The following is a 70,877-nucleotide window of genomic DNA, read 5'->3' on the forward strand; positions in this document are numbered from 1 at the left end:
CAAGTGGAGCAGGATAGAGGAACACTGTGCTGAACAGAGGGCACAAGATGCAGAACAGCACTGCAACTGGATGGTTTAGTACCGTATGACGATAGGAAATGGGGAACCACCACTCATACACGAGGCTCCATCAGGGAACACTGAGTACGTAGCCTAGTATCAATACACCAACACTGAAAACAACTGACAATTTCACCCCAAAAGAAGAAGGGACCTTTGTTCTGAACTTACTCATTGACTCGTGTCACTCGTGGCATTTCAAGGTCTTCAATTTTTAGTAACTTGATGGTAAATACACTGTGGCTGAAAGGAGAAATTTAAAACCAGTAAGGAGAAATGAAGAAAGGACAGAAATACATATATTTAATAAAATCTACAACATCTAGTCAAAACGCTGCTGGATCTACTTGAGATTCAATTAACTTCATAATTCTACTGGATGCAGTAAGCCTTTTAAAGAGACATTTTTCTCAGCTTGTTTTGCTTTTCTTCCCTCCCCCAAACCACCAGTGCTTAGACGGAAGAATGCTTAGTTATTCTGCTGAGAGTTTTTGATAAAACAATTGGCTTTTGTACACGCTTATCTGCTTGAAGGACTAATCCATCTTGTTTCAAGCACTAGAATCACATGCAGTTACAGGATATCTAATGGAACACTCGATATCAAGCCTTTCTAAAGCCTCCTGCCCTACAAAAGCCACTGGCAGTATTTTCACTTATCCCTCTTCCCCACACCATCTTACACCCAACCTCAGTCAAAGTCTCCCACCTTCGGCTGGAGCAAGCATTCAGCTTTGTGCTTGCAAAACTCCGGTGTTTCTGTCCCAGTTTAAAAAGTCTAAAAGCTTCTTCACAATCAGAGACCTGAACCCACTGCAGACCTATCAGAAGAAGGAAAAGTGACTTTGTGAGCTTCATTAGCAAAAGGAAAAGTGAACAAGAAATGAGGTATACAAACAAAGAATAATACACTTAGTCAACACAAGAAAATATTGTATTAAGTCTGCTTCAGACACACGGTAAGCGGATGAGAGATAAGACTAAGATTCTTCCTCCCATGGAAAAAGACAAGACACAGTATGCCTCTGCATTCAAGCAGACATTTCCAGAGCTAAACTGAACACATTTAAGAGTTTTCTATCTCAGAAGAAACATTATTACAGAAATAACACTTTTCCATGACAAGCTTGGTGATTTGCAAAGCACTCCAGTTACCTTTCACGTAAGAATATCCCTTGATGTCTGGAGCAAGGCGAAGTGTCTTCTTTTTCTTGTCATCTGACATAGGAGCCAGTAAATCATAAAAACATTCATTGTAAATCTCAAAAAATGAAACCCAAACAGAGAACTTTGAGAAATTATCTAGAAATAATCTGCTAGATTGTTCTGATCCTTTTGAGAGATTTCCTACACCTGCAAAGTAGAAAATATTACAAGTCAATCTAGAGACAGCAAAACTAATTGCATTTAAAAGTTAGTAACGACTAAGATTACAGCAGCCTTGTTAATTAAAGAAAACTTTTCCCAGGCAAAAACCACAGACATCCCCCTCCTCCCATACACATACAGAGCATCTGGAAGTCATATGCTTGCCCTACACCTTTGCAAAGACACATCTGCTTGAGAGCTTGCTTTTCCACTTCCAAAACCTAATCTAACGTGTCTAGTTGGGTTAGAAATATTCTGAACTCTTCAAAGGCTTTACAATATAGAGACTTGAATTGGTAGAGACGCCTCGCTCTGACTTTTTAGGGAAACTTACTATTTAGGCAGTTCTTAAATGCCCTAAAAGCCTGTCCGAATATCCCTAGGAATCTTATCACAAGCCATACTCTTTCTCTTCGTTTTACTTACACCTCCTGCTTAACACCAGGTTATGCTAGACGTCCAAGTAGTCTCCTAACCACTTCATCCCTTCTGTTTTCTGCCCAGATGTCCTGCCCATTATTCCAATCCATCACAAATAAAAGCCAAATAATCCTTTTATTATTAACATTGGCAAGGAACCAGTGCTTGACCTTAGCAGTTAGAAAAGCTTCTGTATTGTTTAATACAAAACATACCCTTAGAATCAGCCGGTGCTTTGCCGTTAGGGCTATTGCGATGGTCTACCTGCAAAAGAAAACAGAGACTTCAGGATTTATTACTGAAGTACAGCACCAACACACCACCTGTTGCCTGTTTGGTTTTTTTCTTTTTTTTTAAATACAGCTATATGGCCCTCCCAGAAAGCAGTACAGCATAGTTTCAATATGCCAACACCAAAATCCTGGCTGTACACAACGATTGGTTCAGTGCACTCATACATTCCTGTGTTTTTACCTTACTACTCATTCCTGGCATTTCCTTTACTATAACATACTACAGCTCGCCGATACAGGGGGAAAAAAGAAAAAATGGAAGAGAATCCCAAACTGGAAGGAGTTACTTAACAGAATGATTTTCAACAGCCCAGTTGTAGTCTGCATATTACCCTCAATTTCATCAAACTAGGGTTCATGAAGTATTTTTCTTTTTGTCATTTTCATAATTCAGGACTTCCATATCTTATGGCTTATTAGGTCAACTCTTGGAAACTAAAGTTAAGGTAGAATACTTGATCATTTAGTGTAGGTAAGCAGCTCATTGCTTCTTAACACAGGCTGTCAAAGTCTTACACAACTGAAATTAACTCTAAACTTTGTAAATATACTATTTTCTTTGTCCAAACTGCTTAATAATACAAAATGGTTCCCAACATCCAGAACTTATGATGTTCACACACGCATAATCAGTTCCCAGGCTACAGATTCTGAGTGTTTTTTTTTTTTTTCCTATTAAAGCACAAAAGTAGAAAGAAATTCCCATCTACCAAAGTGAAGACGAGGAGTCTCACCTACCAGACACAGTATGCTTAAGAAGAAAAACTGAAAAACGTTCATCTACACAACACACAGATCTGGCTTTGGGTAGGCAGCAAAGCTTGCAGCTACTCAGTTTATCAGGTCAAGAGTTCTACCTACAAACACGGCTCTTGAAACCAGAGGAGGCACCTCTAGCACATGATCACATCTCATCCTACTCCATTAGAGAGTTAAGATCAGCATACAGCTGTTCACTGCATTTTCTTTCCACATCCTCACTAAACCTGGAACAGTTTTACACAGCTTTGGTTCATGCACATGTAGAAGACAGGTGTTGTTTCCCCCCGCCATACTTACAGATCATTGCAGCCAGACTTAACACGTGCCTGGGCTCTCAAAGTTATTCAGAAAGAATCTGACTGCCACCTGCCTTTGACGCACACTTAACTAACTCCTCAATAAGATCAATCTAACTCCACAACTGAAATACCTCACTATGGTGTGGCATGCCACTAAGAAGATGCTTCATTCTTTTTTGACAGGAACAGAAAGATGAATAAACAACTACGTGACAACACACAAGCCTCTTTCATCACACAAAGCACAGGATCACACTGAGCTCTCTCAAGACGCATGTACTCATCGTTTCTTTATGAAGTAGTCTCCTACCTCTTTTGTCAGACGAAGCAATGAATTTTTAAGAGCAGTTTCTTCTCTCACTTGGTCTTTAGTCAGTTTTATGTAATCTCGCCACCGAATAGGTTTCAGATCCATTTTTGTGTAGAGCCTTCCTCCAACAGTTTTAAACAACATATCCATCGTCCTTGGCAGAATACCAACATCATCTTCTGTCCCTGTAAGCAAAAGAAAGGCCCCAGTAATTATCATGAGCAACGTACAAACTAAACGAAGACGAAGATAACTGATTTGAATCTCAAGGCATGCACAAAAAATTAGAGGCCAGTTACAGTCTGAAGCAGCGTTTGCAGTGTTGCTAGTGAAACACAACCCATTCCTTAGACATTACAGGGCATCACTTGAAAACAGCCAAGATATACTGCATCAGCTTAGCCATAAGAGAAGGGGGAAAAGAAAACGCAGCAAAATCCCACATTTAACAAATATGCAAGTTTTCAACTGTTTTCCAGGCTTCCTCCCCTCTCTGAAATAATCCTGACATACAACCAGAGAGATGTCTCTGTAACACCACTGTATTCATCCCACCAACCTTACTAACCAATACCTGGGAGCCTTGTAACTATTGCTCAAGGAACTCAACTTCTTTCCCCACTGCCTTTTCTTAGAGCTGAAAAAAGACAAGCTTCTATGACGTTGTTATTACTAAACCCAGAAACTTGAAAAAAGATGGAAATAGCCTGCTCAAATGTTTCAAAATGTTTAATCTCTGCCTACGATAAATCCATCAAACTCAGACATACTTTCTTCAAATAAAAAACAGCACCTAAGATGCATAATGTTATTGTAGGAACCAAAACCAAAGTTACTGATTTGCACCCTTCTCACAGACTGATCGTTTGTTTTCACAGCTTTCTCTTTGCCCTGAGATTTGGAGTACTTGGACAAGGAAGTCATACACATCTCTCTGAAATTCCTGCCGGCTTACAAAGGACTACCACTGCACGTATACGCAAATTCGGGTAGTGACTACAGTTGTCACTTTAGTAATATATGTCATGGAAGAAGACTGTTCAAGGCTACTAATATTCAATAGAAGGCAACGTACAAAGCCTGCTGAGTCACTAGGTAAGAAGTCAAAACATCTCTCTCTTCTAGAAGTAAGTCCTGCTTTAAGAAACTAATTCAAGGAAAAAACTTTTCTACTCTTACCTTGGAATGCGTAGGTTTTCCCAGCATTTCTAACACCATACGTAAAAACAAGGTGATTACATCCTTCTAGGAAGTCTAGCACTGGCTGCTTCACTGTACCTTCAAAGAATTCTTCTTGAGTTGCTTCAGGTCCAAACACCTGAACGTTACCAAGAAGCTGGTTAATCTCTTTAGATTGTTTAAGCAATCCTTACATACTTGTAGGAGTCAGATACACGCTTATAATCATACAGAGAATTCTTAAGAGAAACTTGTTTGTTCTACATTAAGTAACAGAAGACAAGCAACATCTTCCACAAATAACTTAGAGGCATTTAAAGAAAATTCATTTACTCGTGAAAAGGTGAATTTCTGTATTGCCTGTCCTGCAGTTTTCTCAATCGGTCGACTCCAGGAGCTCTTAGGGGGTTTCAGTATAACGCTTGTTGAGTCCTCAAGTGAAACACACCCCTATTAAAAGGAAGCACAAGTAATGCAGGCATCAAACGTGTTTTAAAAGATCATCATAAGGGGAAAAGTAAACAAGTATACATTAAGGGGTGTTTGTTTCCTTTTGTTTGGTAGTTTGCTTTTTTTGTTTGTTTGTTTTTAGTGTTAAGATTAAGTAAATGTCCTACCTGTGATCCATTTGCTCTTTCCAGTGCTGTAAAGGGCTTTATACGCAGGCAAACTTGTATGTGTCCCCTAGGCTCCAAACTAGACCTCTAAAATTGAAAGAGCTGGAAGTTACAAATCTGACTAGATCCTCTCTTTGATGATTAGCACATTTACACAGCATTCTTTTCATCAGCCTGTTGTAACAGACTCATTTGATGACACGGGAAGCACGAATATTTCACTCTGTTTTCACAAGTGCTTTGGCCCCTGCTAAACTTCCTTGTGAGAGCCTGGAGTTTCAAAACAAATAATACTGCAGTACACTCATGTTTTAATATCTTCCATGCTTACCAGTCCTGGTCTTTCACATAGCTCCATGCTGGCAACATAGGATGGTCTGGAAAGTTTATCTTTGTCTGAATTTGTTTCCATTCTGCAAGATGATACAAAAAGAAATTATTCTTTGCTCTTTCAACGCATAATGCAGAGTTCCTAAGCTCAGTTAGGAAATACGAGACTAAGTGATATCTGCAGTTTGCTTTGTGTGTGCGGACTGACTCTTGCTTCGTCTTCCTTTTCTGTTCTACTCAACTTTCTTTATCTCAAACCCACAAGTGTAACCTTTTTCCTATTCTCCCCTCCATCTCCCTACAAGGAGCAAACCCTGTGGTGCCGAGCTGCCTGTCAGACTAAATCACACCACAACCGCCCATCGGGAAAAAGCCTTTTGCATGTAGCACAGCCTTCCTAGAGCCATGATGGCTGATGGAAATAGTCACAGGTACCATTTAGTAAAAGCAGGCCCGCTCCACATAACCTTTCCCGTCATCTCATTTTGCAGTTCGAGTCTCCTTTTGGAATAAAAGCTTATCACAATAGAACATTGCAATGGCTTATCCCTGTGGCACCTAATCAATCGTTGGTATGAAGAAGGATAACCCGATGCAGTTTTACACAAGGCAGGACTCAGAGGCACTGTGAAGTCTAACAGGTAGCTTTGGTATTAAGAGGATACTAAATATCAGAAAACCTCATGCCAGAGTACAACTGTTGGCTTTTAAATCCGCAATTTAACTCCTTCAGTGCATCTCAGTCTCAGCAGTGATCTGCTACAGAAAAGGAAAGTGTAATTGATTGAGCGTGACAGGACACCAAAATAACCCTTAAGACGCACATCTGTCATACAAATACCCGCGTATTTTGCCCACACTTCATTCTCCTGCTACTTCTTCCTCTGATACCACAGGTGCCATCTTTGCAGATTATATTTGCCCTCTGAAATAGCTTGTCAGGATATCACTCATCTATCACGGCAAAAAGCACCCTAACACTTGGTGCTGCCCGGCTTCCTACAGCTTGGACAGCGATTCAGCTGCCTTACAACCCTACACCCTCACGCCAAGCTCCAGCAGCGCACATACAGTGTCCGTAAGTGCTAATAGGGAATAGGAAACGTTCGATAAACTTCAGCGGTTAAAGCGGCCGATGGGACCAGCGCTGGGGCACGGCCCTTCGCTCGCTGACAGCGCTGCCTCTCACGCAGTCACGTTTTTGATCTCCTCGAGCAGCACAAAAAGCCGGGATGGAGCAACACACAGCTCAGCCCTCCTACCCGACCAGCAAAACGCAGCTACCGAGTCGGACAGGGCTAGGCAGGCATCGCCGAAAGTCACGCTGAAGGGAACGGGCCAGGCGTTCCCTTCCCTCTCCCTACAGCTTTCAAACAGGGGAAAGCCCGCCCTGAAATACCGCCCGAGCTTCAGCAAACGCCGTCTTAAGCAGGACGCGCCAAGCACGGTCGCTCCCGCAGGTCGCTAGGCAACCGCAAACCGCCGACGCCGCCAAAGGGGCCGCACGTCTCATAACCGCCGCTTCACGTTCAGCGATGGCTGCTCGCAAAGCGGCACTTAGCAGGATCCTGCTCTCGTGCTGTGATTTCTCGTTTGAGAAGCAGAAGCAATAGGTGCGCCGCATGCAGAGCTGGAACAGTAGCCCTACATGTGAGAGTTACGCTGGCATCGGTAACGCTGCGAAATGCCTAACGCCCAGCTGCCCCTGTCAGGCACGACTGCGCTGCGGACACCTCGGACGTCCCGAGGCGGAAATTGTAGATACCACCGCGGAAGAAGTGCTCTCCCGTCGGCCTGTCCGCGCCAGGAGGGGCTGCCAGTGGATGCAAGGGCAGCCGCAGGGGGCTGGAGGAGACCTCAGCCCCACCCTCTCCGGCGAGCCTTCACCCGCCATCAGGACCTTAGTGGCACGGGAGGAGACAGCAGTACCCCGCCGATCGGTCCGCCACCGCCCCTCCCTTCAGTCCCACGGCCCGCGGAGGCCCGTGCCCGCACCGCGCCGGCCATCCGCACCCTCAGATCCCGTGCCGAGCGCCCCCCTGCGCCGCCCACCTGCGCGCAGCGCCACCGCCGTCCAAAGAGCACGCCCGCTAACGTTCGCGCGTTGTTTTCAAATTCAGCCAATGGCATTGCGCGGAGCCGCGACGCATTCTGGGTTCGAGCTGGGATTGGCTGTCGGCGCTGGCGGTGCCGTGGCGAAGTGCCCGACGGGAGATGTAGTCGTAGGGCATGCGGTTGTTCGGTCGTGCTGATTCCGTAGGAGGGCTCCTCGTGAGAGCCGCCCGGCTCCAGGATGGCGCTGGGCTGCGCGGCTGTTCACGCAGAGTTTGGGTTGTTTTTTTTTTGTCATACCCGCGCAGAACGCCTAGGGGCAGCGGGACTCCCGCTGCACGGCATATCGCCTGGGTCCCTCGTCTCCCCTTCTCTCCCCGCGCGTCCCCAGGCCTGTGAGGATGTCTGTAAGTCCGCTTTCGTCGATCCTCGCGTGGTTGCGGTGCTGCTGCTCCCACGGGCCCGGAGGCTGCGCTGCGGTGCGCTGCGTGCAGGCGGTCTGATCGCTGCCTGCAGGGAGCACCGAGGCCAAGGCGCTCCGTTTGGCTAGCTGCTGGCCTCGTGTCACTTCGGCTCTTCCTCACTGCGGGTACAGCGCTGATACAGCTGCGGGTAATGCTGTCTGTGTTCGGAACCTTACTCTGTTGGAAGTTATTGTTCGGGCTACTTTATTTGACTTTGTGGTCAAAACATGAAGTGCCAGTTGTGCCAATCAGATTATCGTGTTCCAGAATTGCAGCGTGGCAACTTGTGCGTTTTGCTAACAAAAATTGCCACGAGCTTCCCTTTAGACTCAGACAGGAATCTTCTGATCTGCAATGAGAATTGTCTGTCTTATGCTGAAATAAAAGGAAAACTATCTTGGAAGTAGTTGGTAACTATCAAACAGAAAGGTTTGTTTTTCATCTGAAGAAAAGAATGCTGTATAGTGCAGGCAGTTCTGTATAAAATCCTTCTGTGCAGATCCTGCTGCTTCAGCTAAGCTGTTTGAAATCCCTTCTCTCTTTAAACAGAAGTTATGTCATATTGGTAATAAATGTTACTTGATTTTTATTTGGATGCTGGCCATGTTGCAAGAGTTGCTCTGTTTTAATGGTGTAAGATCATGCAACTTTGAATTGGAAATTGTTTGCCAAGCAAAACCAACAAGCTCCTGTAGGCTCTGTTAAAGGTTATTTTTAAACGTATCTTCTATGTAAACTAATTCCAAGTCGTATTTTTTTTTTTATCAGGAGAGGACTGAGAACAATTGAGAAAGAAAGGAAAAATTTGCTTCTAGGGCAAACTTGACAGTTTTTTTGTATAAGTAGCTGAGAAGGTAAATTGAAGATCTCAGACAATTTTGCAAGATACAGTCCTAGAAAGGTTGGAGACTATCTGTATTAAAAGCATCAACAACAACAAAAAACCACCCTGCTAAGGTGAGACATAATAAAGAACACATAACAAGCAACATTTTCGTTTTCTTTGAGTACTGGATTTCTAAAGCTGTTTTTATTGTACTGCATATGCAGCATAACTTAACCTAGCATCTCAGAGGTCTACCACCAACATATGAAAAGAGCAAACTAAAACACAATCTAACACGTGCTCTTAGCCTCATACAAACAGTGATAAAGAAAACATTAGCACTGCATAACCCAGCCTGCTTTTGCATGATTCTATGATGACACTCCATCTATGTATATGCACTTTATGGCTTTCAACCAATACGCTTTCCTTAAGTGGTTTGTGCAAGGATAGCCAGTTACAACAAAATTATCTGTTGCCAAATCTGTTAACTTACTGCCTCTGAAATTTGGTCGTTTCTTGTAAAATTGCCTGTAAGTTGTGGAGCAAGGTTACTGCTCTCCAGGGGCCTATGGTTTTTGTAAATGACATAGTAGAACTCTTCCCCTTATCCTGGGAAACACATGCTCCCTGTATATGGGACAGGATTCAAAAGTTGTGGACAGTCTGCTCATCTGAGTGACAGGAAGATGCCCTACAATACAGTTTGTGTCAGTTAGCTTTGCTTTGCTATCAGAAGTAATTAGAGACACCATTAGCACTGCTGGGATTCAGCCCACCACTCTGAACACATCGAGCAGCAGCAAACCAAGCCAGGCTTCAGCAGCTCTGTAGTCTCACCTTTGCCAGGAAAATTAACAAAGCCACCTCTGTGTCCCCTCAGTGCCTGGATTTACTCCGTACAGACTTTCTGGCCCTGCTTCAGGGAAGGTCCTTCTTGCAGGGCTAGTCTGGAGCTCATTGGCACAGAAGTGTCCTTGCAGAAAATGGTGCATTTCTTGAGTTATCTCTTTGGTAGGTGCTGCATGAACCCCTTTCCCCATCATTTGCATTGCTGTTGAGGTATTTCTCACTGCCTTTCATGTGACTCCATATAGAAGTTCCCTCACTGCAGCCAGTGGCCTTCAAGTGTCATTATGTCTAATGCACATGCATTTCATTCTATGAACTCATTTTGCAGATGGTTCATTTTCTGATTTTCATATAGTGCTATAGGTATGTTCTGCTTTACCATATCTTCATTTTGGCTGGAAAGCTGCACAAAGGAAAAGAATCTGGGGATATTAGTTGGCCAATAGCATCCTGGCTTGTATCAGAAATAATGCAGCCACCAGAACAGGGAGGTGATTATCCCCATGTACGTGGCACTGGTAAGGCCTTACTTCAAGTATGTATTTAGTTTTGAGCCCCTCAGGGTAAGGCAGACAGTGAGATCCTGGAACGTGTCCAGAGAAGGGTAACAAAGCTGTGAAGGGCCTGGAACATGGATCTTATGGGGAGTGGCTGTGGGAACGGGGATTGCTCAGTCTGGTGAAGAGGAGGCTCAGAAAACCTTGTCACTCTCTTCAACTGCCTGAAGGGAGGTGGCAGTGAGGCAGGGGTCAGCTTCTTCTCTCGTGTGGATAGTGATGGGACAAGAGGTAATAGCCTTAAGTTGTGCCAGGGGAAGTTTGGGTCAGATATAGGAAATGTTTCTTCTCAGAAAGAGTGATGATGCACTGGCACAGGCTGTCCAGAGAGGTGGTGGGGTCACCGTCCCTGGAGGCATTCAAGAAACGTGGAGATGTGGCACCGAGGAACGTGATTAGTGGGCATCATGAGAGCAGGTTGATGATTGGACTGCAATGAGCTGCTTCCTCGAGTTTGTAGTTCCTAGCTTTGTCCATATTGCTTTGCTATTCTTTACCTATTTCCTGCTTGTTCCTTAAACATCTCAATTTGGTTTCCTTTAAGAGGTGATCTCATGTTACCAGAGATCTTACGACTAGCTTTAAAAGTGCAAGCTTGAGAGAAAAATGCTTTGGGTTCTTCAGTGTCATTTTGTGTTTGAGCATGTGTGTGCCCAAGCTTCCTCTGGATCCATGAAGTACCGAAGTAGCCACCTGCAGCCCAGCAAGGCCAAACAGGCTGGCCCCTGCAGATGACTGAGCATGACAGCACTGCTGGTCATGAGGATAACTGTTTGTAAATCTTTGAAGGATTTTATGAACACCAGTGTGTGAAAAAACATAGTATTACTTCTTCCAAGGGAACTGAAGTGGGAGAAGGTTTGAAATATATTTACTGAGATGTATTTTATTCAGTTTGCATAACTCAAGATTTAGTTTGTCTTAGGAAAGAGCGCAGTTGAGACAGACAGCCTCTCGTTATTCCTTCTGTACCTTCTTGCTATTACTCAAACCTTTGATGAACTAAAGAGAACATTTGAACTGTAATCAACTCTTTAATCTTGTAATTAAACAACACAGTTTCAAAATCGATTGTTTTCTATTATACAGTAACAAAAATAGTCACTGCTTTGAAGGTTAGATCTAGCATTTTGATATTAGAAACTTCTGCCTCTTCTCAACAGGCTTGAAATGTACGTAAAGCTGCAACTGTCTCTTGGATCATTATGGTTACTAACTGTATGAGTGTACTCGGGTTCTTGGGTTATTTCAGTTTGAGCAGCTCCTTCTTTAATGAGCACATGTAACAAAGTTCTACTTTCTGTACTGTCTTGTTCTGCCTTCTCTAGGGTCCTTCTGTAGCTGACAACAAGCACCATGAGACCAATGTGGCGGCTAAGTACTTTGTTGCTGAATTACTGAAAGGAACTGGAGCATTTGGTCATCTGATCGGGCTGAACAGCACAGTACCATGTTAGTTGGTATAATAGCAGAAGTGGCCTTTGTTGGAGAAAATGGTAAGAGCTGTTTTCATATTAATACAAGCATTTGCTGTTGTCTGCCTGGTTCATAGTCATGTAGTGTATCATCAATGAATATACAGATGTTATAATTATGAAATAAACAAGAGTTTGGCTAAGCAGGTTACAATAACAAAAAGAGACTAGATAGAATGCTTACCCACATCCTGGGCTCACTGCAAAACTCCAGAGGAGAGATCTCCAGAAGAGATTCTTCCCTACTGGTAGTCAACTCTTAACTGGGTCTAGAAGAAGTGCAGCCAGGCTCCACTCCTTCCGGCAGCACAGGTGGATTGCCTTGCGCTCCCATGGCTGACTCATTGCTCACCTCAGGTAATCAATCAGAGGTTCAGGCAGTGATTCAGCAGTTCCCATACATGTAGCAAATGGTTTAGTTGGTCAGCAGGTGTTTAAAATTTATATCATGTATCTCAAAACAATTGTTTAACATATACAAAGTATTTTGTGCAAGTGTATTTATGTCTTCCTAGTTCCAAGTTGGAGACTAGGCCTTTTGCCATGCAAGATGCTAATTATTTTCCTTGAGGACTGTGTATTACCTTGTAAGTTAAGCCAGGTGGAGGAGAGGGAATTAATTCCAGATCCTGTTAGTGAAATTTTATTTCTCTCCATGTGTTATTGATTCATTTTCAATCATCCATAGAGCATTATAAATACCAACATAGGCAGCTGTAATTTAATGATAAAACCTGAGGACACACTTCCCTACAATGAAATATGTGTTTCAGTTTTATTTCAGTAGAGATTTAAGAAGCTTTATCTCAATTCTAGGCTTCTTATGGAAATGCTTTGTGGTGCAAGAAACTTGAGCTTTAATCATTAGGATGGCTTTTTATTGAGAATACTGGTTCTTCTTATGTAGTGTTACATAAACTTTAGTCTACGAGTGGTGGTCTAATAGTCCCAGAGCCCTCAAAACAGCCCTAAAAAGTGTTTCCAATAGAAGTCGTTCTGTTGATTGTAACATTCTCAACCTTTGCTCCATCACCTTATTGGAAACTTGATAAGCTTAATACATTGGAGCACAAAGTCAGTATGAATCCAGAGTAGCACAAAGTGAAAGAAGTGAAAATGGCTTAAAATACATCTCTATATGAGTATGTATATTATGTATGTTTTGGTTCCATGCAGATGCCACAAAATTGGCCACTGAAGTGTCTCAAGGATATAAGGCATCTTAAAAAGGTGTGGTTCAAAGGCAAGAAGCTTACTGCTGGTGTGAGATGGGCAATATACAAGGACCAGGATGCAGTGTAGCCATTACAGTATTTCTGTGTAACATTACTCATTTTTCTGGCTCTGACACCCAAGACATAGTTGCTTTTATACTCAGCAGCATCAGCTGTGTCCTGACCTCAGGAGCCATTGCTGTTCTCTGACATTATGTACTGTTCCTCAGAATGTTGTCAGGCTTTGGGCACTCTGTGCTTCTTGAATTCATGGGAGCACACAAGTGGCATAGGGCAGTTGCACCAGTGGCCTTCAGATGTTCAGTTTGAGCCTCCAGGGAAGTCAGTGAGGCACTCAGAATTGCTTCAGACATGTGAAGTTCTTGTTCTGAAAGTGCAGTTACACTTGGTAGTAGAACTAAACAATATAACTGCAATCTGAGTTTCCCACTGAAGCTTCCCACTTAATTTTTTATATCTAAACTAAAAGTCAAGTGTTTGGTGTTAGGTAAGCTATTATCCTAAAACATTAGGAATGTGCATTCCTTGCTTTTTTATAAATCAGATTTTTTATTATAAAGTACTTGAAAATAATAGCTCTTTGGCAATAGAAAATGGCTCAAGGCGTTTCCTGTTTTGCTTTGAGCACTTTTTCCTCCTGTTAAAGGCTTATACTTTATAAATATCTCAGGATGGACAATGCTCATCCTATAGGAAAAACAAAACAGGGATTTTTAATAGATGGAAAACATCTGTGCTGCATAGTCATACTTCTGAAGAGACTGTGCCATGCAGTCAGACTACAGTGCTCTTTGCAGTGCTGAAGAGTCACATTGTCTTGCTGAAAGCCAACCAACAGATTGAAGGAGATAAAAAGTTGCAAAGTTTCAATTGCTTGTCAAAACAAAGATGGTACAGCTGCTTGATTAAACACAATCTTACACCATTATTTTTATCCAGATTGGCAAGCCAATCTGTATGAACAAACAGATGCTGGAGCAGCAGGCAAAAACGCTGATGAGACAAAAGGGCAGGACTGATTCTCTTTTATTAGGCCCCCATTGATTGGCTATATTGCTTTGTCAAGTGGCATCGTTGACAGTTCTTTAAAGGGGAGTCAAATATTCGTAGAACTGGTTGGTGTACAGCATACTATTCTTACCTTTGAGCATACCTGGAACTGCTTGTTAGAGAATTTCCAACTGGAGTTGTGTTCTTCATTTGATGCTGTCCCACCTCAAGCTGGCAAAAAAAAAAAAAATCTTCCAGCCAAGGATGCATAGAGTTTTGAAACAAATCAGACTTCCTTACTCAGAGTTTGGTCACAGCTAACTGAAAGGTTTTCACTGAAATGATGTTTTTATCAAGCACTGGCTGATCTGACCCTCAGTAGTTAATATAAACCCCATTTTGCAAAAACAGATGTAAATAACTAGATTCCATCATCAGTAATTTGTTTCTGTGCTTCTGATTTTCCTTTTTGCTGTTTCAAAAGATTACAGAATCTACCTGCAGTTCTATTGGGATGCTTTTGTATGGTTTTGCCCAGGTACTCCCATGCCACCATATATATGTGCCAATGAGAATACAAAAAACTTGTTCCTCTACGCAAATTTGATAGATATACACATTTGAAAAGCACCCTAAGATCTTTGTGTGGATGTTGTTTTATAAAATGATGCTACACAGTTGACCAAAATAGTCAGTACAAAGCAGCATTTTGGCATTGTAAAAAGAACAAAAAAATGCACCAATTTACAGGTGAGAAGGAATCCTGTTATTTTAAGGGTAATATTAGTATAAAGTTAGTGAATTAATAAATTTCAAACTGGATGACTTATGCTCTCAGAAGATCAATTATCCAAGACAAGTGATTCAGAAATAGATGCTGCAGCATTGTTACTGTTTTAATCAGATGGCTATTGCTGTTACAAGTAACCCTACAAATTATGCATGAGGATATTCTGCACAGGCCAAAATTACTGACCTGATGTTTTGTTTTTTGTTTTTGGTGGATAGTATAGCTAGCAACTGGGTGTGTAAAGCAGCTCTTAACATGGCCACTACAAATCTCAGCAGTGAACTTCAACAAGAAAAAATGAATATGGTATGTATTTCTTTGCATATGGGAACTATGAATGGTGGTGTATGAAGCCTTATCACAGGAACATTCATATAAATCAACTTTTCTCACCCCAGAATTCGTAGTAAATTGATGATTTGGGAAAACTTTGATATGTGAAATACTCATCCCACCTTTGCTTGGGGTAGATAGAGTACCTTGGTAAAATTCCCTTTATAGAGACATCTAGTGTTGTATCAGTAAGAATCTAAATGCCTTAAGGGAGTTGTGCTTTATACATTTGGTTTTGGTTTAGCTTATTTTGAAAGGTTTTGAGAGAGAATGGAATCATAACTTTCATATAGATAAGATTGTGTTTGAGCAAATAGCTTTAAATTGTTTTATCCTGATTTTATTGTTTGGTAATTTGGAATAATAATGCTTTCCACCTGTAGACCTCTCTGTAAGGCTATGCTTATTGGGTATTACTATCTGCATATGTTCTCGGTAGGCCATAACCATTAAAATATTTGCTAGGTTCTACTCACGGAAGCTTTAAACTATATATTAATTTCAATAAATTTGCTTATTATCAGTTAGCTTAGCCTCCAGATGTAGAATCTGTAGTGGCACTCTGGTAATATCATGATTCTGAACATGAGGTAGCGAAGTAGTGAGGTTGCTAATAACTTTGTGTTCTGTCTGTCGTAAAACGGGTATGGATGTTCTTGGCACTTCTATTCCTTTTCAGAAATATGCCCTCTGCTATTCAGCCCAAATCCACTTTGTTCAAGTCTCCACGTTACCAGTTGTGAATGTTACTGTTGTGAATGTTTCCAGAGTATGTTATTTAGACATCTCTGCCTCACAGAAGGAGAAGGTGAGAAGGAACTACTGAAGCACAAATGAAAGACAAGGAGTACACAGCTTTGCTAAGTTCCTCATCAAATGTGTCATGAAAAGCAGTTATGAGAGGCTGCTAATCATAAATGTGTCTCTTTTTCTTTTCTCCCCCCCCCAACCATTTTCTTTTGTTCTTGCTTTTTCCCTTTGGCTACAGCTTGTAAAGTGTTATCACGATACTGGTCTGAGCAGGCAAAACCACTACTGATGCCTACCTATGATTGGAAGACAACACGGGCCATAGACTGTGGAATGCTGACCTCACATTAGGTGAGTCTGTTGCTCACTTTCCCACCCCTGCCCAAATCCTGTATTCCTGTCCTTTCTTTAAATTCATGTCAGAGTTCTGTGTTATTAGTTGCATGGAATCCAGTCTCACTTGACTGTACATACACTTTTCCCTAAAGAAGTTGGATGTTATCATCTGTTAGATATTCATTATGCAAAGAAAACGTAGAACACAATTGCATTGTAACAGTTTTGAATTATTTTTAGTTGAAGTAATGAAAAAGAAGGTCTAGCAAGTTTGATGTTAACATTTCTTAGCTACAATTCCTAAACTGTTGAACAAACAATTATATTAGAAGCTATTATACGTGTATGTAATCAATAAATATTCAGATGTTATAATTAAGAAATATACAAGGAAGTTATGCTGAACAGGTTATCATGCTAAAGAAGAACAGATGGAAAGCTTATCCAGCTTGCTGAGAAGATTCCAACCTCTTGGAGAAAAACTTTCTCCCCTTGTAGTCAGCTTTTAAATGGGGTCTAGGAGAGCGGAGCCAGGCTCCCACCCTTCCAGTAGCACAGGAGAATTTTCTTCACCTGTGCTCCCAGGGCTAACTCATTGCTCGCCTCAGGTGGTCAATCAGAGGTTCAAGCCGTGATTCAGCAGTTCTCATACAATATGAATATGCATTTTTATTCGTAAGTGAATTGTACTGAGACAAGTGAATGTCTTAAGAGCAATGCGTGGAGGAGTAGATTCCATTCTTTTACTTCTGTTCAGTTGTAAATGTACTGGGCATGGATCAAATAACTATTGACTTAGAAAATAACACATGTCAAACAAGGACTTGAAACAGTGCTTTGAGGTCAGTAACCTGTGTGCTTAGAACTTTGATCACAGTGGTAGCAACCAAATGACATAGTTTTGGTGGAGATACGGGCAAATATAAACAGGTAGCTTTACACTCAGTGTTACAAGCAGAACAGCAAAATGTTAGCGGGGTGAAAATGTGTATTTCTAATAAGCTTAAGGAACTTCAACAAATAATGCTCATACTGATGAATTAATTTGCTGAAACTGCAAGGAATGGGCTTTTTGTGTTGTTTATTTATATTTAAATAATGAACAACGCCAGACAACAAAGCCTCAATGGATTCTGCTTTCAACAAGCAGCATGAAAGAGGAGTCTTCCCAAGGCCTTGCTGTATCAAGTGGAAGACAGCATGTTTTGTCTGATGAAATGTAAGTTTAACTGCTTATCAGTCAATCCAAAGCATTGCTAGATTAATAGTCAAACAGCTATGAATACTATTTCTGCTAGGTTAATAGCCAGCTTGCTGAGAATAGATTTTCTGGGGAACTGAAGCAGCTTGTTGGTTCTGTGATTGGCTGAAATTAAGGGGAATTCTTTTTAAGAAAATTAAGATATTTACTTCTGATGTTTTTCTGACATAGATCTTCCAGATTTTCATTTTGCTGTCAAAGCAAATGGGTTAAAAGTCTAAAATGACTGTGGAAGGCTACTATTAAATTTCACAGTAGAGAGGGCATGGGTATTTTCATTTTGACTTTTTGTCCAGCTGATCCAAGTAATTGTTTTAGTTTAGAAGTGAGAGCTGTCTTTTCTCTTACTTTTTGTTTGTGATTGCTGCTGTTGTCTCTTTAAATGGGAGGGGAAGAGAGCAATTATTTGGTTTGTGAAATATCTGAAGATCTGCAGATACAAAGCACTCCTTAATTGCAAAGGACTTAAATTAGAGCTGTATTAAGTCATCTTTCCTTTATGTCAGTCCATGCAGTGGTCTGAATAAATCTGTTTGTAATCAAATTTAAACTTGATTGACGAATAGGGGTAGAAGATTTGGTGTTTATTTTTTTTAACCACGGGCTGTGTAATTCACTGAAACTAGAACTCTAGGCTAATTTCTTCCTGTAGGAAAGAGGTACCATTTAAGTTTTGTTGTTGTTGTTAGTAAGTATTAATGAAGTATTAATTAATTAAGTAGTCTTTGCTAATCCTGTGAAAAACAGTCATGATATGTCAGTTCAGTGCTGTTAGCTCTTGTATCAAAATGATATTTAATCCCCTCTAAACGTGAATTTGCTAGTTTATGTATTTTGGGAGGATTAAGGTCTGAAAACTGGCATAATAAGGCTAGAAATCAGGCAGTTTTTCTTCCATTAGAATTTCAGGTCAGAAATATCTATTTCACCTTGCATTAGACTTGTTTTACACTTGTGAATGGAGACCAGATTGTGTAATATGTGGGGGTTCTCGTCCTAGTAACTGTTGACCACTGATGCCTCATAATCACTGCAGCAGTATTTTCTCCATATCTTTGCTTTATGGGGTAGCTGTGCATTCATTCTGGCTTGTGTACTATGCTTTTCCCCTCTTCCTTCCTTGTAAGAGGTAATTGAATGAAAACTCACATCTCTTCTGATATTTTAAATAAGTTTTGTAAACGGAGACAAAACAAATCAATCGGTTCCTTCTCCTTTTAGAGCAATCAGAGAAAAACCATTGGAGATTGATATCTCAGGCCCATCAGTTCTGCTTTCAGTCAGTATACAGAGGTTTTGGAAACAAGCGAACAAAAAGATAAAATAAGTCCTTTTCTCCTGCTGTATGAGAGAGAAAAAATGCTTTTGTTTTCTCTTCCCATCTCTGAATAGGCAGGTGCCAAAACTAACTTTGTGGCTTCTTTATCTGGCTTCTGTGTTAAAACTAAGGACAGAAGCAACAAATTTGGATAGATTAAGGATTCTATTGGTAAAAAATGCGTATTCATATTCATGGTGATGTTGGTAAGATTAAGGATTCTGATTTACCATTTGTGAGTCAAAAAGGATAATAATGTATGAGTGTCAAAGCTAGATGATCTCTGAGGTCTCTTCCAATCCAAGCCATTCTATGATTCTAGGATATTCGAAAATCTTTTGTGGCTTATGATTCGTGGCATATGTCTCTGACACTTTCAGATTAATTTTTTGATTCAGGGAATGTGTTTAGATGACCCATATGTCTCTTTGAATCTTATTTTCGTTAGACAAGTATGTGTATGTACAGTTATGCTATGTTTTATTACGCGAAAATAAATGTTTTGGTAACACTAAGGTTCCTGCTGTGAAATGTAAATTGTTGCCTATGCAGGAATGACCCTGCAAGTTATTGTATTTTATTGTATCTATTTTTCAAAGAGTATCCAATTGGTAGACAGAAGTCTCTTTCTTTTTTTTTTTTTTTTTTTCTTTTTTTTTTTTCTTTGTATTTGTTTGTACATAGTTCTTATTGACCGTGTGAAAACCTGGAATTTCTAAATTGACTTTCAGGGGGAAAAAATCATTGCACACAACAGATTATTCATGGTATTATTTACTCTAAAATGTTAACAATTCCGAAATATCAGAGGATATAACTGCAGCAAAACAACCCAGCCTTAGCATAATATTTAGTTGTTTCCCTCCTTTGTTACTAGGTAGCTGGAGCTTTTAGGGAGAAATTTGTCATTAATAGCACAGCTCCATCCTACACAAGAGTCTCTAGTTCTTTGCAAACATGAACTTTTAAAAGGTATTTTTAAAAGATTAGCATTTGAGCTTTGTCGCCTGTGGTTTTAGCTTAATCTCACAAGGACAAATTAAATTTTTTTTCAGCATCAAAGCATCGTAAGACTTTGATGTGTTTGTGTGAAGGAGAAGTCACGTTGTTGAGATACTGAAGCTTTAACTCCAGACTTAGTTGTGATGTTTGGACTTAACTCTGTATTTAAATGATCATTAAGACACATCTCCCCACTATTGAAGGTGGTTGCCAAAGGCGTGCTGTTTCCCTTTTGCAGTGATCCCTGTCTGTGAACTGATTTTGAAGAGCTGTTGAGCACTCTGTGCTCCTTCCCTCCTGAGCTGGAGAAGCAATCCAGTTGGAGGCATGTCTGGATAGAGTGTTTTAGAGAGGAGTTTGTTTGTTTTTCTTCCACCTGCAGGCATAGGTCTGGTCTCTTGTTTTAACTTGATCTATAATCCTTGATATCCACAGGAATTTCATGTCAGCATTGAAGCTCTGGGCATACAAATTAACGCAAGTGGAAAATCTTGCTGAGTACTGACAGGAGAACCAGTTTCTCCTTTTCATATCTGGCAGTGCTGGGTGAGCAATAAAGTCTTTTGTAATTGTTGGTTGTAATTGTCAACTATTCTGTTGTTGTATTTCAAAGAGCTTGTTTCGAAACTGTCACTTTTTATATGGTGCTTCATAATGCCATCGTTAAAGAGCGCTGAGTTGAAAAAATCCACTGTGAAGATACTCAGCCAAGCAAAACCAGTATGTGTATGTACAGGAGGGTAATTGTCTGTGGGCAACAGTTGTGGAGCAAGGGCCATTGTTTCCCCTACCAAATGCTCACTACTTGTTGCAATCATTTTTTTTTAATGATTAGGAACAGTGTTTCCCAATCAGTGAGTTCTCAATTTATATGCTTTCCAATTCTGTGTGTTTAAGTTTGACTAAGATAAGTGCCAGTGTGTTGATCCAAATGCGTAGGGAGAGAGATTGTGGATTGACTGATGGGAGCAAAGAAGAGTGTATTTTTAGGTTTTTACATATATAATAGTTCAAATACGCTACCTGATTTTGGCTTTTTTACAAGCTCTGCAAAATAGGGATCATAGCATTTTAAAAGATGATTCATCTCCAATGCCTACTTCATCATCACTGACTTGTTCTTCAAAGCAATAATCAAAAACTAGATTTTAAATCTTTACAGACTTAAGGAGTTTTATTTGAAATGTTTGAACTAAGGCACAGAAGGTTTTGTTTTCTGTGTAAGATGGTCACCAACAGCTCCAACAAGGATCAGTTGAAAATGTGAAGAGGAAACACACCTATAAAGTAAGTTGTACTTGTCTAGCTGGGCATGGAGAAAAAGAGATATTAGCAGAGAAATCTTTAGAAAGTAGAGGTTGTAGGTTTTCTGTGACTACTTCGTGCTTTTATCAGTTTGGTTGAAAGAGAGCAGCCACCAACTAATCTCATCTCAGGAATATCCTGAGCTGTGGAAACCATGTGGACCAGTGCAGAATCTGTCCATAGGAAGGGACAGACTGGTAAGGCCAGGCTCACCTATGTATTCTTCTGACTGTTACTCCTGTGTCTTAGCTGGTTTGTTAGATATACAGGTCATGTCCTACTCAAGAAAGTTTTCCAGGCTGCATTCCTGTTGCCTCACCTGGACAAGAGCTTGGGCACTTGGCTTAGAGGTCTATCTGTGAGGTATCTGTCATCAGTGAAGTATAAGAACATGCCTCCTGAACCTCTTCAGACCACCCAAGTTAGGTAGCTACTTAGAGACAGTGCCTCTCTTTGTTTTGCCCATGATGCAAGCGAAGGGGAAATGAGATCTGACTCTGCAGGGGAACAAAGCAACTCAAGAGTTATTAAAATCAGTAGTTTTTACTAAGTGTCACAACAGGCATAATTAAAAGGAGCTAAGATGTGGGTGGGGAGGGAAAGCACTAATGGTTTCAATGCAATCTGTCTTGGCCTCAATCTGGCAAACATTCAGGCATATGACTAAATTTATGCTCTTTGTTCTCTCTGTAAGTTGTAGTTTCTCGTCTCAGATGTGTTCCTCTAATATAGAAGCATGATGAAAACAGAAGTAACCGGAATGGAAGTATAAGCAGGAATGGCAAAGTGCCAGCAATCCCTAGAACACAAATCTGCAGGCAGCTAAATGAGGTTTGTTTCGTTACACTCTTTGCATTGTGTAATATGGTTTATGTAATTTGAGAAGGATGTTGCTCCTTATCAAGTTAATTACTCCTAATTACCACTTTCCAAAATGTGACCAAAGCTTTGTAGCTGGCTGGCTTTGAATAGGAAAAACAGCAACAGTGCTCTGTAGCATTTTGAGGGGTTCTTGGGTAGCGGGTTTACATGTGGACTGCATCTGCTTGATGCTTCCCTTAGCTTTGCCTCCGAACAGGAATAATACGAGTCCCTCAAAATGAGCATGGAGCCTCATGGGTTTCAGGCAAGATTGTCTGATGATAACACATGTGGTTTTCACGCTCCCTGCCCCTATTTCCATTGAGGTTGAAACTATAGGATCTAAAATAGTGCTTTCAATCCCATCTCAAACTATCTTAAAATTTGATGGAATTGGCTCAGAGTGTTACAGCCTGTGTCTGTGTGTTTATAAGCAAGTAAACAGACGTAATAGAAACCTGGGTACCTGCAGCGTAGGCAGGCATAGAATAAGGCATGAAATGTTCGCCATGCAAGTGTGTAGTATGCCATGGGTCAGTGATAGTAGAAAGTTGACTGTTCTGAGTCTGTTTGTGTCCTGGGTCTTTCAGCATGCTGTGTTTGTCGTTCTGTTCCCACAGATTACTGGTTTGCAGTGACATATGTAAGAAATGAGTTAAAGTAAACAAGTAGTTTCCACACCTGCCTTTTCAGAAAGGAAGACAGAAATATAGTGTAAATATTAGTATTGAAAGAACTGCAAGCATCCCAGATAGCGTTTGTCAATATTGCACCCCTACCTGTGTTGTTGACTTGTGGGTTGAACTCAAATCTGAACTGACTTTTAGGGTTTGTTTAGAAAGTCTGGATAAAAGGAAAACGGAGCCTGTAATAACATGCCATGATCTTACTGACATCTTACAGACTCCACACCTAGTTCTTGATTCGCAAGAGCTTTGCAAGAGCAGTAACGTGTACATGTGGTGTGAAGAGAAGAGAAAGCAATGCCACTTCCCAAAAGCAGTGTGTGCCTTCAGCCTGTTGCTGTTGTACAGCAGGTCTTTGAACTAGCTGCAAAGCTGTGGGTGTAGTGGGAAAGTTTATTTCTGCTTCCTGTACTGTATTGAGGAGATTAACTAATCCTATCACATTTCTTCTGAGTTGTATTTTCTAAGACATTCCAGATTTTCAAAATAAATTTATATTACTACTATTGTAGTTAATAACGTGAGGCCTTTGTGACACCAATTCAGCCCTTTGGCAGATTATTAGAGGAGCACAGACTGCCTGCATCGCTACATCAAGCAATGCGATCCTGAAGTGTGGGAGTGTGGCTCATAGCTGATGCACAGTAGGATGAACAGTGTATCTGCTCCCAGTTTCAACTTCACTCATGCAAAAGTCTTGGATCACTTTCCACTGAATGCCAAAGATGGGAATGGCTCTCAGAAAGGTGTGAGGCCAGGCCTTCTCTTTATGCCAGGGCAGGATCAGCTTTACCCAAACTGTTCCTTGTAGTTGTTTAACCTTTCATAAAAGACTTGAAGTAGTGGACAGTCTTCAATCTTTGAATGCATCTACTGCTTCTCTAACTTCATGCTAGGGAATATCTGCCTGAAGGCATAATCAAAATTCAAATGCTGCAATTTGCACTCATTTTTTTCTTGTTTCAGCAGCCACAGGGTATTTCCTTCACTGTTATCCTTTTATTCTAGATTTGAATATGCTTTTAGATCGCTTCTTGCCTAGACAAAACCTTGCTGTTGTGATTTTACCTTTTTTTTAAAAAAAAAAAGTTATTCCAGAAGTTTAATGCTTAAAATTAGTTGCAATACTTGAAACAGATGCTGCATTCCATTGCAGTCAATGGAATGGCTGCTTATCCTACCACACAGAAACTAAGTGTACAATTCGAAGTTGGTTTGCTTTTATGGAGGAAGGTTAAAAGTTGCCACCCTTTGGCTGAGTTGTATGAAGTGCTGCTGTGTCTACTCCCAGTTATGCTGCAATTGCAAGAGAAAAGCAGGTTTGCAGGAATGATCGTCTGCTGTGCATTAGTCTCACTGTGTATACAGTCAGACTGTCAGGGATGGAGAAGGCAAGAGCCAGGGCAAACTGAGGAGCATAAGCAGCAAGGACTCCTTGTGACCTGTGTTACCATATATGAACCTTACCCAGCTGGCTGCTGGGACTACAGCTGATGGTCCCTGAGTACTAGTCCTAAAAGCACAGCTCTTGGTTTTACTTAAATGTGATTCAGTAAGTAAGATTCTCAGTGAGTTGTGCAGTTTGGGATGCCCCATAGCTCATGTGGTCCTTCCCACCATCCTCAGGGCAGCCGCTTTTGGGGTGCCACTTGCAGCAGCTGCTCATCTATTGTGAGAAAAAATCAGAGTGTTTTAATCATCTTCAAAATATTAGTTATTGGCTTTAGGAAGGATGCTTTATGTGTTCTTCGTTCCCAAACACATTCTCCATTCCCCAGTTTCGTGCGTGCGTTTGCCTGTGACTTGTTCTTGATTCCTGAAGCACAGTGCTCTGGTCTCAGCTGAGAAGTGGAGATAACTTCACATTATCCCTCTCAAGGCTGTTCCGTTGGGCTGCACTGCTGTATCCCTGGCTGGGGCCAGGTACAACTAACCTTCCTGTGGTGAGGTTGGTGTGCAGTGCAGGGCCCGTGTCCTGTGTCAGTGGTAGGTGTGAGGAGAAGCCGCTATGCGACCGGCTCTTAGAATGGCCCGTCATCTGTGCGGTGACGGGCGGCTGTGTAGAAGTGACCGTGCATGGGGCAGAACCGACCGAGCGTTGTGCGGCTGGATACGCGATGCCGCAGCGTAGTCACTGTGTATTTGTATATCTGTAGCCACTGGATATTTGATGTATTTACACTCCATTCAGAAAATGTGTTTTTCCGCCGGGCCATAAATCACGGTTAGAGGACGAGCAGCAGCGCTGCGCAGGGAACGCCGAGATAGGGAAAACGCGCGAGGTCGGCCGCGCTCAAGGTCGCGCGCGTCGCTCCCGACCGCTCCGGGACACGTGACGCCGGGCACAGAGCGGAGCGCTGCCCCGATGGCTCCGGATGAGGCAGGGCGTGCCCGCGGGCTGGGGGCGAACCCGCGGGGCGGGGACAGGCGCCGGGAGCCGCCTGCCCGGGGCCCGCAGGTGCCGGGGTCGCGCGAGCTGGGGGCGCCGCGTTCCCGCCGAAGGGCGGCGGCCGCCCCTCTGCAGCGCGCCGCGGCCGCCACCACGCCTGCGCCGTCCCCGCGAGGGAGGGGGGAGAGGGCGGACGGGCGCCGCATCCCCGGCGCGCGGAGCTGCTGGCGGCGTAAGCGGAGGCTCCGCCGCGCCCCGCTGGAGCTGAGCCGGGAGACAAAGGGGAGAGAGACACCGCCGCCATGGGGGAGCAGCTCCGCGCGCAGCCCGCGGCCGCAACGGGGGCACCGTCCGCCGCCTCCTGCTCGCTGCGCGGCGGGCTGCTGCACAACGGCTTCCACCCTGCGGGCCCGACGCTCAGTAACGGTGGCTGTGGGGAGACGCCGCACCCGCTACTGCTCCGCCCGGAGCCGCCGCCGCCGCTCGGACGTGGCTCCCCGGCCAAGAAATGCAGGTTGCGCCGCAGGGTGGACTCGGGACGGCGGCACAGGCCACGTAAGTGATGGGCGCGGCAGCGCGGCTCGGCGCCCACCCACCCCCCCGGCACCGCAGCCCTCCCCGCGCTGCCCCAGCCCCTCTCCCGCCCCAATCGCGGACCCCCCCTCCCGTTCCGGCCGGGCGGAGCGAAGGCCCTCGGTGCCGGCCAATGCGGCGGCGGAGGCAGGGCACGGCCCCGCCCTGCGCCAATGGGGCGGCAGCGGGCAGGGAGCGGCGGCCCGGCACGAATGCGGGCTGACGGCACCCCCGCAGCCAGGCAGCAGCCAGGCAGCAGGGTCCCGCCGGCCGAGCAGCCTCCCGGACGCGCCCATGAAGCTCATAGCGCACAAGCAGCGCTGTAAGTAGCGGCCGCGCTGAGCCGCGGGCGGAGGGGAGAGTGGTGCAGGGAGCTCTGCACTACTTCGTTGGGCTGGAGAAACGCACAACCAGAAACTGATTTGGTGATGTGCTGCTTATGAGCGTTGCCTCTGGTTTTTCGTTGGTCTGGGAGGTGTCAGTGGATTCGCCTCGTGATTTAAGGCTGTGACATCTATGTTTCTGATGTGCTTTGTTGTGTTAGGCTCGGCGATTAGGAAGCAATGTGCTTCATTTGCTTGGTCGTGGTTAACATGTATACAGGTATGGAGCTGCTGTGCAGTGCCTGGGCAGGCACCAGCAGCAGAGCAGCACAGCTAAGGAGCACCCTGCTGTGGGCACACTACTTTGCTGTTCCTTCAAGTAGAACCAATGCATGTTTCCTTCCTTTTCCGAGATCAGCATGTTCTGAAAGGGTAATGAGGGATAGAGGCATGCTTGCAGCTGCCTGCTGCCAAACCTGGGGACATCTCTGTTCAGTATGAAGTGCTATGTGTTCCACTGCTCAGAGTGGTTTTTTTGTTTTTTTTTTTTTTTTTTTTTTTTTTTTTTTTTTTTTTTTTGTGGTTTTTGTTTGCTTGTTTTTTCTTTAATATTGAAACAAATGTATGCAGGCATCTCTTTGAGAAGAATAAAAAGTCAGAAATAGCTTTGGAGGGATGCAGCTTTCCCAAGGCCACTTCATCCGTGCCTTCTGCTTGTCAGATTAGTTTTTGCTAAGTTCTGCATGCCCCTTGCCTCAACACATTCTTTTGTTGCAGAATTGCATAGTTCTTGCACTACCTGGGGAAAATTATGGGCTCCTACGAAATGTAACGTGTTGGTAACCACATCATTCTCTAGTGTGAACCGTTCTTATGGAGTTCTTGTGTAGCTTCAAATTTTCATTCAAGAAGAAAAGCTGCAGCTCTTGGATTAAGCTGCATGTTTATTTGATGCAAGTAAGAGGATATAAACTTGCATTTCAAACTTAGAGTAGTTTTTAGCGTTGCAAAGACTTGTATGTTTTTGTGTAGTTACTCAAGCCAGATAGAACAAGGAATTTGGTTTCTTTCGTATATTGAGGGGAAAAGAAAAAAACTAATCAGGGTGCAGAGCCAGGTGACAGTGGCTGTATTGCCTGAAATGTGCAACAGCTGAACCCTCGGCTGTGGGCGTTCTGGAGAAGGTGGGGATGGGAGCAGCAGGTGAGAGCAGAACTCTTAAAAGCTGTTGTGTGGAGTATTTCTTTGCTAAATAAGAGTCATGAGTTCTTGTTGATTTTGTGGTTTTTCATTTATGTGCAGGAGTAAATTTGCTATTCATTTTCTTGCAGGAAAGCGTGACAAGGCATTGTTTAGATTGAAAAAGTTAATTAAATCTGACTCCAGTTCTAGTGTTGTGAAGTTGTAGGTGTATCCGTCTCTAGAACACACTATATATTCCCGTTTTTCTGGTTTTTGTATTTAATTGCACCCTCTGCTGATGTTTGTTCTGTGCTCGGGGACACATTGCAAAATGCAGTGCGGTTGCCACATGATGTGTAAGCCCTGAGTATTGATTGCGGGGTTTGCTTTGCATGGGGAGGAAGATAATTAGTATTTCCCAATATTCCAACACATGAAGTTATCTTTCTGTAGCAACAATTCCTTTAAATCCTTACAGAATAAATACTGAGTGCTTTTACTTTCTGCTAAAGTGAGACAGTCTTCTACATTCTCAGGCCTTTTTCCTCTCAGAGAAGGGAATGTTCTTTTTGGAGCTTGTGCTCTTGTCTGCTCAGCCTGTGCTCAGGGGGAGCCTGGGGTCTGCTTCATTGTCCTTCTGACCTATGACAGGCATAGGAAAGAAGCAGCTGTATGCCTTAATTGGATTGCTTTTCTTAGATGAGAGTGAAACTTTGGGGTTGCTCTCCAGACCAATATCTGGCATCTCGCCCCAAGTCAGTAGGCAATAGGTAGAGGTCACAGAATGCGTGCTCAGGGGTGTCATGACTTCACAGCTAATGCATGTTGTAGCTTCTGTGGTTGATTTATGAACACTTAGTTGTTGCTTCTCAGCAAATAATGTTTTTGGCCAATATTGATATTGTTACATCTGTGATGCTTGGGTGCAGCATAACTGTGCAGTGTTACTTAAGCCCAGATTTTTTTGTTGCATAAGACCTAGTGGTGATGTTAAACGTGGAGTGCCACAATTACGGTCTAGATTTTAATGGAGAGTACAGAAATGAGATGGTTTTGGTCAGCACAGTGAATGTGGTGTTGGCAACTGAAAATTGGTCTGGAGTAGAGCAATATCCCACAGGATTTTAATCTTAAGAATGACTTCTGGTGCAGTGCTGCTTAATGTTGGTCCCCAGCTGGTTTTCATGTAGATGGATGCTAGGGTTGCCTGAAGAATGGGGCTGATGGGAAACACTTGAGCTGGTTGGTGTGGCCTGCGTTACTGTGAGATCCAACTGCATTCCAGCTGTACTGCCAAGGTTGTGCTTTGCCAGCAGGAATGGGAAATGTATACAGATCTTGTCAGTGCCATTGGGCTGGGCGCTGTCAAGCTGGTTGCTGGTGAGGAATTTCTCTTCAGCAGATAAGTTGTTTCTTATAGCTTTGTGAGGTTGGTATTTGGTAAGCTGGTTTTCCATGAAACTGTGCTGATCAGGTAGTGACCCAGTCTCTCACTGCTATCTTCAGAAATCAGTTTGTGGTAATGAGAGTACATATGTATGGATGGTCACACCTGCCTGGCAAACAGTTCTGCCTTCTGTTACGAAGGTTTTTCTTTCCCTTGCTGCTGAGCAGGCAGGTGTTCTGCAAGACTTCACTGCTGAAAATGGTCTGGAAGGTGTCATTTAACATTTGGGGAATTTATTTAGCTGTAGATCTGCAATGTTTGGAAAAACTTCCTGTGCTAAGCAGCTGAAATTAATCTTTAAAGATGTATATTCTATTTACATTCAAAGGAAAACAAAAACTTCCATTTAAGCCAGGTTTGAATCACTCAAAATAATTGTATAATGGGAAGGAATAACTGAAACATGTGTAAATCATTAGCAATGTCTTAAGTGGAAAGCAGCAGTGAGAATGTTAGCCCATCTGACCCATGACTCTTGTTTTGTTTTTTGTTCCCCCCCTCTATTTTTAGCTTTGGCTTTCTCTCCACTCTTCCAGCCCCATTTAAAGCAGGAAAGTTCTTAGCTTGCCAGTGTATCAAGCTATGGAAATGAGATGGAAATGAAATCATAGGATTTCATCACGAGTCAGGGAGGGAGGAAAAAAGACAGCTGAACCTAAGGTCTTTTATCTGAGATATTCATGGTGGAGATAGCAAAGAATGCTGATAGCGCCATTTAAGATACTGATAAAATATTGAGATACTGTACCTTTGCTTGAGAGAGATTTAAAAAAAAAATAAATAAAACAAGTGTGGGAAAAGGGAAAGAAATTCCTAATTAGTGAAAGGCTGAGTGAAGCTGGCCAGGTGTGCCCAGTGAGGGCTGCAGAGGTGTTACGCCAGTCTTGCAAGGGGAAATGTATGAGCTGAGACAGCTTTAGCAGAAGAGGAATTGCTGGAAATCGGTCACAAATATATTGATAGGAAGAAGGAATCGGGCATAATCTCATTGTAAGATTTGAAGAGTAAAAAGATTGAGCCAACTTTGTGTTGTGGTTGTTTAAATGCGTGAAGGAGGTTGCCCTTTGTTAAGCCGTTTAACAGGGCACTGTTGCTGAGTGACACAGGAGTTCTCTTCCCCTGAGGAATTGTGAATGAGGAGCAGGTTAGGATTTGATGCTCCTTCCCCTCTTCTCTGCCTTAAACAGTATGTCGACTGTAGGGTTTTGAAAAATGAAACCTCTTCAGTTCTGGATGGAATATGCCTTATAAGAAAAGCTTTATGGGTTCACGCTGTTCAAAGTTTGCTAAAAAAACTAGGTGAAGTGTGTCGTGGAATTTCTCATGGGTGGACCTTTCCCCTAGATAGCACAGCTGTTAGTGTGCATCAGATTACCTCATTATGCAATGCTGGCGATACCTTCAGTTTGCATTGTCACGTGCTGCTGCAGCTAGGTTTTAGACTAATAAGAATTTTATCTGTCAGTAACAAACCAATAAGTAGTTGGTGCTGTTTATTAACATAAAGAGAACGCATTTTCACAAGAAGATAAGCAAAGCCTTTGATTTATGGTAGGCTTTAAGAGCACATGGTTCATCTTGATGCTTTCTGTGTCAGTTCTATGAGATATAGGTCTACATTTTAGTGTTACCACTTTTTATGGCTTGCTGCAGTACAAAATTACAGTAAGGCAGTTTTGTTTTCTCCACAGTCATAGGTTACATTGGGCCATTGTGCATGTTGCAGACTGTCTTTGAGAAGGTGAAGATTAGCTGCAGTGAGTGTGCAGGTACACAGAGAGTTGTCTGAAGGTGCTGAGGAGACCTAATGGTGCTTGAGTGGTGTGTTTTGTTTAGAGGTATATTGGTTACAAAAGCTACAATGAACTAAGAGTTAAAATAATCACTGGGATACATGAGTGTTTCTACTGTGATTCCAGTTATGTGGAAATTATGTGAATGTCACCAGAGCTTATTAGCAACTTGGACACTTGGTTTATTTCCTAATTGGTTAACGAGTCAAAATGTCTCCTTTATTGCAGGGGAATTGGAGCCAGGTTGCAGTGTTAACAGCTGTGTGAAGGATTCTAAGCTGTTACCCCATGTGACTGAAGTAACAGTTGTTGTCTGATCTTGTGCTCTTTGTTTACTTGTGCTGAAGAAAACTGCTGCTGTTTTAGGAGCGATGTCCTTTTTCTCTGCAGCTCACCATTTAGCTCACATCAAAATGAAAGGACTTTAGATCCACAGAGAATAAACTGGAAAAAAAAGTCTTTGTATTTCCATTTCTTTTCTAGATGAGCATCATGTACCTCTGCCAAGAACTGTACTGGCTTGAAATAACTTGAGAGTAGTTGTGTGTTTTTTTTTTTTTTTTTTTTTTTTTTTTTTTTTTAATGGTAGTTCTTACTTCTTAATGATTTAACTATGGCTTCTCAGGAAGCAAAGATGTAAATGTCTTAGCAGTCATTTATGGGTAACTCTAACTTACAGTGCTCACGCCTTTATTGCCAGATTTGTATTTGGTAAGAGCAAGGAATGCTTCTTCCCTCTCAAAGGTTGAATCTTAAATATGTGGACATAAATTCTGCTACAATCCATCTGCAGCTGTTGATGTAGATGTTGCTTCTAGTTAGCGTTAGTTTAGGTCTGCATGGCATAGTCCAGTCATGCTGCACTTGAACACTAAACTTTTTACTTGTATAGTTAAGATGCATACTATGTGGAAGAGACTTACTGTTCCAGTGTGACAAGTAATTAAAGTTCTCAGCAGCTTAAGCAAAGATTTGTGCAAATCTCTAATGGGATTGATGTCCTGAGCTCCACTGTGTTATAATGCAGTACGGTGTGACTAGATTATTTTTACTTAAATATTTGTCTTATAATTCTAAAAGTGATTGAGTTACAGGTTACTGCATGGTGAAGTCTTTTGCGTCATCAAAATGAAGTCTGTTTTTAAAACACTTGTTTATGGTTCAGGGACCCCACGTACCAAACTTCAAGCTGGGCTTCTTATCAGTGTCTTCGCATCTTGCAGCTTGCTGGGAGTGGAAAATGAAATTAAACAGGCTTTACAATAGATAGCATTTGGTGCTCTTAAGGATAGTGAACAGCAAGCAAGTGACTTCATGGGAGCTTCTTTCTGTATGTTCTCCCTGTACTTATGGAAAGCAGGGAGAAATTGATGATTCCATCATTTGGTGTACAGTAACAGTAGAACAAAGCAGCTGTTTTAAGCATCTGGCACTGAAAGGTTTTTCACTTTTTTTTCTTCTGTTTGTAATAACAATTGTGAAATTTAGAAACATAGAATATCCTGAGATGTATGAGCTGCTCAGCCAGCTAGCCAAGAATGAGGCATTGGCTGAGCTCTTTGTGGTGGAAAATAAGACTCTAAGCTTCTTTCAGCCTGATATTTAGTAACTTAATGCTGCTCTGTGATCACCTGAGAAAGAAGTGTGATCAGTATCTGATATGCTTGCTCAAATCCTTTCCCAAGTTGTTTATAGCTGGGTTCACCAGCAGAAAAAAAAACAGTAATGCTTGTGGTGTCCATGGTTTGCAGTTCACCTCAGCACTAATTTGGGATGCCCTGCTTTGGAAGATTGCATTTCTATCATGTCAGCCTGCTTCTTGGTGCAAGCAGGGAGGTGACTGCATGCCTGCTGTTCTTGAGTACTTGATTTAAATTTGCCTAACTGCTGCTAGCTGTTTCTTTCTGCAGTACCTGTGCAAGAGTCTCACTTCTCGTTGCTTAATGAAGTTTTAAATAGTAAGCCAGGTAACTTGTGTATTTATAAGCAGAGCAGGCAAACCAACCTGATTCAGGTTGTGGCATGTGCGTGCTGAGAAGCAAATAATGGCATTTCTTGTGTAACTGTCTGATAATCTAATGCACACACCAGCAGAGAAGATGACTGTCGATGGGTTTTAACTCTTGCGCATACTGGCAGAAAGTTTGTAACAGAGATACTAGTTCTGGTGGGTTGGAAAGACTCCCACCAGAACAGGAGAGTTACAGAGTGCTGCTCTTCAGAGCACTGCAGCTGTGGGAATTCCGATCGGTATTCAGTGATTCTGTGGTATCAGAGGGGGAATTGTAGGCGTGAAGCAGTAGGAATGTGACTCAAGGAATGTTGCTCTCCTCTTTGTTTGTGTCCCCCCTAGTTTACTTTAAGAATTGGAGCTGAGAGTCAGGCTGGATGAAACTGTGGACATGCACTATCAAAAGGTGCTGACTGAAGTGTTTTCTTGGGAAAAGTATTTTGTATTGCTACAAACCTGCTTTTTCAGAGAAGGATTTTTTGGGACTGTCTTTATTCTTTTTGTTAACTGAGGCTTAACAGAGTCTTATCTTAGGATGTAGTACATGTGAATTGGACACGTAAGTCACCACAGGCTTTCAGGTACAGATGCTGATACTGTAACTGTCACTGAATTGTCATTCAACAAATATTTTAAGTGCTGTGGCTAACCTGTGTATTTATGGTGGCTTTCTCTTTCTTCTTCCTCACACTCCCCATCCTTAGCGTTTCCATGGTTTGGAATGGATATTGGTGGAACGTTGGTTAAACTGGTCTACTTTGAACCTAAGGACATTACTGCAGAAGAGGAACAAGAGGAGGTGGAAAACCTGAAAAGCATTAGGAAATACCTGACCTCCAATACAGCCTATGGTAAAACTGGCATTCGTGATGTCCACCTAGAACTGAAAAATTTGACCATGTGTGGACGCAAAGGAAACCTGCACTTCATCCGCTTTCCCAGCTGTGCCATGCACAGGTTCATACAGATGGGTAGTGAAAAGAACTTCTCCAGTTTGCATACTACACTCTGTGCCACAGGAGGTGGAGCTTACAAATTTGAGGAGGACTTTAGAACGGTAAGTGAACAGTTTGTGTGGGTTCAATGGGAAGCACCTGACTGCAAAGGAAAAAAAAAAAAATAAAACCAATCATGATTCTTTTTCTCAACTAAAACTTGCAGAGAAAACACATTTTACTCATCAGAATTCTTATGATTAACAGTATCAATGCATATTTGCTAATTGCTGGAATTGCTGAGAACATGGAGAAGGCAAGAGAGGATGTGGAGGCTAATGTGTATCCTACCTGAATTATTACTGTGTTGTGTGTCTTGAGTAAACAGAAGAGTATTGCTGTGGTGATCAGATGCCTTGTAATCAACTGAGGGTGTATTACAATAGCTTTGAGACTTCATTGAGGAAGTTATGGGGGGGCCGTTGCCTATCATGCTAGTTATCCTGTACCAGAGTGTTCTTGCAAAGATTAATGTGAGTTATTTACTTAGACAGTTCTGACACTTCTGTTGCTTGCTTCCAACCTGATGTTGATGGTGAGGGGTAGCTGCTGGGGGTGACAGGTTACAGCAGCTGTTTATCTGCAACTGCTTCTGTATAGAAAGCTATCATGCCCATTTAACATCTGTTTTTGAATTACAGACTTTGACTTTGTGCTTACTTTTAATTCCAAGCATTCTGCAATACAAGCAGGTTTTTTCTTTAATACCCCACACCTATCAGGTGACTAAGAGCCTCCAGTTCCTCAAGGGAAGAGAGTTCTACAGGAGATGAGCAAGAACTCCAACTCTGTTGTGCAGTGATTTTCAGTAAGTGATGTATTTGACATGAAAGAAGCCAGTTTGCTGTAGCTGTCTGCTGCTAGTACCAGGTTTTTTGTCCTTTAGGCTGGTTGCAAGTCATGTGTTAGGCTCTACTGATGATTGAGTTCTCAAAAGGGACAGGTATTGTTTTTTTTGCCTTGTGTAGGTAATGTCAGGCACCATGGGCTGAGGTGAATCTTAGCACTAGTTAGTGTGGCCTTAATTCCAGTTGCATGTGCTCAGGGATGATTCAGATCACACTATCTAGTAACAATCAGAGGTTATTTTATGGCTTTCTGGAGAGGCTGGTTATTCCTTTTGAGTGCTAAGTATTACCAAATTTCTTTTTGGTGTCATGCAATACAAGCTGGAGTAGCTTCCTTAATAAGAAAGTGTGCGTACCTTGTTCCCTTAGCTGTGGAACTGAACTGGAAGTTACTTGGTTACTGTTGCAGCAAGACATCTCTCTGCATAGTTTTGAGCTTATCTGCTAAAAATAGGCAATTTTCAGTGAGGCACCAGTCTCACCAAGTTCAGCTGGATGCAGTGCTGGAAGTTTTAGTTGAAGTTGTGGCTAGCTGTTGTACAAAAATGAGGTCTCGTATCTGATTACTTATGGACATAAATCGTATGTTGTGTGCTACAGCGCTTATGTGCAGATAGTTTAAGGAAAAACACTATAATAAAGGCTGTCTGGAATATTTTACAGCATTGTGCAATTGGTGGAGTGCACTTACACCTGAGGTGAGTGTTTTGGACACCTTTTCTTGCAGTTACTCAGTCCACACTGTCTTTCAAAACAAACATTTCTTGGCGCAAGCTGTGATATGGAGTATTACAGAAGCAAAATACTGTCGATTACATGAGGGTTTGCTTGTTAAGTATCTTTGGGAGGGCGAAGTGGCCTGGGTACGAGCACTTAAATTGTCATGCCAGATCAGCTGCTGTTAAAATAGCTAGCCATCTCAGTGTGTTCTGAAGCTGTTGTCCAGTGTCAACTTCATCAGTAGAAGTGCACTCAAAGTCTTAAAATGCTTAATCCAAATATTTGGTCACTTTAATGTACCTACAGAAGTAGAGGACAAGTGCCAAGCCTAATATCCTGCTGCTGCAGAACTCGATATTATATAGCACCTTATAGTGAGGAGGCTTTAAATCTTACTGTTTCTGTTAGAAGAATGTGGAAAAACTGAAGCATGGTTCTAGAAGTTAATTTCATGAAGAAATCTGGTGAAGTGCAAAGAAACTCATGAAAAGGCTGGAGAGATAATGTAGTTTTGTTCTAGTTCTCCTTTTCCCCATGCACGTGCTTTTAAGTTGTTTGTCTTTCATAGTATTTCTAAATGTTTGCAACGCTTTTAGGATTGTGTAGATTTAGGATGGAAAAAATCCAAGTATTATAAAATAATGTACTCAAACCCAAAAGTTTGCTTCTAAAATTGCAGTTTCTCTTTCTCCTTAAAATAAACAAGCAAATACTTTCATACTTTTTTATTTCGGTGTCTTATTTTGGATCTCTGAGTAAGTTGAATAGCTTTTACTAGACACCTCTATTGCTTTTGTGTATTTAAAAAGTAAAAATTAAAATTTTGTTTTCCTGAAGACTGTGCATTTTGTCATAGGAAGGCAGCTAAACCTACAGAGCCAAGTAGGTTTGATCATCTGACTGACCTCCTTGTCTTGTGATGCATGCTGTTGGAAGAAACAGACCTGGAAAAGTCGTCAAAGATTGTGTGATGACTGCTAGCAATAATGATCAGTAGCCTTCAGATCACTTAATTCACTCCTAAGACCTGAATGCTTCCCTCAGAAGTAGGAAAAGTGAATGCATTCATTAAAGTAGACCAATGAAATAATTTTACCAATAATGTGGTTATACTTTAATGCTCACTGAAGAGCACCAACAAGTAATTCACTGAAAAAACTGTTTCCAGCTTATTTTTTTCTTGTGTATATGTGAGGGGGTTCTTTGTTTCTTTTTTTCCTTCCCTTTGTAACTGGTCTTTATGGCTCAATGTCACGTTTAGATAACAGTACAATTAAGCCGTAGATGAATCTGTCAGCTTATTCTGATCATTCTCCCTCCATTCTCCAACCGTTTATTGTCACTTCCCATCTTCTATAAATCACAGAATCAATAGGGGTTGGAAAGGACCTCCAGAGATCATCTAATCCAACCCCCCTGCCAAAGCAGGTTCCCTACCCCAGGTCACACAAGTAGGTGTCCAGGCAGGTCTTGAATATCTCCAGAGAAGGAGACTCCACCACCTCCCTGGGCAGCCTGTTCCAGTGCTCCGTCACCCTCACCATAAAGAAGTTCTTGCGCACATTTGTGCAGAACTTCCTATGCTCCAATTTCTGGCTGTGTCCCCTTGTCCTGTCTCTACACACTCCTGAAAAGAGTCTGGCCTTGCCACTCTGCCCCCCACACCTTAGATGTTTATGGACCTGGATCAGGTCCCCTCCCCCAGTCTTCTTTTCTCAAGGCTAAACAGACCCAGTTCACTTAGCCTTTCTTCATAGGGGAGATAAATGTTTAAGCCATATTGCCTCTTTAGGTCTGGAAAGCACATGGACTTACTCCCCCATGTACCTGTAATATAAAGCTCTTATGCTCTTTGCGTCTTCTGTGATAGCAGTCACGTTACTTTCACAGCCATTCACACTTCCACATGCCATTGTGAGAAATAAACTCTTAGGCTATCACTTAGATTTGTAAAGGAAGTCAGATCAAGGATGGCTGGGGGATGAAGGAAGAAAAGACTCTTCAGATCTCTCTCTAAGCCTGCCCTGTTGCAAAATCCCTGTTGCCTGATAACTGGGGAGCCTGACTTGGCTCCACTGAAATTTTACTGCTGGCTTCAGTGGAAGCAGGACCTGAGCCAAAAGCCAATCACTTAGTAAAGCAAGTTGGAAGGTGGAAGAGGAAGTCTGTTACCAGCACAAATTTGGATTTTGAACTTCCTTATAATCTATAAGAAAAAAAACTTGTGAGAAAAAGAACCTTTTCCTTCCTTAGCATTTGTGACATAACAGTGTCTATGGATGATTAGTAGACTGTGTTTCACAGGGTGGTTGATGTTGATAGGACCTTAGGGCCCATCTGGTCCATGCCTTGCTCAGTGACACCCAGAGCAGACAGTACACAGGACCATGTCCTGGTGGCTTTTGAAGATCTGTAAGGAGGGAGACTACTCAACATCTGTAGGCAACCCGCACAGCACAGAAGTGTTTAATGATGTACAGATGCAATCTCTTGTGCTTTAGTTTGTGCCCTTTGCCTCCTGTCCTGATGCCAGGCACCACTGACAAGAGCCTTGCTCAGTCTTCTTTGCAACCTGCCCTCCAGTATTCATCTTTATAAGTAAACTCATTGCCCTGTTTTGTAGGATATGTGAGCTATGTAACTCTAGGTTGGCATAAGACTAGCAAGGATCATGCTGCATCTCACTTGTTTCAGGAGGTTGGAAACCTCTGCTGGGGGTTATAGGTGCTGGACTGTAGTGTGGAAACTGGGCTGGAGTTAAGAGTCTGGATCTAGAGAACATGTGAAGTAGCCATGATACCTTCCATTACTGCCACTGCAGGAATCTAGGAAACTTCAAAGGGCAGTGGAGAGTGACAGTGTGCATCTTTTCTCTGTTGAAAGAGGGAATGCATCTTTTCAGCCACCTGGACAAGGAGTCTGCTGTGGAGCATGTAAAGTAAAGCTGGTGCTTTACTGCCCAAAGCTGATATAGTGTCCTGCATTCTCTTCTGCCTCAGTGGATGTTATGCTGACCTTTTAGTTGCATTAGTCTTTGTCTTTCTTGATTCTGAGTGGATGTTTTCCAGCCTCGGGGTGTGGAAGAAGCTGGGAGGAGTATTGCATCAGAGTTCAAAATGGAGCAGGTTTGGGAGCAGGGGTTTTGTTTGAGGTCAGAGCAATCAAAACATAAAGCAAAGTACATATTATAAAGTGGACAAGCGGTAATAGGAGGGAGATGAAAAGCAAAGATAGACTGAACTATTATATATAATAAAAAAAAAAAAAGGGAGCAAAGCCTGGAACAAATATAAAAAGCCAAGGTGATGCAGTGAGCAAGGGTGTTGTAACTGATAATTAAAACCTTGCAAGTTCTTGCAGTTCTAACAGTTTCTTTCAGAAGTGTTTTCTTATTCCTCATTTGAACTCCTAGACCAGATGAACTCAAAACTGCACGTAATTTTTGAAATTCCAGAGCTTGGAATTTGAATTTTCAACGAGATGAAGCCTTTCACAAGCTGAGGGGATGTATGCATACTGATTGTGCGTACTGATGTTGATTTATGAAGCTTTTCCAGTCTGCATGTAGGTCATGGCTGCCCTCAGTTCATCTGAAGATGAGCTGGGATGTTTGGTGTTCTCCTTGCCTGAGGTCGAAATATTTACATGCTCATGAAAACAAACAAACATGACCCAAGTCTTCCACTCCTGTGATTCCGCACTTGAAAGGAGCAGCAAGTTGACACTGGTGGCTTTTTTTTTGTCAGGAAGGCTTTGTCAGCTGTCCTCCTGTCATCACCACGGTGTTGATCTTACTAGGTTTGAGTTGCAATCGTACTGTCTGATATGTGAATACAGCTAAAGCTGGCTTGATTCTGAGCGTATCATAAAAAAGCCTTGAGCAGGCAGTGTTGTTTTCCAGTGCTCCTCAGATGTTTAAAACTAGAGGCAGGCTTTCATTTTCCTTAGGATTGGTCTGTGCATGGTAACAACGAACCTTTTGCACATCCTTGAAATAAGCTGTTTTAGGAGTTTGTTGCTGAGGCTCAAACTGTCAGTTGGAAGCAATCACCACTCCCTTACTGTGTTTCATCCAGATCTTGAAATAGTTAAAGTCCTGAGTCTCCTGCTTTTGGAGGTCCTGAGGAATTCTTTGAGGTCCACTATGTTCTGTTTCCTTCTTTCCCCCAGTATTTAAAAGCAGTCTGAAAGAGAAATTTCTATGGTCGAGCCATAAGGCAGAAAAATAGTTCAGTTATAAAATGTATATATGGTTTTCCTATGTTAATTTTTCCCTTCAGGACCCAGCATACTGCTCTGTTTTGCTGTTTTTCCTCTCACAGCACTTTGACACAAAACTCTTCTAGAGGAGATGCATGCTGAATACGATTGCAGGAGTGCTGAGCAGGTGAAGTAGAGCAGTATGCTGTCTGCCTTCATACCAGCGGATGTAAAGGCCTGGAAAATATCTACAAATACATTTTTGTAAGAAGTTGTAGGAAAAATATCCAATGAAAATTGGCTTAATTAAAGAGCTCCTAATTTTCTTCTGCATTTCTGCACATAAACTTCAGCTCCCTTCAGGGAGATGGTTTGTATAGCTGAAAGGTGTGGATAAAGAGAGTGGAGTGAGGTCAGGTGATGTAGCAGGAAAAAAAAAACGTAAGGCTGCTCATCCATTAGTTATGATGTTTACAGGCACATCTGTTTTGTGATGCAGTTGAGCTACTTCGGTCATTGTGAGCAAAGAATGAATGGAGAAAAAGCAGTTTTATACACAGTGAAAGGGACTTGGGAAGTGATTGTGGCCCTGGCTCCAGCAAGGCTCCTTGTATGAGGCTGGGTTACTGTGTTTCTTGAAACTGTGTCCTGATTGGTGCTGTGGGAGGAAAGAACTGGTGGTTTGTTGTTGTGCCCAGAGCCTCGGAGATGGGATGGGCGAAGAGTCTGTGGGTCTCTGAGGGCAGGCATATGTGTGGAATGCTGATGCCAGACTCCAGCCTTCCAGAAATGAGAAACAGATTGTTGTAACTGTGCAGGAAAGGTGGTTTGTTTTCTAGCAAATCATACATTAAAAAAAAAAAGCAGCATATGGCTTTTCTCCTTAAAGTATATCAGCTATTATATGTATCACAGAACCATGAAAACCAAAGTAAATTTTAATGTCTTTTGTATATGGAAGATTGGACCTAATAAAACTTAGGCTTGAAAGGAGCTTCTTGCTCTGTTGTGGGCAGAGCAGAGAGTTGGTAGAAACAAGCATTTTGTCTGTTTCTGCTCTGATGCCAGAAGTGTTTTTCTTTTAGGTTTGTATTGCTTGCTGGTACTGTGCAAGCACTCATGCTTCTGTAGTGGTGAAAGTGTAACACTTGTGGCTGTGGTTGTATGGCCCTCAGGGCAGACAGAGCTTTAGGCAGAAAGGGCCATAAATCTGTTAATGACTCTTCGTGTTGTGGGCTTCTGTTTCACAGCATCTTTGTATGTAATGCATCTCTGTTAGATCACGCTTTGTCATGCTGCATCTAGTTCATACATTTAATAGAGTAAATGAGGGAAGTGGGGCTTTTGAAGCACTTCAACCAGAGAACTACTGTAGCCAGTGTAGCTGTTGGGAGCAAGATTCTGTTTGCAACGCTTGTGGGTTTTAATAAAACAAATGCAGCCTCTAACTAGTCATGACTTTATGGACTGTATGTAACATTGTGGAAGAAGTGTGTGAATCATTTACTGTGTTAATCCCTTTTACCACAGGACTCTTAGTTGAAGGTTTTTCCTTTAATTGCAAGAATTAGCTGAAATCCAAGGTGTTTGCAAAAATAGTCCTAAGGTTTTTGTAATGTTCCTTTAATTTCCACCTCTCCATTTGTGCTTATTCCTTTTGTTTGCCTGGTGAATAGTTCAAGTCTTTTATACTGCACTTCTGCAATTGAAATTTGTGTAGCCTATGGTAACAAAGAAAACCACAGAGATATTTGAAATGTTGCAGAGGAAATGCTGATGCACAAGAAATGACCCCCATCTGTGTCTGTTGTCCTATGAATAACTGGATTTGCACTGAGGTCTTTTAATCTGCTTGGGGTTTTTTTGCTAGTTTTTGTCTTGTATTATTTCTCTTCTATGGTTTTGAGTACTGGCACACACAAAAGAAGGACAGACCTCAACAGTATAACAGCTTTCAGTCCAGACAAGTTAGAGCTGTGCATGAGTGAGAAAACCTAAGGGGAGAGATTTTAAATAGCTCAAAAGAATGTAACCTGTTGGCTGTGCCTGTTCCACAGAAATAACTTCTCTTTATGGTGACTTAATACAGCTTCCAGAATTAGAAATAGGAGGGAAGTAGCCTCATAAACCATTAGCTGTTTAAAAAAAAAAAATATGTAGTAATATGCAAATATTTGAGAAGCAGCTCCAAGCTGTACAGCTCCTTCTTGCTGCCAGTGCCCTGTTGCTTTTTCTGGTAGAAGTAGAGCAGATGAGATGCTTTGTGCAGATGTGAAGATACAGATGACCTCAGGATTTGGATGAGCAATTTTTCTATTCTGAACTCAGTGTCATCTAGAAAGGAAGCTTCCTACAGATTGTCACCATATCCTATTTCTAGAAATGAGTCTAATTTCTAATTCTGGTAAACAGAGTGCTGTGACATGTAGGACTGTCCGCTGAAGCACAGTCCTGGGTGACCTGTGGGATCTGAAAGAATCTCTGTTTTAAGCCCTTAGAATTTTTTTCTGCCCTCTGATAGCGTTTAATTTCTATAAACATTATGCGGGGGGCATGTGCTTGAGGTTGTTTTTGTTTACTTTTTAGATAGCATTCCCAACATTTGGTGGAAAACTGTATTTTTTCTTGAGGTGTTTTAAAATACTGATTGAAATTCAAAGAAACAGCTTTCATATCACTGGTGAAATGCTTTAAAATAACATTTTGTGTGCATAATCCACTGCATACCTAATTCATATTATTATAAGAATGTGTACTTCGTAAAGCTTGAATTATCTTCTTGTCTAACTGCAATTTCCTGACCTCACTCGTTCTATCAAACACTGCATTAAATTGCTGGGAAAATGTAGTTGGATGATGAGTTAAAGCACTTTGTGTCCTGAGGATTGCTTTTTTGCCCACCAGTGTCAGATGCTGTCCTGAAGCTTCAGAGGGCATCTCTCTTGGGATGGGGATAAAGGGAAAGACATTTACTGCCACAGACAGTAAATGAGAGGGAAATATTTCCTGGACTGCTTGAGAAGCACGGAATATTTTGCAGGTAAAGGAATTGAAGGGCAGTGCTGCATCGCACGTTGTTTTGAGAGGAACCTGTCGTCAGGCCGATACCATTTCCTTTTGATTTCATGCTTAGACCTTTGCACTGCTTAAATAGCGTGATGCTTTTTTATTAAAGTGATCAAAATGCTTCATCAGAGCTTTCTCTCCTTCTCAGTGTAGGATTATACTAAGAAATATTTATTAATTTCTTGTTCTGCTCCAGATTGCTGATCTGCAACTCCACAAACTGGATGAATTGGACTGTTTGATCCAGGGCCTGCTTTATGTTGATTCTGTTGGTTTCAATGGCCAACCAGAGTGCTATTATTTTGAAAATCCTACAGATCCTGAACAGTGCCAGAAGAAGCCTTACTGCCTTGATAATCCATATCCTATGCTGCTGGTTAACATGGGCTCAGGAGTCAGCATCCTAGCTGTGTATTCTAAGGACAATTACAAGAGAGTTACAGGATCCAGGTAAATATTTATTTGCTCAGTAAATTCAACAGATAGAAGCAGACAGTGGCTGTATATGCAGCTCCAAATTGTGTTCATCTTCCCATGCCTTCTAAATCTCAGTAGCAATAAGACTGGAAATAGCTCAGGTTTTTGTCAGAGCGGGGTTTGGGTCAGTGAAATAATTTATCCCCTCAGCTTCAGAGCTGCCTTAATCTCTTCTTGGTGTTCTTCTCTACTTCCTGTCTCTTGCTGTGAGTTACTGAAGTAGAGCTGTCCTGGTATATAAATGTTCTCCCTACGCTTTGATCCTCCATATTAGCCACAGCAGTAAAGTAAAAACATTTGGGCTGAGCAAAAACCTCTTGCTTAATAGTTAGAATGTGTATCCAGAGTACAGCAAAACTTTGTAGAATTGCCTCCTACCACTGGATTTTGGCAGAGGGATCTTAGTGGATCTTGCTTCCTTATTGATAGCAGTAGACTGTGGATGATGCTGGTAGGTTCACGAATGCCAGTGTATAAAGACTAGAATTTGATTATCTGTGTTCTTGAGCACTGGTGTGACTTCTGCTGGTGTCAGCTAGTGCTCTCTGGAATCATTTGTGAGATGCAGCTGAGTTGAAAGGGCCTCTGGCCTGTGTTCAGTAGAAGATTAAGATGTGGTCTCTCTGTTGAAGAGCTTGGGATACCTTCAATGGCGTAGGTGCAGAATTTTGCTCTTGAGGTCACAAAACAGCTTGAGACATGATTAAGTTGACTCACAGATGTGACCACAGTAAATGCTTAGATGTAGGAACCATTTTAGTCTGGGTGTGCATGTTTTCAACTAGTATTAAAAGCACACATGGATCCATGCACTTTTTTCCTCATTGGTATGCTTCATATTAGTAATATGAGGACTTTAAACAAAAAGTCCACTTCAAAAGCAACAACCAGAGGAGCTCTGGATTTGTTATAGCCCCTTCCAAAGCTGCTTTCTGTTCTTCAGGGCATGGTATGTATTAATAAAGTTTTTCATATGTATATTCACTGCAAATGACTGTACATGTGACTTCTGTTGCATTATTTAAAATATCTTTAACATAAATGTAGACGTGAGCCATTTTCTGTATAATACAAAATAACACAAACTTAAGAGGCTTTGATTTTCTTGCATTTCTGGTTGTTTTTCAACCATGGCCCTTTCAGTATGAGTGGATGAGCTTCTAGTCCTTTCCATTACAAAAGGGAAAACATGAGTGCAGTGGGTTGCTGACTTGTTACAGATGGTGAAATCAATACTGTCTCATGGCTGATGTCAGCTTCCCACTGTTCAGATATTGAATGTATTAGAGCACTACTGGCTGTGTTCTGAAAGACCTTCCTAATGATCTAACAGCACTGACTGAACTGTGTTCCTGTCTAACCTTCTGTGATTTTTGTGAAGTGCAAATGTGTCTTACTGGTCCTCTTGTTTACACTGGCTCCAGTCAGCATGACTGTGATCTGTGCCAATAAGTAAACTTTATCAAAGGTTAAGAAAGAGTAAGGATGTATCTAGAGGTTAGTAAGTTGAAGTTCATGTCTGTAAAGACAGCAGAGTCCACAGTAGGATTTTAATGATGAGTTAATAATCTGTTAGAACACTCCCTGCTCAAGTCTGTAAATATTGCACTTCATCCTGTGCAAGTTTTTCAAATGATATGATTCTCCTTATTCTAAGTTCTCTGGAGGCCAAGGCAGACGTTCTGGGCTGATGCTTTGCTTTGAACAGGATCCAACTAGACTGTTCCACTACCAGGGGGACAAGATCCATCTTAGCTACTAACTTCAGCAGAGATGCTTAGCTTTGTTTGCCATTTATTCTCTTATCTTGACTCAGGTGATCTGCTGGCTGCTAATTGTTATTCAAAGAAAACTTGCTAGAGTGCCACCAATAGCAGACAAATAACTGCAGAGTTGGATTGAGCCATACTGTCAACTAAGCATTTCTATTTAGATATTAGAAAGAGTGGTTCAGTTAGAACTATGAATGTCTGTCAAGCAGGAGCTCAGTAAAGGGTTCTTTCTTCATTTCTTCAAGAGCTGCAGTATTACCATTGGTAGCTGTGTAGAGCATTTTGAAAGCAAGAATCTGAAGAACTGTGTTGAAAGCTAGTTCAAGCTGCTGATCTGAAAGAAATGTGCTTTTCTAGCCTGGGAGGAGGAACATTCCTGGGCCTCTGCTGCTTGCTGACTGGCTGTGAGACGTTTGAAGAAGCGCTAGAAATGGCTGCGAAAGGAGACAGCACCAATGTGGATAAACTGGTGAAGGATATTTACGGAGGAGATTATGAGCGGTTTGGCCTTCAAGGGTCTGCTGTAGCCTCAAGGTACACTTTAAATAAGCTGTTTTCAAGGAGTTTATAGGAAACTTACTGTGTATGTTGAACTGAGTGCATAGTCCCTGAACTATGCACTGTGTCCATGTGGAACTGTCACTCTGAATGTATCATGTAGTTTGTCCTTGGATCTCTCACCTACTTCTTACCTTTTTTTTTTTTTTTTTAAACAGATACAAGCAGTACTCTGCAGTTTGTTTTCATTGAATTGCAGTTACTTAATGAAGAGGCATCTTATTTCTGTCTATTTTCAGTATGATCACTTTTCAAGTTTCATTATGTCTAAGGATAACGGATATCAAAGCCAAGCGAAACATTAAATAATGTTTCTAAGGGCTTTTAGCACTCCTAAATGCCTCATGTTAAAAGGAATGATTTTTCTCCCACAGCTTTGGCCATATGATGAGTAAAGAAAAGAGAGAATCTATCAGTAAGGAGGACTTGGCCAGAGCTACTTTGGTTACTATCACCAACAACATTGGTTCTATTGCTCGCATGTGTGCACTGAATGAGGTAAGATGGTGTATTTACTATGAACTTAAGCTATTTAGCAATAATGGAGTAATGTTATCAGAGTACAAAAATTCAAATTGCTTTATGGTAGATATGTACCTTGGAAAATAGGTATATATTTAATGATCTCTCCTAGCTCTTTGGATTTGTCACGAATGCTTTGAGGCAAAACATAAGGTACTTTGATTTTCAGAAGTAGAGAAGAGGGCAGAACAGTTGGCTTTAAAGCTCTGCTTAATCTATTGGTACTTGGAGCTGCCCAATTGTTCTCAAACTGTGATAAATATGCATGCCTTTGTAATCTAAATTAATGCTTTTATATCACCTCTTAATTAATAACAGACCTTGTTATACCATGACAGATTGTTTTACTCGGCTTGTTTCCATAGTGTGATGGATTAGAATTGTATTTTGTATTAAATTTTGTCGTAGTTATGGTATTTACTATATTGGATCGAGAGAAAATACAGTTTATTTTAACTTAAGACCCCTGTTAGTTGCTTGTTGCATTCTTTTCTTTAGACATGGTAACTAAGGATGGGCTGTTGAGTACATCTTTACAGCTTCTTATAAATATGTAGGAATTTCTTTTGATCTGTAAGTTCCATTCTTCATTATTATATGGTAACGGTTCTCTTTCTGTTTGATCTCCAGAAATTTGTCTGATTTTTTTTCACACACTACTGTTTTTAGCTCTGCAGTGTTCTCTATTAAAAAGAAAAAGTGCTTTTTTTATTTTTAAAAGAGGTAATCCAAAATCCCAAACAAATTCCCAGACCATCTGATTGCTTCATTGGGTGCTTTTTTCATTGTTGTTTTGAGAAATAGCAGGTAATTAATAATTTCTCACTTAATCACAGCCTCTCTTGAATGGTAGTGGCTGATCTAGAACTTGTCTGAGTACCAAAGTCTTTCCCCCTTCTCCATCTCATTCCATTTCCTTAATCTCAAATTTCATCTACCGTTTTTGATTCAAGCTGCTAAATCTCTTCAGCATTTCTGTACCATTGACTTCTTGGTTTGATTCTGATGATTAAATTCGTATGCCAATAAATGTTTGTTGCTGATATCCTTTCTAGAGCCACTTATATTTTGAACAGACAAACGTCTGTGTGTGCTATTATCAATTGTTACTGATGACCTTGCTTCACTGTGAAAAGTGGCTCCGTACTTTTTGGCAGTTTTTCAATCCTGATGATTCTCTTTCAAGTCTTCTCTTTGCTTTCAGCTTCTTTACAGTGTTGCCTTGTGGCATGGAGTTCAAGCAGCATTGTACAGGGCTATCAAAGCATGGAGAATTGCAGCAGGGAACCACATGCGATGCATTCAGAGGAGGAAATAGGCTACTAATGAAACTAATGCTTCTGTGTCATGGTGAAAAAGTTGCTAGCACTTACGTTTTGTGGACAGACATATAAAAACTAGATGTGATCCATAGCGTTTTATGGAGGAGAGTAAGTGATAAATTAAGTATGCTTCACATCCTAGACAACATCAAAGTAAAATTTGCCTAACGTTTGAGAAATAAATTTATTCTGTGACTTTAACAAAAGAAAACTTAATTCAGTGGCTTTATATATCCTTTGAAAATACTTCAAATGTAGTATATTGTTGCAAGGCAGCTGTTTAGATAGCGTTACTTTTTCCTCAAAGAAAGCTATTGTTCTAACAAATACTCCAGACACCTAAATTGTTTTTGTGAGATACAGCTCTAACTTGCCAGAAGTCTGGTGAATGAAACAGCCAAGTGGGAGCTGTATGCTTAGAAAACAGTTGAATTTGATATTATTTTGTGAAATGCTGTATGTATTAGATTAGGGTTTTGTTGAAGCTCACTTTGACAAAATCAATTTATGCCCTGAAGCATGGGTTTTCATAATTTTTTTTTTTCAGTGATTGCATCCTTAATGTTGTGTTGAAAATGACTTGCATGTGTGCAGGAAAAAATGAGGCTGGGGAATAAATAAAATATTCAGCCTGCAGAACTTCAAAGGAAAGTTTACTTGCACGAAGTTGGCAGGAGAGTAGAAAAATTCCATAGTCTGAAACTATTTGGCTGCACACCATTTGAAACAGTTTGTTCCAGGCACAACAGATAAACGTAAAGGAAACCAATCTTCTTGGTTTACGCTTCTCATACAAGCAGAGCATGTAGACATCTTTACAAGCCTTCTTGCAAAAATATGTGCAGGATGGATTTTCTTATTGCATCATTGATATAAATTCCAGTGTTCAATTAAATTGGCCAGTATGTAATATGTACTTTACTCAAAGGTATGCTATAGTTTTCTACTGCAAGGCTGTTGAATAGTAGAGCCAAAACCCCAGAATGGAAGAGTGCATATTTTCACCAGGATGTTATATTTGGTTAGCGTAGGCAAGCATTTCATCACTAGCCTTTATGAGTTGAAGGCTTCTTTCTTTCAACTTCAGATACTTCAGCTGTGAACAATTTGAAAGTAAGATGGCAAGACTCTCTTAAGAGATAAAGTAGCTCATTTTTCTAAGTCCTAAAAAATGCTAAAGCTGTTTTCAATTCTAGCATATAGGAAATTCCTTGATTTCACGCAGTTAAAGATTGTTAATGTTGGAAAATAGAGCTGATAGGAAACTTGCATGTTAATACACGCTGCTATTCTAGTAGACAAATATGACTATTAAAGTTTTTAATAATTCTTTGTGTTGAGTTCTTCTTGCTTGAATTTCTGATAACAGTAGCTTACTGTGTATATTCATTAGAAAAAATTTTGATGAGAATAAAATTCAGACAAGTTCCAATCAATCTGGTGGTGTTGACTTGCAGGAAAATAGTTACATGTGTATCCTTTCTTTCTATCTTTCTTGTTTGAGGATGCAGAGTATTTTTGGCCATGTTTAATAGCAGCCTTGTGAAGCTTGAGAATTTCCTAGTATGAGCAATGTAAATCCTTAGGAAAGCATACAGGTGCATGCTGATGGGACTGCAGGGTCTAAGTGGATGTATTACTATAACCCCGAGTTATGTAAATAAATGTGTAATCTTGTGTCTGATTTGAGAACTGTAATCACAATTGTGACTCCAAGTCATTGGAGATTAAATAAATGTTTGCATCTGGGTATCCCTGCTCTCCAGTAGTAGGCATTCAGGTGAAGGTGTTTGTGTAGTATGTTACTTGCTGGACACCACAGAACTGCACTTCATAGCAAAATGATTGCTGCAGAGCAAAGTGTACAAAGTGCTAGGCTTTATAGAGTTGTATGAATATAGCCCTTAGTAATTCCTATCTTGGCAGGATTTTGCTGTTAGTCTTCACTAGAGGACTCTGGAGGATATATTTCTAATGTTCCCTCGATACTCCTGTGGAAGCTTAGGTCATGGGCTTCTAAGCAAAAATTCCCCATCTGTTTTACCAGTCTCTCACTGTTTGGAATAAAACTTCTTTTCTTGCAACATTAATATGTAGTGGTCAATAACTAGAATTATTTTGAGACTTCTCTGTCTGGAGAACATACATATCTCAAAATACCCATGTAACTTTATAGTAGAGGCAGAAGTATGTGTTGAATGAGACAAATAGTGTAGCTGAATCTAATTTTTGCTGATCTGCTTTTCAATTTTACAGAACATCGACAAAGTGGTATTTGTTGGAAACTTTCTCAGAATTAATATGATTTCAATGAAGGTGCTAGCATATGCTATGGATTACTGGTCCAAGGGACAGCTGAAAGCTCTGTTTTTGGAACATGAGGTAAGGAAATATATGTTGAATTTCTGTTGGTAAGGAGAAGGTCTTATTGTTTTTGACTTTTTGAGGGAGTTGAAGGGGAGAATTTCCACGATGTTGCTTCAAAGTGCAAGCTGAGTTCTGCATAATTTCATTATGAGTTCATTGGAAAATACCCCTCATTAACTTCCTGGGTTGACCACTAATTTTGTGGTATTTGTGTTGCACTAAATGTTGCACATCTTAATCTGCTTCCTGGTCCTAGTACCAAATGTGCTCTTCTGTGGGCTGTTCCATATAAACCTCAACTAGAATGAATTTTGGCAGATGTTTTTAAGGGGATTTTCAGATGGCTGTGTTTATAAGGGAAACTACACTGCCTTCGTACAGCATCTTTATAGCTTTTCTGTAGTTATATGTTTATATATTTATATTTATTTTTTAATGGTTTTAGAGAACTGTATAAGACTTTTCTTGATATAATGCTCTCTTGGACTTAAAGAAGATCACGTTATGCTGTAGTTCAGATACAGAAAAGATTGGCACATCAAGGTTCAATCTTGTAAGAAAGGTCTTTTTAATTGCTTTACTAAGATGGGGGGCTTTACATGTTCATGCATATGTCTGATTTGGATGTTTGATTAGTTTTGTTTTTCTGGTCTTATTTAAAGGGTTATTTTGGAGCTGTTGGGGCGCTTTTAGAATTGCTTAAAATGACAGATGATCAATGATGAAGATGTCTCAAGAGATATCTACTGCAGATGCTGCTGGATAAGAGTGAAAGCCACTACAAGGATGGAAATGAAGCCATTATGATAGTTCTAACTGCTGGATTTGTAAATAATTTAAAATCCTTTTAGCTGATCTTTAACTTCTGGGTTTTGAGCTTACACTTCGGAGTTCATACTGGGAATACTGAGATTTTTTTTTCTGTACACTGTATTTTTTAGGGGGAAAATGTGCAACGTTGCCAAACATACAGAGTTTATGGAATTATTTTAACTGTATACTGTTTAATGTAGGATCTGTGATACAAGGCATCTGCTTTTCTTCTGGGGTTTACTGATCATAGTGTGGTAATTTTAACTTCATTTAGTAATCACTCTAGGAGATTTTTTTCTTATTTTCATGACGTTTCATGATTTGTTCTTGGTTTCAAATGAAACTACGAAGCTGATGCATTTTTACTGTGAAAACTAGTTGTTGATTTGTTGCCTTTTCTCTTTAGATGAGTCGCTTTTATTTAACACCTTTCCCTCATCATGTCAAAAAATAAAAATAAAAATACAGGCTTTCCTGTGACTTCGTGAGTTTCTTGGCAAGAACACAGTAGAACTTTAGGAGGGAGAGTGTGTGGTGAAAAGTTAATTCTTCAGTTGTCCTGATTTTCACAATCAGGAACAGGCTGCTAACTTGACACTAAAATGAAATCCCATTAATGTTGAAAGTGATTTGTCTGAAGAGCTCTGTAGTACAGTAGTTATTTATATGGTACGTACTTGGTGATAGGTGGGAAAGGGAGGAGATTACTTCAATTTATTTGAAGACTTTTCTGTAGTCTGTGATTTCTAAATTGCTGGTGATCAAAACCAAGCGTTAACTGCATTATCCAAAGCCCAGTTTCTAAAGTTAGAAAGATTATTGCTAATGCATTTTCTGTTTTTAAGCTAAGGCTTACTTTCCCTGCAGGACACCAAGGTTTAAGTGTTTGTTCCAGTATGTTATTTTCTACCTTGGTTTGATTGGCAAATCTCCAGATATTTGTGTTGAGGTGAGATCCTTCTGAAATCTATGTACTTAGCTGCATAGGGTGGACAAGCTTGCTTTTCCTGGGAACCTTGAAGGCTCACAAATCAGAGGCTGAAGAAGTCCACAAATTATTTTGTCTGGTAGAGCTGTATGTCATGTCACATAGCATAAAGGGCTCATCGGGAGGGTAGTGTAAAATTCAGACACATGTATTATCCAGTATATTTTTGGAAGGGGGTTTATTCACTTTTTTAATAATCATTAATTTCCATATCTCACAGATGGTGAAATGAATTCATATTAACCTAATTGTTAACATGTCTGATGGAAATAAAGACCACCACTGTTTTGACGATTTTAATGTGTCTGTGGAATTCATTCCTTGGAATCAGTAACAAGACATGCATAACTGCTTTGTGACGTATGACAAATTGTTTCCACGATAATTCTTTGGTGCTTCACTTTTCTTTGCCTTTGAATCTTTTTTGCCTGACGTTTTGGGTTTTTTTTTTTGTCATAGGTTGTAAATAACTACATCAGAATGTTAGCATGTTGCAGGTGATTTTTCATGTAATAATCAACATGAGATAGGTGGGAGTAGTTTTACTCCATGCCTTTCATTTTTCATGAACAAAATGAAACTTTTATTAAGCTGATTTACAAGTTTTACCAGTAACTTGAATTTTTTTTTTTTAAAGGAATATTCAGAGGAAATGTGTATATGGAGTTTAGGTGCAGGATCTTTGAAATATGATCTTTATCATAGAATCTTCTGACATTGATTCAGGACAAGGTAATTCCAGACATCTAACATCCAAAGAACAAAGATGATGCAGGTCATGCTCCAGCTCTAAAATAATAGTTTGTTTTGTCAAATTGGCTGTTTCTTCGAATCGGCGTTTACAAAATGCATGAATATCTTTCTGGTTCAGTTTGATTTATATATAAAGGAATAAATGAACATGCATCATTTTTTTTGCAAATTATCTTTTTGTAGTCACTCTAAAGGGGGTGACTGCACTTCCTAGATGAAACAGTAGAGGGAAGCATAACATAGATAATAGAGATTTACTTGGCTTTAAGGACGGTGCTCATGGCAGCTTCATGGTTATGGGGTGGGACTTCTTGTGTGTTGGGTTTTTTTTCCTACTTTAAAAAAAAAGGTTTGCTCTTTTTCTTCCTCTTCTTTTTTTAAGAGGATATGATTTGGAAGTATCTGTCACTCAGACATCCCTGTATTCTTAGCATTTATAGTTCAGCAGTGAAAGAATGAAATGTTACTTAAGTATGAAGTAGCACTTCTTTTAAGATGTGAATTTTCTGATCCAGAAAAAGAAACAACAACACTAGCACGTCATTCAGGCCAACACACACACAGACTATGCAATAAGCACAAATTCAAGTTGTGTGGTTGCATAAGAAAAGCATGCATTAGCTGTAGAATTCCAGGGACTGTCAGGTAAGTTAATCACAGCTGTTTTAAGAGAAGCATAAAATGAAGCAACTTCAAAATGCTGAATTGAGACTTAAAATGCATAATATGTCAGCTGTCATAGCAGATAGACTGGAAAAATGTACAGACAGTATAAATGGGTCTATTTGGTTGGTAAAAAGAATAGATATAATGATTAGGATGTTGGATTAAGATAAGTCACTAAGTAGGAGAAATTGGAAGAGCCTGGTTTAAGAAGAAAACTATGTTGTAGGTTAAATTTCAACTTTCCTAACGGAGAAGAGTTCTGCAATGCCTGCAAAGGTATTTCTTTGTTGTCTTGAAATCTGAAGTCAGCATATTTTTCTTCCCCTGCAACACTCTCCTGTGAATCTGCCGTCCAGTAATTTGCTTGTTTATCTATTAAGCTTTGCCTTTCTTCATCCCTCCTGTTTGGAGCAAGAGAAGCTCCACTGCACCACCGCAGTAGGTCTGTATCAAGAACCTAGAAGTGCTCAGAGCTTTGAATCTTTGTTTTGAGAATGGTACGGGTAAAGAAGCAGATTCCCTGGGGAAAATCAGTGAGTTTGCAGGTTAAGTTTCTCCTACAAGGACAGGTTGAGAGAGCTGAGGCTGTCCAGCCTGTAGAAGAGAAGGCTCAGAGGGGACCTGGGAGCAGCCTTTTGAGTATCTGAAGGGGTCTGTAATAAGGAAGAGGATAGGTTCTTAGCACGGTCTGTTGTGATGGGACAAAGGAAAATGGTTTCAAACTAAAAAGGGGGGAGAAATAGATTGGACGTAAAGAAGTTACAATCAAGGTGATGAGGTACTGAAACAGGTTACCAGAGATGCGGATGCCCCATCCCTGGAGACATCCAAGGTCAGGCTGGAAGGGACTCTGAGCAACATGATTGAACTGTCGGTGTCTGTTCATTGCAGGGGAGTTGGACTGGATGGCCTTTAAATGTTCCTTCCAACTCAAATGATTCCAGGTACGTATTCGAAATACTTGTCATGGTACAAAATGAGATCTGTTAGAAGCTAGGTTAACATGGCCTGGCTTGTTATTTCTGATACATGTCTAGATAACTGTTAACGTAAGTTGGAGCAGAATGAGTGGGATTCCCTGCTTTTGCTTGTGATGGCATGTGCCATGTTCCATTGCTTTCAGACTCAAGCATTTGTTCTGTTCAAACACATGCAGCTCCCGTCATTCTTTCTCAAACACACAGAGACCATGAATTTTAACAGTTCTGACAAATTCAAACTGTGTCCCACAGGAGAAGACTTACATATTTTTAAAGTGAATTTTTTTTTGACTGAATTACTGTGTAATATTGTGTAAAAGTTGCAAATTCTGGCTGAGGAGTGGGAGGTGACTAAAACGCAGTACTTAATTGCACAGTTGTGGTAGAGAAGACAAGTATGGGACGCTTGGGGACAGCCCAAGGGCCTGACTTCCTGGGCAAGTGGTGTGCCTGTGGTGCATTCCAAGCTTAGCAAAGCTGTCCTGGTGTTTCAGGGGTAGCAGTGCTGATGTTCTTGTTAGACTGTCACAAGATGCTTTCAAGTGAGTTTTGGCAGGACACAACAGAAATTTAGGAGTGGGAGAGCCATATGGGGTTGAACTGGTGTCAAAACAAACATCTGTGATTGTTTCCAGTCGAATGAGTTCTACTGGAATCTGTTTTCAAAGTACAAGGTGTCTTTGAATCTAGGGTAAAATGAAATATGGGCTGTGAAAAAGACCACAGTCTCTTGTGTCTCTCTGCCTGGGAGGTAGAGGACATGAATGTCCTGGGCAGTAAGTATTCAAACCATGTTCAAACCTAAAAAATGAACCCAATTTCTGATTCTCTGGTGCTGACTGGAACTTGATCGTAGATTATCATTAATGTGGTGCAGAGAGATGGAAAGACTGTGACCCTGAATACAGTAAATGTTCTTCAAACTTCTGTGACTCTCCCTCCAAGAAGCCTCAACGAGAAGAAGCAAAATAAGAACTGAATCTTGTTGCCAAAGTTTGGATGCAGATACACTCTCTCGAGAAAGCAATGGCCTGGTCTTGAACATTCATTGCTCGTGTCAGTACTCGAGTGATGCAGCACAAGGGTGTGCTGGCCTCCACATGGATTTTGCATCAGATCCAGTGATGTTGCTGGCAGGATGGGGCTCTGCTGGCTGGAGCGATGGCTGTGCTGTGTGAGGGGTGGCAGACCCCAGGTACTGAGCGGCCTGCAGCCAGCACCATGCTGGTGTTCCTGAACACTAAAAGGCAGCTATGGAGCACCATGTTCCAGAGATGGCTGAGGGCAAAGGATTGCCACTGCCAGAGGTGGCACTGTGTCACACTGAGAGCAGCAGTGTGCCTCCTCTGTCCTGAAGGAGTTCTGCTTACTTGACTGTGAGGGATCAGAGCTTCTTTCCATGTTGTAAGGATCTGTGAAAGGATGAGGAAGTCATCCAGAGCCAGCAGGACAGATGTGCTAGCATTGCTCTCTCCTGCAAGCTATTAAAACAGCCTTGCCAGCTGGGAGGTTGCAATCAAAGTATCTTTGTATAAATCCTACATTGTTACCACCTGGCAGACATAATGAACTGAAAAGTTCATTTTTGAAGATAGCTACATGAATCACTAAATGCTGAATGAATTTAAAAGGAATATTCATTCCTTTTAAGTAGATTTGCTTTGTTTTGAGCAATCTCACCCCTGGTGTTATTTGAATAAATAAACAACTGCATGCTGTTCTCAGGATGCAGGCATGGAGCGCACTGTTAGCAGCTAGCGCCCTGCGTATTGCACTTGGCTACAGAATGCTGTGCAAAAAAAAAATTGCGTGATATTTGCAAGATAAGCCAAAAACATTGTCCTAAATTCCGTGGGGTTTGTCCTCTCTAGGCTAAAGCCTAGGAATAAATTTTTCTCTGTCTTCTTAGATCCTGGCAGCTTGAAGTCCCTGTGGCTGTGCAGCACAGTTTTGCCTCCTTGAAGAAGGAAGAGCAGTGTGAGAGAACCGGAGCTGCCAACCCAGTGCCCTGCAGCTGCTCTTTCTCTTCACAGGTAGGACAGAAAACACCCAGGATCAGATCCTCTGGAGGAGAGGGATTTTTCTCCCTCTCCTCCTTTTCTGTCATCAGGCAAGAAACCACCGAAGCCCCATATGTTTTGAAGTCCCTTGTCTTTGCTGCAAGATGTGCAACGTCTGTGAAGCCCTACTGCAGGAGAAGCAGGTGCAAACGCAGGTTTGTGCCGACAGCTCCTGGTCTTGAAGTGATGTCTTCCACCTCCCCCCGAGGGCCCGGCAGCCCTGCCGGAGCCCAGCCGTCTTGCCGCGTCTCCCACTAGGTGGCACCGCCGCCCGGCTCCCTTGCTACACACAGTGCGGCTCTGCCTTAAGTCTCTGTCCACGCATGCTCAAGTTAAAGAGAAAAAGCAAACAGGGGGAAAGAAGCCCAACAGCTCGCTTGCACACGCACGGAATAAAATAAATAGCTGAAGGTTGCGTGTTGCATAAGCAGCCTCGGAGCCCCCTGGTGCACCTCCAAGTCAAACAGCACTTTGGTGCTTGCAACTTTCTCTCTGGATAGGATGACAATGTTTTCCCACTTTGTTAGCTCTGCAAGTGTTTGCTCTAGATATTATCAATGGGCATATTTTATTTAAAGGAGGATATTAACATTTAAAACAATAAACCTCTTCCCCAGGCTGTAAACAAACACAACAGTCTGGCAGTAAAACACAGGCGGAAATCAGGGCTAGCAGTTCACTTGTGCATTTTACAGCAGAAGCGGAGTGGAGAATGCCCTGGGGCTGCACCGTGCCATGGGGGAGGGAGAGAGTGCACAGGGTGCAGCCTGGGTTCCGTCTCTGTACATTGTGGAGTGGGAGATGGCTCACCATCGCCTGTCATCTGGTGCTGCTGTGCTGCTGTGGGGTTAGGTAAGGACCTGTGCAGCCTAGATCAGTCTTTGTGTGAGATCTTTGCAGGGGCAAAGCCCCTTCTGCTTTGGCCCAGAAGTTGCTGTAGGTTGGGGGCTTGGGTGCTGAGCTGCTGATACCTCTGCAGAAGAACACAGCAAAGCACACCTGTTGTCCATCAGAGAAAGGAGAAACGTAATGCCAATGAATGTTTGTACAGCCATGGAAATGGTGTGCTTTCCTCATCTGCTGTACTTAGTGTACATAAAAAAAAAGAGACTGTGTCTAGCAAAAATTCTCACAGATGAGACATGTTTAGTCAGAATAGGTTGTAGGATATAGGTGCATCTTGTCCTGGGTGCCATTAGAAGTTGGGCTTCTTTTCAAATGATTCTTTTGCTCTATTACTGTAAAATGGCCTTATGTTGCAGGAACCATCAGTGTGAAAAGTGAGGGGGCTATGCAATACAACTACGTCCTCCTCTTTTCTTACTCTGGATTCCACACATGAATTATACAACTATGTTCTTTGAGGATCTCGCAGTCTCCTGACCTTCTGCTGGAGCCCTGTGCACACCTAAGCAACACAGCTCAGTCTTGTGCCTGGGAAGAGCAGTCTGTGCTGGTGACTGGTGGTGAGAGCCTCACCTCCTGGCTGGGAATCTGCCAGGCTGGGGCTGTGGGGGTTTGGTTTGCCCATGTCCATCCTGGAGTGTTGTTGTCTTAATACTGGGGATGTCAGGGAAGCTATGTCCTCTTGACCGTGTGGTGCCAAAGGTGGCTGTTCCAAATGTTAGTGACCACAGAAACGGAATATCCTGAGTTGGAAGGGACCCCCAATAGTCATTGAGTCTAACCCCTGACTCCACAAGGGACCATCGGAAATGCAAGCCCTGTGTCTGAGAGCATTGTCCAAATGCCATTCATCAGCTGCACCACAGCACACAGCCATCCTCCAAGCTACAGAAGCATGTATCTCAACTGCTAAGTTCTAGCATTATTGTTTCTGATTTTTACTTTTTTTCCCCTTTGGAAAGCTTATGAAAGAGTGTAAAGATATTATTTGTGTTTGCGCAGGACCCGAAGGAGTCCTTTCCCAGACATGGTGTCCTCACCCAGGCATCTCTGTGCAGGGCTGTGCTTCTGTGGCACCTTAGTGGGTGGGCTGAGAGAGCACAGTCCTGGCCCTCAGGGGGACTGAGGGCAGTGCAGTGAGTTACACCATGCCATTAATGCACAGCAGAGCACAGAAGGGGACACAGCTGCGCCCCAGGGAGACAGGGAGCTGAGTGCAGCCCTATAGCCCTGCACAGAGACATCCCTTAGACCCTTCCTTGGCCTGTGGCCCCACCAAGTAGCAGAGGGGTTTGGGATCTCCTGGAGTTCCCAGCTGCCCACTTCTGGCACTGTGGGGCAACAGGGAGGGGGAAAGGCAGTGCAGTGTCTTGATTGGTCATGGGATGGTGTCCCAGGGTGATGGTGTCCTTCTGAGCAGAGCCCTGCTGTTCTCCAGCCCCCGGCAGACAGCCCCTGGCATGTCCAGCAGCCGGTGTGGTTTATCTCCTTGGATAAACAAAGGGTTGCTGGAATTTGAAACTTGTTCCCAGTTGAGGGTCCAAAGCCCGCTGCAGTCCCTGCACAGCTGCCCTGACCTGTGCCTTTGTGTTGAATTTGGATGTCTAAAATGCAGTGAGCAGCAGTGCAGCTCCTAATGGTGTAAGGCAGTGCCAGGGCTGTGTGGGTGCAGGAGTTGGTGTACACCTAGCTCTGATGCACCTACTGGCAAACTAGCTGTGAGCCTCACCGTTCAATGGGGAAGCTGGGTTTGCACGCATAAGTGCAATGGATATTGTAACGCCAGGTGGGCAGCTAGATAAAACATCAATAGTGCTTCGGTTTCTTTGCACTAGAGAACTTAATTCTGTTTGTTCGCTTTTCCCTATTTAATAAGAAGAAAATGAGAGCTGCTGGGAAAAGCTGCACTCGGCTCCCCGCACTGCCCGCATACACGGGGCCCGGGGCGCTGCCCACCGCTGCGGGAGGAGCGGGGCGTTGCTGGGCGGTCCCGTCCCGAGCGGCGCTGCGGGCGGGAGGTGCGGCGGTGCGCGCCCCGCACACTGCCGGGTGCCCGCAGGGCAGCGCTAGGCACACGCGCACCGCAGCCCTCGGCTTGGGGAAGGGGGGCGTTCGTGCTGGCGGTCGGACTGAGGGCAGGGGATCGCTCAGCGAGAAGGAATACCAAAGGGCACGGTGAGTATTATCCCTAATTCTGTTTCTGTGCTGGATCGACCCTTATTTAATATAGGCGTTCTGCCGAATGCGCGTTGTTAACGAGGTGTTTCACTTTCCTACCTTTTCGGCGGCTCTACGTTCATCGAAGGTTCTTAGCGAACCCCTTCGGGCTCCCACGTCAGCGGCTGGAAGTGCCCCGGGAGCGCCGCCGCTGCGGGACCCCCGCCCCCGGTCCACCTGCGGGCACTGCGCCGTGCGGGCTCGCGTTCCGGGCCGGCGCCCCACGGCTCGGGCGCGGGCAGGGGGCGGATTTTTCAGATGTTTGGGAGCAAACACCATTTGCTTCCTTGGGGAGAAGTTTGGCCGTCGGTCCTTGGGACGTACGGTTGCGTAAGAGGCCGTCCGAGAGACCCGCGCGGCTGTCGGGGAGCGGCCGGAGAGTGAGGACAGGTGAGGAGGCGCGGGGCCGCTGTTGGAGCCCCGGCTCGAGCAGCTGCGTGCGGTGTCAGTGCGTGCGGTCTGCTCTGCCGCACCACGAGCGGTTGGTTCTGCGCTCTGCTGCTGCGCTGAGCCGTCAGCCAGTGGGTCTACTTTAGCCGTGTGTGGTTCTGGCTGCGCGTAACTTCAGCACGCCGTGTCTTTGCTGCTCCTTTTTGCAAACTAAGCCTTTATTTTCTAGACGACAGACTCAGGTGTCATAGAGGTTTTGTGAATGCCATTATGTTGTGCTGGACAGATGGGCAGACAGACCTCCAATTCTGCAAAGGGAGCCCTGTGGTTGCCTCTCATCCCACCTGCGTGTAACTGATTCTCTTCTACGTGTTCCCACGGTGCTGAATGTGTGGGACAGACCTGTAGCCACACTCTGTGGCAAAAGGGGTTATGCAAACAGCACCGCTGTAACTGGCACCGTGAGACCCTGCAGCCAGCAGGCTGTAAACTTCCCATAATCTCTATGACTTACTCCAGTCTGGAAAGGACTGCTGCTTTTGCAGGCAGCTCTGGGACTCGTTCTCATTTCTGTAATGTTTCTCTGCTGTGATTCAGCTGCAGCTGGTAAGAAAGCTCAGAGGGTACCGCTGCTCCTGTGTGGGGTGTGTGTGCTTGGAGGTGACAGCATGCTTTGGCATTCATGGAGCTTGGGGGAGCAATGATGTGCTATGGTAGCCTGTGCTTAACAGGGGAAATCACTCGTCCCTAACCTGAAACAAACTGAGTTAAGAAAAATGTGATTTTTACTATTTTTCTTATGGCTGCAGTTTGGGCTGTCTCATAGTCTGGTAGCTTTAAAAAGCAGATTAAAAACAAACAAAGACAATCCTTCATTTTATGCATTCTTTCTAAGAGGAAAAGGGTTTTGTTTCTTTCCCAAGGAGAGCTGGCCACATCCCCCAGGCGCTCTGTGGTTGAGGGTGCCTTGCAGGTGGTGCTGGGAGCAATGGGACTGCTGTGCTGCAGTATTTCCGCACGCAGTGGCTCCCAGCTGTGACCCGGAGCACTCTGAAAGGTGTGACCCTTTAAAACCAAAGCCTGCAACACCCAGGCTGCTCACTCTTTTTATTCATCAGAATCAGAGATGTTTGCTGTGGTGGCTCAGTGAACCACAGAGAGAGCTGTGCTTTCTTCTCGGGAGCTGCCTGCACTTGCTGTGCACTGTAGCAGGAGGTGAGCCACTGCCAGCATGTGCCAGCAGTCAGGCAGCCCTGGGAGAAGACACCCATGTGGCCTCTGTTCTCCTCTTGCTTAAGCCTGCACGGTGTGTACATGAGGGTGAGTTACACTCTCCTGTGTTTGTCTTTCTAATAAGATAGGGCTCCAGTTGGGACCTCGGGTGGGTTCTGCAGCCCATGCACAGCCTTCCCTGCGGTGGGAGTCTCTGTGGGCTGAATGGCTGCAGCCAGCCCCGCTTTGTGCCTTGAGGTGCTGTAGCGCTGCCTCGGCTGTGCTGACAAGTGGGTTTGCAGCTCTGGCATTGGGAAGGTAGGCACGGCTGTGGGCAGCTTCAGCATTTGCTCATCTCTACTGCACTAAGATGAGCCAGCAGTTTGTAACAGGCTTCTTCCCAAAGCCTGAGGGCTGTGGTACTGCCCAGGGAGCCAGGCAATGTATTTCATTAGGGAGCTAATATGAGTTCCCTCTTCATTAGTAAATGTGATCGAGTACCTTGCATGCAGTGCAGAAGCCATTGGGAAACCACTGCTTGGCTGTAGTTTGGTGCTGGTGATTTGCAGGCCGTCACAGAGCACCGTCTGCTGGCTGCCTTGCCTTGGCACTTATCGCAAAAGAAGCAGCACTTTTATGCTTGTTCATCATATTTGTTAGTTTCTGCTCATTTCATTTGTTGAAGTAATGAACTGAGAAGGCAGTATGTGAAGTGATCATCAACATTTGCTTTCAGTCAGCATTACAACGTTTTTTCCAAAGGATTAATGGGCCTTTTCTCTCCTTTTTTGGTGTTTTTGTTGTAAGATGATTATATTGACCCTGGTATGAATTTCAGGATATGGTGTAAATAACAGAGGTGTGATCAGCTGTGTGTAACCGTGGTCTCTCTACACGTGTTGTGTGCCCAGTGTGCGCAGCAGCAAGCAGGGCTGGGAGCTGGTGCAAAGGTACGTCGGGGAAGTCTCTGTATAGAGTTAAAATGAATGTGGAAGTAATGCCTCTGAGATACACTGGACTCCTAGAAAATGCTTTTTAACTGTTAAATATTGTTTTCATTACCCATAGTGGTTATCACAAGAACCTGTGGGATTTCTTGGGAGCACAGAGGAAATGGTTCTTCTGGTCTTGATGCTTGGTGATACCATCAGAGCAATGTCCATGGATTGCCCAGAGATGTGACTGCACTTCTGGGTTTCCTCAGATATCTGTTTGTTGCTCTGCTTGGGGGCTTGCCCACACACCTGCTTACAGTCCACTTCTTATGGAGTAGCACCATACATAATGTTTAAAAACCTCTCTTGAATTCATTCTGAGCATTAGGTAAGAATGCAGATGAGAATACAGTAAAATACACTTCAGTTCTTGATTAAAAAGTTGGAAGCGAAGTTCCAGATAGGTAGGAGAACAAAACATTGTCTAGGACCATTAAAAAAAAATAAAAGGTGTTTCTCAGCTGTTGCATAGAACCCTGTGGGTGAGTTTGGAGTACAAAAGTGTGGACATGTTTCAGTTCACCACTGCTTTGCTCCTGCATCCCCTTTTCTGCACAGGACCTGAAGTAGCTTTGAAGTTGGGAATGTAACTCCCCACGCACAGCCCTCAGCAGGACAGCGCTGACCTTTCTCTCTCCCTTTGTTGAATGTGGAAACAGTCCCCCGCTCTTCCACCCCCCTCCCCCAATTCAGAGCTTCCTTCCTTCCTGCAGTTTCTGGATTTGTACCAATGTGGATGTGATGACTCAAATTTCCCAGATGCAAAATGCAAATCTGCAAAGTGGGATCTTTCCTCTGCCTCTATGGGGGTTTCTTGGAGTCCGTGCTGCTGTTGAGCTTCTTAAATAGCGCGTCCAGCGTGAGCCAGATGGTTTTCCTGCTGGCCGCAGCATTCTGGGAGCTTATTTAACAGCCCATGTATCTCTGGGACAATGTTTAATAAGTTCTGTCTTTAAGTGTTCGTTGTATGCACATCTTAAACTTCTTTGGCTTTGAGAACTTCTCGAGGACCACTGAAACATACTGATTTAGTCTGTTAATGCAGGCAGATACCTTTTCATCGTGTCTCTTTTTGGGCTCACATCCTTGAGCTGGTGTTTGACAACATCAGTCCCCACTGACAGAGGTGCTTCGAGCCCGTTCAGGCAGCACAGTGGCTGTTGGTGCTGAGTTAGGAGCTGCTGGGATAGGGCCGAACTCTGTTTGGCTGCAGCCATCTGTGCCCATCTCTTTTTCACCATGATCGCATGCCATGCCCAGTGCTGCAGCATGTTACTGTACTGGGGGATTCTCTCCCTATTAGCTGTATCTGTTGGGCACTCCGCTTTCACGCGACTCTGCCCTTAAATTACACTTTCTTCCAACCAAACAAATAAAAGCTTTGAAGTCATGCTATCTGATCTGTTTCACCTAACAAACTGACAGTGTTTTCTCTAGATAAAGGCAATAGGCATTTGAGAAATGTATTTATTAACAGTCCTCTGTTGATTCTGTTTTTCTCTGATAACTGAAGTTCTGAAACAGCATTTAATTAGCTTGAATGTTCCTTGGTATGGCTATGGCATGATGTCAGAAGTAGCAAATCTGATGAGCAAAATTGCATCTCATTTGCTTGAGGGATTGGAAAAAGTGTTCCTGTGGGCAACAGAATGTTGGCACGGAAATGGGCTGGGCAGAAAGAGTTGAAAACGGCAGCTCTTCCCCTTGTGATGGAACTGGGAACACAACAGTCAGGTAATTTCTCTGCTTGAGAGGTGGTAGTGCTGTGCTCCAGTAAGATCCAGGGCATTTTGTATAAGAGCTGGTTTTGTTATGGAGTGTGGAATTGGTATGTTCTTCTTCCTCATCTAAAGCAATTCATTATATACTGAAGGACCTGATGCCTACCCTAAATCTGTGAAAATCTCAGCAGTTGGAACGGGGTTGAATTGATCAAACTTGTTTTTCATTTTTTGCACACTGATGTGCGACTGTGAAGTAAATAAGCAGCACAGTGAGGTCCTCTGGAAGCACAGCACAGGGCCTGAGCTTTGGGCAGCTCCCATTTGGGTTTGCTGAGGCACCTGGAGGAGCTGTGTTTAGGACAGCACAGCAAGGCAGTGCAAGGGAGAATGTGTAACTTAGGGCGTGCTGTAAGTTCTTCCATACCTGGTACATCATGTGCTGCTGTTCATGACATCAGCATTTCACCTTGATCTCATTTGTGGTTCTTTCTGTTAGTGCCCATTCATCTAGCCTGATGAAAAGCAAGTTTAAGGGAATAAATAAAACAGTTTCATTCAGCTTGTTTATTCTTAATTATTTTTGTATCCTAATTAATTGTGGAAAGAGTAATCTTATGGGAATAGAAATCTACATGGTGCAATGGTGCTTGTCAGGCACACTGCACAGACGAAGCCCCTGTGTGATGTGTCTGAGCTTCCAGGCACTGCTGGTGTGCCAGAAGGGTGAGAGAGTGAAGTGCTTCACATCAGATCTGTTGTGTGGGCATCTCAGGTGTTTCTGCACAGAGCTCTTACTGGGCAACTTTGCTGTCTTGTATAACTAGATGAGGAAGCAGTTTTTTGGGAGACACGTATGAAAAGCTCATACTCTGTGAATATCGGGTGATGTTGGCTTTATTGCTCCTAGGGAATATAATAAGAAAGTGAATGGTGTTGGCAATATATCACTGCCTCCTGGCAGTAAACTAACAAATGTATGGGGAAAGAATGAAAGGAAGAGCCTGTGAAAGCGGTGACAGCAAAAACCGATGTCTGAAAGCAAGCAGAGTGTTTTATGGAGGTAAGTGAATTCAGCTAGCTTGTGGACTGATTTGAAAAAAAAAAAAAAAAAAAAAAAGTTGTTTTTTTCTTTAGGTGAACTTGAAAGCTGATAGTCGCTTAGAGTTTATCGAATATAGCCTGACCTAACTGAATTGCCTGCACAAGGGGAGCATGATGTAACAGTGCAGGATTTGAAGGATGCAGGCTGAACAGAGCTTCCTTCAGAAAGCAGGTTTGTAGGCAGAAATTGCTGGCAACATATTTCCATGTACTGGTGTTACTTTACTGATAAAGGAAGTTTAGCTCAGCTGAGATATTTCTCAGCAAATTTAAAATATTAATCATTTTCCCTTAAATTTAGTTTACTGTTTTTGACATGAATTCAAGGTTATCTTTTATTATTGCGGTGTCAATGAACTTAGGGGTAAACCAACAGTTCCCTGTAACAACGGTTCTTTGAAATACTGCAGGCCACTCTTTCAGCTGTTTCAGAAACTGCAATTTAAGTAATCTGAGGATCTCATAATTGTTGATTCCTTAGATGGGGTGAATTTCCATTGTAAATAGCTCTCAAAAAAACCCAAAAAACAAAAAACAACAGTATACTCTGTTCTTTCTCTTTTCCCTTAATTCCATCTGGAAAATATTTTAAGGAATGTCACTCTCTCGGTATCAAGGATTTTAAAAAAATGATGAAGGTAATTCTTACTGTCTGATCATTCTTATTTTTATTTTGACATTACTTGTGATAAGCTGTTTAAAGTGAAACCAATGTCTCTGAAAGGATTATTGATAATGGGATCTAGTGGAGGGTCAATTATGAGGTTGGTTAGGATAACAGGATAAGAGGATAATTATAGGGTCCTTCTTTGAAATCTCTTGTCTCTTGGTTCCTAAGCTGTCACACATGGTGACCAATGGTGCGTGTGTGACTATTCCATCTGAGCAGCTAGCACGTACATTTCTTCATGATGGCTCCTTGACCAGTAACGTCAGGAAGGAAACTGAGATAGAAGATCCAGGACTGTTGGTTAGTTGGTTTTGGGTTTTTTTTGGTTCTTCACAACTGCTGTAGAAGTACAGTACCAGCTTGGGGGGCCTACCCTTATTTCTGCAGTTTTCTTGCGTTTCTTAGCCAGGTGTTTGGTCTTGTACACTTCCTAATGTAGTGGTTTCTGAGTAACAGTTCAGAATGTTGTGATAAATTGCCCATAGTTGGTCTGTGGGGTCACGCTGAGTGGCAGAGCCTGCACAGTCTGCTTCTGAAGTGTTTCCATTTGTGAGTCTGCTGATAGGAGTGTTTGTGTGTTTTACAGGACGTTGGGCAGGCTGAGTTGGTCCTGTGCTTGTAAATGCTCTGCTGCTCTAATGGGGAGGACTGAGTTTAATGGGAAGAAATAAAGCCTTTTTATCAATTCTTTAGTGACTGGTTCTTAGAGACATTTCTAGTTTTTTGTTTTGTAGATAGCATCAGTCTCTTTCTTTTCCCCCCTTTTTAGGTCCTTTAAAGTTTTGCCATTTATGGTCTCTCTTATCATTGCTGTCTAAATGCAAGATAACTCTCTAATGTGTGTCTTGCTGCTCCATAGGCACTCTTTACCTCTTACAGAGCCATCTGTGCCTTTTCAGTGTAGTCACTGAAGAAAAAAGAAAAGCATGATACAATCTGGTGAAACTGGTTTCCTGTTTTCCTACTGTCTCATTCTTCCTCATGCAGCTCAGTGTTCACTTCTGTAGTACTTCAGCCCTCCCTGCTTTCAGGTCAGATTTTCTGCCAGAGGCCCCCTGGTTTTTTTGCAGAGGCCCTGCTTGTCTTTGGTCTCTTTAAGAGTTAAGCCAATCCCTTACCTCTTCTGGTTGGCTATTTTTTCAAGCATTCTATCCAGTTACATCTCCATGAGTTCCTTAATGTGAACATGGAAGTGTTTGTGAGAAAAATTGCTCTGATATTCTGCTTGCTGACAGTTCAGTGTGTGTACGGAGTTGAGGAGCTGTACAGGAACATCAGAGAAGTAATAGAAAGGAATTTTTAAATGGCTGGAAATCTAGAAAGCAAAAATAAAACATTTCTAACAGGGCAGGTTGGTTTCCTGTGTTTCACTTACCAAAAAACTCAGTTTTCTCTGTGAAGAAAGAGGTATTCTTTAACATAAAATTTGGAAGCTGTAGATCTGGGCTGTAGTAATTAGAAGTACACCCTTAAGGAGCATGGAAAGTTCTTGCTGGTCTTTCCTGCAAATGATGTAATCGAGCAGCTGCACCAATATGCACTCGTCAGAGGCACTTTTCTTGAAGCTTTAAAGACTTCCTAAGAGCTAAAAGAAGTTTCTGGATCTAGTTGAAATGCAGCTTGGTGAGGCTGAATGGAAGACTGAGCATGAAGAATGTGCTGATCTGCTCAAGACGTGTCAGTTGTTTGTTAACTTTCAGAGGATTTGATTTCACTAAGACAATCTGTTACTGGTGAGTAGATGCGTTTTTTCACAGTGTGTGTGCAGTCAGTCATGTTCTTCCTGGTCAGAGAGATATTTACTTTTTATAGCTAACAAAGTGTCATTTTTTTTCTTGACCTCCATCTGTTCCCTTGTCTTTCACTGTAGCATTTGATGTTTCCTTCTCAACTTGGCAGCTTCTGTGTTGTCATTTTCAGAAGCTTCTCGCTCTTTCTTAGAATGTGTGGAGTGCAGGAAAGGCACGTGCTGTGATTTTATCCTTGTGGCAGGTAAGGTCCTGGCTTCCCTTGCGCTGGCTAGAAAGTTTAGGGTTTCCTGATAATCTTATCAAAATAATATATGATTGCTCTCAGCTGAAATAATTCACATATGAATCATTTTGTCCGCTGTTAAAATGCAGAAGGCCTCAGTAGTAAATATGTCTGCCTTTATTGTATTGGATGCTGATATTACATATGACCAAAGGAGGAAAATTCTTGTATTGCAGAGACATTTTTAGGCAGCAGTAAGGTTGGCCAAGGTGTGGCAGCTAACGTAAAGTAAATGGGAATGGCAACTCCTTTCAAAATCTAAATTCTAGCATTTAAGGAGATGTTTGGGTTTGTTAATTTGAATCACAGAATCATAGAATTAGTTGGAAAAGACCATGAACAAGGACCTTTTGCTATAGGTTGCCCCAGTTGTGAAGCTGAACAGAAAGATGTTTCTGTGAGGCTGAGGCTTGGCATAGGCTTGTCTTCTGTGCTTCCAAAAGCCCTCAGTTCAGTGTGTTCAACACTTAGAATAAAACTGGGTGTGTGGTGCTTGGCTATCTATCTTGCAATGTGTGTATTTGACTCATTCACATACAGTTTGTATTGTGCATGATACTGCTCTCCAAACAGAAAACAAAACAAAAAAAAAACAATAGTGACTTTGAGATTAAAATAAAGCTATCATAATTTTACAGGGCTCATGGTTTCAGCCGTAAGCCTTCCAAGAAAAATAATGATCCTGGTGGCAGTTTGCTGTCATACGGTGTGTGTTGTCCAGTAGAAGAGCACATATGGCATTAAGTATCCTAATAGGTTTCTTCTGAAAGGTAAGCTTGTGTGAGTGAAGGGAAATAGCCTGCCTTGCCTTTCCATGCCCGATTAGTTTCTACAAACAAATCCCGCATATTGAAGGAAAATAAAATGAATTGCTGCTAACAGCAGCCCTGGAACATCTGGTAAATAGAGGCAATCTTCTGGATAACTTATTCTGTAGGTGCAGATTTTGTTTTCTAAAATGGTCATCATCCTGCAGAGGGATCTAGATAAGCTGGATCGCTGGGCTGAGGTGAATGGGATGAGGTTTAACAAGGCCAAGTGTCGGGTTCTGCACTCTTGTATAAAAAGGACATTTCTCAGCTCCTGCCCCTTGTTTGCATTGCCCCACTCAGCTATGCACTTCTTCAGTACCTCCCTCCTCGACTTGCTTTTTTTAGCATCCCTTTACTTTCCTTACTGCTTTCCAGGCCCCACATCTATGCTCCAGTCAGTCTGTCATCTTCAACAGTTACCTCTTTTCTCGACAGGCCCAGCCAGCACGGGTTCATGAAAGGCAGGTCGTGTTTGACCAACCTCATCTCCTTCTACGACTGGGTGACCAAACTGGTAGATGAGGGAAAGGCAGTTGATGTAGTCTACCTAGACTTCAGCAAAGCCTTTGACATGGTCTCACACAGTATCCTTGTGCGGAAACTGGCTGCCCATGGCTTGGACAGTTTTACCCTCCGTTGGATAAGGAACTGGCTGGAGGGCCGTGCTCAATGGGTGGTGGTCAAGGGAGTGAAGTCCAGCTGGAGACCTGTTACAAGTGGTGTCCCCCAGGGGTCGGTACTGGGGCCCATCCTGTTTAATGTCTTCATTGATGACTTAGATGAAGGGATTGAGTGTACCCTGAGTAAATTTGCAGATGACACCAAGTTGGGAGGTTGTGTCGATCTGCCTGAGGGCAGGGAGGCCCTGCAGAGGGATCTAGATAAGCTGGATCGCTGGGCTGAGGTGAACGGGATGAGGTTTAACAAGGCCAAGTGTCGGGTTCTGCACTTTGGCCACAACAACCCCATGCAGCGTTACAGGCTTGGGGATGAGTGGTTGGATGATTGTGAAGAGGAAAGGGACCTGGGGGTGTTGGTTGATGCTCGGCTGAACATGAGCCGACAGTGTGCCCAGGTGGCCAAGAGGGCCAACGGCATCCTGGCCTGCATTAGAAATAGTGTGGCCAGCAGGAGCAGGGAGGTGATCATCCCCCTGTACTCAGCACTGGTGAGGCCGCACCTCGAGTATTGTGTTCAGTTTTGGGCCCCTCACTACAAGAAAGACATTGAGGCCCTGGAGCGTGTCCAGAGAAGGGCAACGAAACTGGTGAGGGGTCTGGAGCACAAGTCTTATGAGGAGCAGCTGAGGGAGCTGGGATTGTTCAGTCTGGAGAAGAGGAGGCTCAGGGGAGACCTCATTGCACTCTACAACTTCCTGAAGGGAGGTTGTGGTGCAAAAGGTTCTGGCCTCTTCTCCCAGGCAAGTAGTAGGACCCGAGGAAATGGCAAGAAGTTGTACCAGAGGAGGTTTAGGTTGGATATTAGGAGAAACTTTTTCTCTCAAAGTGTGGTCAGGCACTGGAATGGCTGCCCAGGGAGGTGGTGGAGTCGCCGTCCCTGGCAGTGTTCAAGAGGCGCCTGGATGAGGAGCTATGAGAGATGGTTTAGTAGCTTGTGGCACTGATAGGAACGGGAGGGTGGTTGGACTGGATGATCTTGCAGGTCGTTTCCAACCTTGTGATTCTGTGATTCTGTGACAGGCGCAAACTCAAGCAAATGAACAATGTCTGCTGCTCAGTGTCCTGATGGATGGCAGTCCGTAAACTGTACTCTCACATTTTGTCTTCTCTATCCTGAGACATCTTGGATAGCAAGCTTTATTAAATGTTGGTGATGCCTGGCACTGTGACCCCCACTTCCTGATTAGAAGTCCCGAAGCACTATCAGAATACAAATAGGCTATTAATCTTGCTCTTATCTGGTGTCACAGGGAAACCCTTCCATAAGAAGCATAAAGGGTTACACATGTGCAAAGTATCCAGATTGATTCAGATACGCTGCACATCAAAAACTGGACAAAGAGTGAAACACACAGGACAATCTGCTATGGTAAGGTTCTTGTCTTAATGCTGTGACAGCAATTAGAAATAGGGTTTGTTTATTTATTTGTATGTTTACTTTTTTTCTAGTACAATTCCCTAAGTGAACTTTCAGGTGGATGATAACCATTTACTGAACTGCTGGAGAGGCACTGAGTTTGTGGAGATGTACTGAGAAGGTGACTGTGTACTCTGCTTACATACGTACCCCATAATCCTCAAGATTTCTGGAGGATTTCAGTGGAGCAGTCTGCTGGTGTTAGGAAAGCATAAAGTTTTGTCACCTTTAATACCCTGTCACCTTTATCTTATAATACTGTACTGTAATACTTTTGTCACCTTTTTACCCTGCAGCCTTGAGATGCTCAATAAGGTATTTTTCTTTAGGAGCAGAGAATTGGAAGGAACTGCTGGGGTCATGTTGAAACAGGAAGTCATAATCCTGCAATTTTTGATAAATAGTCTCAGCAGATGTCAAAACAAACTGTTCTTTTTCAGTTAAATAGCTGATCCTGGGAGTAGAATGGGACAGATTTGCTTTGGGAAAAATATACCTGATCGAAAAATATGCCTGATAGAAATACAACCTATGAATGCCAAAAGCTGCACAGAATAAGAGAGCATTTACTTCCCTTATGTGTAAGAAGACCTTGGAATTTAGCTAGCTGCCAGACCGCTGACTGAGGTGCCTACCATGGTGTGCAACTGTGAGGGGCTAAAAAGGCAAAAGGAGGTTGTAAAAGTGCTGTTTAACAGGCCACCCAGCTGACAGGCACTTGTACGTCTATCACTATCTCCTGTGTCCTATTTGAATGTGCTCTGCTGTATTTGGTGTCATGTAGGAGATGGGTTAAGGGGCTAGCATGCCTGTGGTGTTTGTTGGGGAAGGGAGGTCTGACCCTGTGTGGTGAGACATCTGGGACTATATGGTGGCATAGAGAGGGCTATTTCCCTTTTTTTGTCTTTCCTTTCATCTGCTGCTGGGGTAAAGTCATTTCTCTACAGCAGATCTACACAGTTACAGATGAAGCTATCCATGACCATGCGAGGCATGTTGAAGAAATGAACTCTTTCAAAGCACGGGATATACTAAACCTTAAGTGTCTCATTGTCCACTGTCACTGAATGTGAACGGTGTTTCTTTCTATTCTCTAGCATTGTAGTGTTCTCTCCCACCCTTTACTGCTCATTCTGTGCCATGTTTGTTTTTCTTAAGTCGTA

At 42.5% G+C, this 70,877-nt stretch overlaps 2 protein-coding genes and 2 long non-coding RNA genes across 6 annotated transcripts in view; 3 read left to right on the forward strand and 1 right to left on the reverse strand.

The window, feature by feature from the left end:
• Positions 1-4,697: 4,697 nt before the first annotated feature.
• Positions 4,698-5,397, reverse strand: LOC122160414. Its single transcript, XR_006168809.1, has 3 exons — positions 5,309-5,397; positions 5,025-5,141; positions 4,698-4,830 (listed from the first exon to the last, which is right to left on the reverse strand). It is a non-coding gene; the product is annotated as an uncharacterized LOC122160414 (long non-coding RNA).
• An 11,794-nt stretch (positions 5,398-17,191) lies between these two features.
• On the forward strand, positions 17,192-51,397 carry PANK1 (pantothenate kinase 1). Of its 3 annotated transcripts, none has more exons than XM_042817919.1 (7): positions 17,192-17,517; positions 33,154-33,506; positions 42,475-42,728; positions 44,885-45,061; positions 45,460-45,583; positions 49,186-49,311; positions 49,959-51,397. In XM_042817919.1, the coding sequence occupies exons 1-7, from the start codon at positions 17,499-17,501 to the stop codon at positions 50,016-50,018; spliced, it is 1,113 nt and encodes a 370-aa protein (XP_042673853.1). In that variant the 5' UTR covers positions 17,192-17,498; the 3' UTR covers positions 50,019-51,397. The 3 variants fall into 3 exon arrangements, with proteins under 3 accessions (XP_042673853.1, XP_042673851.1, XP_042673852.1); XM_042817917.1 differs by lacking the exon at positions 17,192-17,517 and adding an exon at positions 25,408-25,675; XM_042817918.1 differs by lacking the exon at positions 17,192-17,517 and adding an exon at positions 25,921-26,015.
• Positions 17,524-23,149, forward strand: LOC122159902. The gene is made up of 3 exons (XR_006168696.1): positions 17,524-21,166; positions 21,879-22,015; positions 22,949-23,149. It is a non-coding gene; the product is annotated as an uncharacterized LOC122159902 (long non-coding RNA).
• A 7,307-nt stretch (positions 51,398-58,704) lies between the features above and the next one.
• The window catches only part of SLC16A12 (solute carrier family 16 member 12), a 26,136-nt gene continuing 13,963 nt past the window's right edge, over positions 58,705-70,877 (forward strand). The window contains 3 exon segments of the mRNA XM_042818685.1: positions 58,705-58,993; positions 58,996-59,033; positions 59,036-59,069. Coding sequence (XP_042674619.1) covers positions 58,705-58,993; positions 58,996-59,033; positions 59,036-59,069 — 361 coding nt within the window.

Source organism: Centrocercus urophasianus, unplaced genomic scaffold (assembly GCF_019232065.1).
Source record: "Centrocercus urophasianus isolate 14NV4802_14NV808 unplaced genomic scaffold, USGS_Curo_1.0 seq_17, whole genome shotgun sequence".
NCBI classification, from domain to species: Eukaryota; Metazoa; Chordata; class Aves; order Galliformes; family Phasianidae; genus Centrocercus; species Centrocercus urophasianus.

What these genes read in the sequence shown, in the direction of transcription:
- PANK1 (XM_042817917.1), top strand. Translation starts at nt 25,423, where the DNA reads ATGGGGGAGCAGCTCCGCGCGCAGCCCGCGGCCGCAACGGGGGCACCG. An exon ending in GGGTCTGCTGTAGCCTCAAG is followed by an intron (nt 45,062 to 45,459) that starts GTACACTTTAAA and finishes TTTCTCCCACAG; the next exon opens with CTTTGGCCATATGATGAGTA. An exon ending in GCATGTGTGCACTGAATGAG is followed by an intron (nt 45,584 to 49,185) that starts GTAAGATGGTGT and finishes TCAATTTTACAG; the next exon opens with AACATCGACAAAGTGGTATT.